The sequence below is a fragment of the Sorghum bicolor genome, chromosome 5 (assembly GCF_000003195.3).
Source record: "Sorghum bicolor cultivar BTx623 chromosome 5, Sorghum_bicolor_NCBIv3, whole genome shotgun sequence".
In the NCBI taxonomy this organism is placed as follows: domain Eukaryota; kingdom Viridiplantae; phylum Streptophyta; class Magnoliopsida; order Poales; family Poaceae; genus Sorghum; species Sorghum bicolor.
The window spans coordinates 60,627,959-60,694,796 of record NC_012874.2 but is presented as its reverse complement, the minus strand read 5'-3'; the positions used below and the strand labels follow the sequence as shown (position 1 = coordinate 60,694,796).

At 44.9% G+C, this 66,838-nt stretch overlaps 6 protein-coding genes and 1 long non-coding RNA gene across 12 annotated transcripts; 4 read left to right on the top strand and 3 right to left on the bottom strand.

The window, feature by feature from the left end:
• LOC8066049 (DNA ligase 1) lies at positions 6,566–14,607 on the bottom strand. Of its 2 annotated transcripts, none has more exons than XM_002449601.2 (9): positions 14,397–14,607; positions 12,522–12,627; positions 11,264–11,535; positions 10,586–10,691; positions 10,113–10,466; positions 9,961–10,037; positions 9,752–9,876; positions 8,261–8,611; positions 6,566–7,076 (listed from the first exon to the last, which is right to left on the bottom strand). In XM_002449601.2, the coding sequence occupies exons 1-9, from the start codon at positions 14,510–14,512 to the stop codon at positions 7,054–7,056; spliced, it is 1,530 nt and encodes a 509-aa protein (XP_002449646.1). In that variant the 5' UTR covers positions 14,513–14,607; the 3' UTR covers positions 6,566–7,053. The 2 variants fall into 2 exon arrangements, with proteins under 2 accessions (XP_002449646.1, XP_021317210.1); XM_021461535.1 differs by lacking the exon at positions 14,397–14,607 and adding an exon at positions 13,931–14,096.
• On the top strand, positions 14,785–19,298 carry LOC8066048 (uncharacterized protein At1g10890). 2 transcript variants are annotated; one of them, XM_002450855.2, is made up of 4 exons: positions 14,785–15,148; positions 15,811–16,026; positions 18,440–18,659; positions 18,866–19,298. In XM_002450855.2, the coding sequence occupies exons 1-4, from the start codon at positions 14,991–14,993 to the stop codon at positions 19,130–19,132; spliced, it is 861 nt and encodes a 286-aa protein (XP_002450900.1). In that variant the 5' UTR covers positions 14,785–14,990; the 3' UTR covers positions 19,133–19,298. The 2 variants fall into 2 exon arrangements, 1 of the variants encoding a protein (XP_002450900.1); XR_002453490.1 differs by adding an exon at positions 18,111–18,232 and having other exon boundaries at positions 15,014–16,026.
• LOC8066047 (protein AUXIN RESPONSE 4) lies at positions 20,125–22,512 on the top strand. The gene is made up of 2 exons (XM_021461064.1): positions 20,125–21,534; positions 21,990–22,512. Exons 1-2 carry the CDS (start codon positions 20,374–20,376, stop codon positions 22,071–22,073), a joined length of 1,245 nt encoding a protein of 414 aa, XP_021316739.1. The 5' UTR covers positions 20,125–20,373; the 3' UTR covers positions 22,074–22,512.
• On the bottom strand, positions 24,638–26,747 carry LOC110435691. Its single transcript, XR_002453526.1, has 3 exons — positions 26,657–26,747; positions 26,364–26,445; positions 24,638–25,084 (listed from the first exon to the last, which is right to left on the bottom strand). It is a non-coding gene; the product is annotated as an uncharacterized LOC110435691 (long non-coding RNA).
• Positions 27,703–30,810, top strand: LOC8066046 (protein AUXIN RESPONSE 4). The gene is made up of 2 exons (XM_002450853.2): positions 27,703–29,028; positions 29,743–30,810. Exons 1-2 carry the CDS (start codon positions 27,967–27,969, stop codon positions 29,935–29,937), a joined length of 1,257 nt encoding a protein of 418 aa, XP_002450898.2. The 5' UTR covers positions 27,703–27,966; the 3' UTR covers positions 29,938–30,810.
• LOC110435396 (uncharacterized protein At3g49140-like) lies at positions 32,785–35,649 on the bottom strand. Its single transcript, XM_021460894.1, has 11 exons — positions 35,323–35,649; positions 35,091–35,238; positions 34,877–34,979; positions 34,687–34,754; positions 34,403–34,564; positions 34,176–34,313; positions 33,970–34,087; positions 33,771–33,865; positions 33,491–33,643; positions 33,264–33,359; positions 32,785–33,072 (listed from the first exon to the last, which is right to left on the bottom strand). The coding sequence occupies exons 1-11, from the start codon at positions 35,586–35,588 to the stop codon at positions 32,971–32,973; spliced, it is 1,449 nt and encodes a 482-aa protein (XP_021316569.1). The 5' UTR covers positions 35,589–35,649; the 3' UTR covers positions 32,785–32,970.
• Positions 43,532–64,078, top strand: LOC8066045 (transportin MOS14). Of its 4 annotated transcripts, XM_021461104.1 has the most exons (22): positions 43,537–44,311; positions 44,404–44,487; positions 44,600–44,659; positions 48,160–48,288; positions 48,670–48,731; positions 48,861–48,917; positions 49,516–49,636; positions 50,184–50,306; positions 50,936–51,016; positions 51,823–51,936; positions 52,046–52,125; positions 52,210–52,345; positions 52,962–53,111; positions 53,210–53,295; positions 53,549–53,736; positions 53,819–53,911; positions 54,338–54,525; positions 54,639–54,750; positions 54,860–54,907; positions 61,090–61,247; positions 62,724–62,840; positions 63,249–64,078. In XM_021461104.1, exons 1-22 carry the CDS (start codon positions 43,652–43,654, stop codon positions 63,477–63,479), a joined length of 3,078 nt encoding a protein of 1,025 aa, XP_021316779.1. In that variant the 5' UTR covers positions 43,537–43,651; the 3' UTR covers positions 63,480–64,078. The 4 variants fall into 4 exon arrangements, with proteins under 4 accessions (XP_021316781.1, XP_021316782.1, XP_021316779.1 ...); XM_021461106.1 differs by lacking the exons at positions 62,724–62,840; positions 63,249–64,078 and adding an exon at positions 61,346–62,077 and having other exon boundaries at positions 43,532–44,311; XM_021461105.1 differs by lacking the exon at positions 54,860–54,907 and having other exon boundaries at positions 43,538–44,311.

Sequence of the window (66,838 nt, the reverse complement as noted above, 5' to 3'; positions counted from 1 at the left end):
GGGGTGAATTGGGCTTCTCTAAAAATTTAAGCAACCTATAAGCTCCAATTCAACCCCTTGTGCCTAGTGTGACTAGAGAACTACCGGATAAAAGTTTTGCAACCTAGTTCCAATCCTATTCTAGCATGACAATTCTAAGAATGTAAAAGCACAAAGTAAATGCTAGAAAGTAAAGGAGTAGTGGAAGAAAATGCTCGGCGATGTTTTGCCGAGGTATCGGAGAGTCGTCACTCTCCACTAGTCCTCGTTGGAGGACCCGCACAAGGGTCTTGCTCCCCCTTGGTCCGCGCAAGGACAAAGTCTATGGGCTGATTCTTCGACACTCCGTCGCGGTGAATCGCCCAAAACCGCTCACAATCTTGACACGAGCCACCCACAAGAACTCTGGGCGGTCTTCTTGCCTCCAATCTCCACCGAACCGTCTAGGTGATGGTGATCACCAAGAGTAACAAGCAAAGAACTCTCACTTGATCTAAACAAGGCACTAGAGAGTGGTGGATGCAAACTGACTCTTGGAATTCGACTAGAGAAAGATTATCTCAAGAAATCACTCAAATCTCAATCCTCTCTAGGCTCTTGCTACTCTCTTGCTCCACAACAAGTTTCTCTGATGTTCCAATGGGCAAGAGACCTCTCATGGACGAGGTGGATGAGTATAAATATACCCCACGAAGTCCAAAGGTCAGCCAACCGTTTTCCACTGAAAACGGGGTCACCAGACGCTGTTGATGTTGCACCGGACGCTCTACACCGAGCGTCCGGTGACACTTCAACGGCTAACTGTACTTGGTCTGACAGGTCACCGGACGATACTTCCCAGCGTCCGGTGGCACCGTCCTGTGCTCCGGGGAGTTTTACAAACTCCCTGAGTTTAAGACCGGACGCTACCCGGTGCGTCCGGTGCTAGCGTCCGATGCTCGGGGCAGGTTTACAACCTTCCTGGGTATGGGACCGGACGCTGCCCGGTGAGTCCGGTGCCAGCGTCCGGTGCCTAACCCTAAGTACCAAAACTCTCCAACGGCTAAGGACCTCACCGGACGCACTCACAGAGCGTTCGGTGCAGCGTCCGGTGCCTACTTAGGCACCCTAACGAAGTTGGTTCCTCTCGATCTTAGGACTATCTCTGAGCTGCCTAGTACTAGGTTTACCAAGTGTGCACCACACCTAAACCTAAAGCCTTGCCTAAGTCAAGCTACTAGATCAAAGCCCCTCTTAATAGTACGGTCAAAGGAAAACAAAGTCCTAAACTACTCTAAGTGCCCTTCTTCACCATATGGCACTTAGACCTAGTCTAGTCTTGACGATGTCCATCCATCCTTTGAAAATCGAAACGATTTCCACTATTAAGTAGGCATGTACGTCCCTGTTCATCAAGTACCTATTACCCTGACCTTACTAATGACTTTGCCTCTGCAAAACACACGTTAATCATAGTAATCAACATTGTCATTAATCACCGAAATCATTAGGGGCCTAGATGCTCTTTCAGGCGCTTTTGAGACAATGAAATGCATATTTTTTATTGCACCGATGGAAAGTTTAGAGAAGTCGTGGGAGTGTTTCTCGCTGAGAAATACTCACCGGACGCTAGCCGCGGAGGCACTGAGCCTGCGAGTCCGGTGTGCTGTCAGTGCCTGGCTCTGTTAGGGTTAGGCACCGAACGCTGAGCACCGGACGCAGGGTAACTCCTGTTCATGCATCCGATGCTACCTGACTTCTGCAGGTGTCTCTAACTGAGAGCACCGAACGCTCAGGGTGCATCTGGTGGTGTGGGTCAAGTGCCCCTGAGCGTTTGCAGTACTCTCTGGGTAAGGGACTGGACGCTCTGGAGTGCGTCCGGTGGTGTGGGTCCGATGACCCCCATGCATTTGCAGACCTCTCTACGCACGTGACAGGTGTGCACCGGACGCGTCCGGTGCCAACTTGAGCGCGTCCAGTGGTTTGTATTTGACCATTAGAGATCAACACGCCTGGTTCAAAGGTTGATACGTGGCCTCTTCTGGTGGACCAGACGCAGGGTGAAAGGATCAAGATGCCCAAGAGCGGGGGGGTGAATTGGGCTTCTCTAAAAATTTAAGCAACCTATAAGCTCCAATTCAACCCCTTGTGCCTAGAGTGACTTAGAGAGCTACCGGATAAAAAAGTTTTGCAACCTAGTTCCAATCCTATTCTAGCATGGCAATTCTAAGAATGTAAATGCACAAAGTAAATGCTAGAAAGTAAAGGAGTAGTGGAAGAAAGTGCTCGGCGATGTTTTGCCGAGGTATCGGAGAGTCGCCACTCTCCACTAGTCCTCGTTGGAGCACCCGCGCAAGGGTCTTGCTCCCCCTTGGTCCGCGGAAGGACCAAGTGCTCTCTACGGGCTGATTCTTCGACACTCCATCGCGGTGAATCGCCCAAAACCGCTCACAAGCTTGACACGAGCCACCCACAAGAACTCCGGGCGGTCTTCGTGCCTCCAAACACCACCAAACCATCTAGGTGATGGCGATCACCAAGAGTAACAAGCAAAGAACTCTCACTTGAACCAAACAAGGCTCTAGAGAGTGGTGGATGCACACTTGACTCTTGGAACTCACTAGAGAAGGATTCTCTCAAGAAATCACTCAAATCTCAATCCTCTCTAGGCTCTTTGCAACTCTCTTGCTCCACAACAAGTTTCTCTGATGTTCAAATGGGCAAGAGGGCTCTCATGGACGAGGTGGAGGAGTATAAATACTATCCACGAAGTCCAAAGGTCGGCCAACCGTTTTCCACTAAAAACGGGATCACCGGACGCACATTATGTTGCACCGGACGCACTGCACCGAGCGTCCGGTGCTACATAACGGCTAACTGTACTTCTCTCTGACACGGCATCAAACGCTAACTTCCAGCGTCCGGTGCACCGTCCGGTGCTCGGGAGAACTTTACAAGCTCCCTGCGCATGGGACCGGACGCTACCCGGCGCGTCCGGTGCTCAGGGAAAGCTTGCAACCTCCCTAGGTATGGGACCGGACGCTACCTGGTGCGTCCAGTGCTAGCGTCCGGTGCCTAACCCTAGGCACGACACTGTTCTAACGGCTAAGGACCTCACCGGACGCACTCACAGAGCATCCGGTGCAGCGTCCGTTGCCTCCTTGGGCACCCTAACTTCGTCGAAACGCGATCGCTTCAAAACGAAGTTGGTTCCTCTCGATCTAAGGACTATCTCTGAGCTGCCTAGTGCTAGGTTTACCAAGTGTGCACCACACCTAAACCTAAAGCCTTGCCTAAGTCAAGCTACTAGATCAAAGCCCCTCTTAATAGTACGGTCAAAGGAAAACAAAGTCCTAAACTACTCTAAGTGCCCTTCTTCACCATATGGCACTTAGACCTAGTCTAGTCTTGACGATGTCCATCCATCCTTTGAAAACCGAAACGATTTCCACTATTAAGTAGGCATGTACGTCCCTGTCCATCGAGTACCTATTTACTATGACCTTACCTATGACTTTGTCTCTGCAAAACACACGTTAGTCATAGTAATCAATAATGTCATTAATCACCGAAATCACTTAGGGGCCTAGATGCTCTTTCAATGAGCAAGAGAGTTGCAAAGAGCCTAGAGAGGATTGAGATTTGAGTGATTTCTTGAGAGAATCCTTCTCTAGTGAGTTCCAAGAGTCAAGTGTGCATCCACCACTCTCTAGAGCCTTGTTTGGGTCAAGTGAGAGTTCTTTGCTTGTTACTCTTGGTGATCGCCATCACCTAGACGGTTTGGTGGTGTTTGGAGGCACGAAGACCGCCCGGAGTTTTTGTGGGTGGCTCGTGTCAAGCTTGTGAGCGGTTTTGGGCGATTCACCGCGACGGAGTGTCGAAGAATCGGCCCGTAGAGAGCACTTGGTCCTTGCGCGGACCAAGGGGGAGCAAGACCCTTGCGCGGGTGCTCCAACGAGGACTAGTGGAGAGTGGCGACTCTCCGATACCTCGGCAAAACATCGCCGAGCACTTTCTTCCACTACTCCTTTACTTTCTAGCATTTACTTTGTGCTTTTACATTCTTAGAATTGCCATGCTAGAATAGGATTGGAACTAGGTTGCAAAACTTTTTTATCCGGTAGCTCTCTAAGTCACTCTAGGCACAAGGGGTTGAATTGGAGCTTATAGGTTGCTTAAATTTTTAGAGAAGTCCAATTCACCCCCCCCTCTTGGGCATCTTGATCCTTTCACAGGGGCTGTGCGTCCGGTGGTCACTGTCTGTGCGTCCGGTGGCCCCGGTTTCTGCCCAATGAAAGAGCCAATGGCTCTATTTATTTGAGGGGCTTATAAATACGTGTTGGCCAGCTTGGGGCTCTCCCTCTTGGCATTCTTGACTACTTGACATCTTTGTGAGCCTAAGCAAACACCTCCCACTCATCTTCTTCATAGATTATTCATCTTTATGAGATTGGGAGTGATTCCAAGTGCATTTGCTTGAGTGATTGCATCTAGTGGCACTTGGGGATCGTTTTGGCTGCGGTTTTTCTTGTTACTCTTGGTGGTTGCCGCCACCTAGATGGTTTGGAGCAGCGGAGGAGCATTGGCACGAGTTGGTGATTGTTCGTGGCTATCTCCCGGTGATTGTGAGGGGTTTTGTGCCTACCCCGGCGGAGAGCCAAAGGCAACTCTAGTGGATTGCGTGTGTCATTGAGCTACCTCACTTATGGGTAGGTTCTTGCGGTGTCCTAGTGAGGACGAGGTTCGTGCTACACCTCTTAGCCACCGAACCACCAAGTGTTGGTCGACACAACGGGGACGTAGCATGCCGGCAAGCACGTGAACCTCGAGAGAAAAATTAGTGTCTCAATTGTGTTTGATTGGCATTCTCCGGTGCTTGATTGTCTATATTGGTGATTGGTTCATCCCCTACACTGCGGTATAAATATCTCATCCTTTCCTTTACTTACCGCAAAGTAGTGTAATTAGTTTAGTTGCTCACTTTGCCTTGTGTAGTATAGCCCACTAGTGTAGCTTGTAGTGACATAGCTTTTGTGTGCTTAATGTTCATATCAACTAGAATTGTTGGATAGGTGGCTTGCAAACACTCCATTAGAGCTAGATCAAAAAGCTTCGCTTTGTTATTTACTAACCTCTTGCTCTAGAGAGTTTGTAGAATTTTTAAATAGGCTATTCACCCTCCTCTAGCCATATTAGGACCTTTCAGGGTCGCCATCGCCTGCTGGGTGGAGGAGACTACCACGCCACTGGATCTGTGTTGTGCTCTATGGATCCAACATAGGACGCACACCACCACCACCAGCACATCGTCGAGGTCACCACGAAGTAGCCACCATGGCTGCCGTTAAGGTTGCGAGGGCGCGCCGGGGTGGAGGCACGTTGGGCTCGAGCACCACCAACACTAGCGGGTGCGACGGGGAGGGAGCCGACAGCATGTGACGGGAGCGAGCAAGAGGGGCGCAGAATGGTGGTGAGCAAACAACGATGGATGGGCACACAACAATAGCAAAAAGGGGAGTGTGAGGGGGTGCACATCCCGCATTTAGGACAAGGCAGCCGCAAAATGTTGTGGCAAGGGAGGAGGATGCAACAACAGAGGAGGAAGGCTTGCGTCTACGACAGAGGAAGAGGATGCATGTAGCAGGTGAGGAGGAAGACACGGAGCAAAAAGGGATAAGGATGAGTGAGCGGCTAAAAGGGCGAGCAATGCGGTGGGTCTGCGGGAGGAGCGTCTGATAAATTTGCTCGCTTGAGATATACATGAGATAGTATTACCCAAAAAACAAAGAAATGAAGAATACTGATCCTCTCGAGCATCTCTAAGAGCCTTTCTAAATCTCACTCTTTAAATCATCATTTAGAGAGTCACTTGCATAAAAATCGCTTCTATATATTTTTTATTCTCCAACAATCTTTCTAAATCTCATATGCACTCAAGAGTCATTCTCGTCTTTTATTTTTAGCTAGCGAGAAATCCGGAATTAAAGATAACCATTCAAAAAAGCTGTTCAAAGGTTGTTTTTTCAAAAAAAAAGAACTCTATCCCTAGCATTTAGGAAGAATTTGCATTTAGAAAGGATTTAGAGTCTCTTACTTTCTCTTTTATTAGAAGAAAGTATCCTTCTACAAAGACCTGTTGAGATTGCATAGGCTAAAGTTTAGTTGACACACTTGTGTAGTCTAACCAACTAATCCTTTCTTTTGCAGATGTTCACAAAAGTTTAGATAATACATATCACCAATTTAGATCTTAGAAGACTGTAGTGGTCTAAAAGTTTAGTGGTTAAATTTTAAACCATGGAATCTAAACATGACTAAAGAATGTCATTGTCAACTCTCAACACAAAAAGGAGTCAATCAATCTTAACTTTAACCAAATATATAAAAAATATTAATTAATATTTGTAATGTGTAATGAGTATTAATAGATTATATAATGAACCATATTTTTATAATAAATATATTTTGACATACAAGTGATGATATTATTTTCTATACAAATGATCATATTTTTATAATATTTTGAAAAGATTATCAGCCGACGAGGTGCCAAGCCGGCTTAAGTTATACAGAGCTTCGTCCAAAACTTGAAGTCAAAGCTTCATGGTGGATTTCACAGAGGCTACAGCCTACAGGACAACTTTTGAACGCCACAACGGCACAATGCCAATCAGAATTCAGAACATCAAAAGCCCCAGATTCCTCGGAACTAAACACTACCTAAGAAAAACAAAGCAAAAACATGAGCCCAGAGGAATTCCAATCCTTCATCTACAAAAGTCTATATTATACCAGAAACTAATAAACCAATCAGTACTTGATTACTGCTAACTTATATGTTCTGCAACTCTTGCAATCTACACGATCGCGAACAAGGTGCTACGAGAACGAATGTGACATTGTACATAACTACAAGAACAATATGTTCCTCATGTTTCACCAAAGCTGAAGCCAACAAATGTTCCCATCACGCACACATGAATAAACATCAGATGGAGCAACTGGCTACATCCAGACCATCCACGAACGAGGAAGTCAACATGAAGCTGAACCTATATATGGTCAGAACTGATTCTGCCTTATCTGGGGCCAGAATCAGTCGCTCTCCTTTTCAGCAGCTGCAAGTGTACAGAAGGGTTAATTAGCATTCAGGAAATATCTGGGGCCTGAACCTATATATATGGCTGGCCCACCAAAGTGATCAGCAGGAAATGCAACCGATGAGTATTAAGTACTGAACCATATGATGATAGATATGGAAAAAAAATCATACGCTAATTAGAAAAGATGCATCAAACCCAGTTGGACTGCTAACTGCTGCAGTCGTACTGAGTTAAGTTTTCATGTAAAAATGCAACAAATAGTTGCAAACCAGCATGTTTAGAGGCATTGTGGTACACAAGCTACAAAAGCATACATATGAAATCCTTAACAAATACATCAAACTCACATAGAATCTGTAGAGTTCTAGATTTTTGTGATAAAAAGCTAATATGTGGCTATTTCAAATTCCTCCATCCCAAAATTTGACTCCTCCAAAAGCACAGCCAAAGCCGCAGCACAGCCAAAAATAGGTGAAGCCATCGGAGCACACATCCACCATGTATGCAGATACTACAAGGCTCAGTTTCAAGCATTTCATCCCTATGGAAGAAAGGCAACGGAGGCATGCTCCAGCGCATATTAATATATCAGGGTTACATGTCAAACCATGCCAAATGCTGGTGTGGAGCACAGAAGATCTGTCTACTGGCAAGAATGAAAAAATGGCCATCTGGTGATGAAAGACCTTTGTGTTTGTTACTATGTCAATCCATATTCACGATCCAAACTTGTACAGAGATATAATGGTGCTTTCACACAATAAAAAGGATTGGAGCAGTAAGATGGTCCCTAAGATCTTGCAAAACTGTTGAAATAAATGTCAAAATGCTAGCATAGGTTTTGTTTTAGATGAACGTGTGGCTCAGAGCACCCAGTAAAGGAGCCACCCACCCAGGGCTGAAACCTTGGTGCTGCATGTGTGCCCAATTCCCTGTACAATGCTGGTGAGGTTCCCTTCTAAAAGCTAAGTCAGGGGTGACATGCTTCCTCCCTGATTATTTTTTTTATAATACCCTTTTTGGTAAGTTTGGTGTGTTCAACAGGGTCAGTCCAAATGGTAGCTGGGGCTGAACTGAACTATAGCATCATAGCAATTTCGAAGAAAACCTACAGCATATCTTAAAACAGCACTTATATCAACATTAAAGAAATCATAAGCTGCTGAAAGCAAATCAAGGAACAGATAGCTGAAACATACCATCAGCAGAACCATCACCAGCTTCGGCAGTGTCATTATTGTCTTCATCTCCACCTTTTACATTCTCCTCATCAACTTCATCATTGTCTTGATCTCCACCTTTTACATTCTCCTCATCAACTTCATCGGTGTCTTCATCTCCACCTTTTACATTCTCCTCATCTACTTCATCATCATCTTCTGCATCATCATCTTCTTCTTCATCATCACTATCCACTTCTATTTTAGGTGGTGGCGGCAGGGGTATGAAACTTGATGTACTTCTCCGACGAGAACTAGTAATAATATTACTCATGTCTATGCCCTCAAGTTCCTTTGCTCTTTCTTTTCTCTTCTTCACTGATTTAATTTCTGCCCATAACATTAATAAAGAATGTTAGAGAAAGAGATATATTAGTCCAACACGGTTAGTTTTAGTACCTTACACTGTAGTATCAAAAGTTTGAGAGCAAGATAAAGGTTACTTCTATCAGTAAATCATACTCCCTCCATAACCAAAAAACCTGACGTTTAGGACATGATTGTGGTAACCAAGGACTCAAGGAGTGATTAATTAGGGGTTAGTTTTCCTTTTTTACCCCTAATAAATAGGATTGCAGTTGAACCCTGTACAAAAAAATTAACCTCCTCAACTGGCTAGTGGGTGTAGGCTTCATTGCTACATCTCAGGTTCGAATCCTGGCAACCTCACCTTTTGTGCAGTTTTGCCTGCACTAGCGTGCCTTTTATACAGTTCTGTTGCCTGTGCGAGCGTGCAGTTCGCAGTAGTTAATGCGGGGCGCCAGAGCAGTTGGGTCGCGAGCCTGCGTGAGCGCGTGCAGTTTGCAGTTAATGCGGACAAAGTATCGAGGCACCGAAGCAACTGGACAGTCGCGAGCATAGCATAGAGAGAGAGGGATAAACACGTCCAAAACCTCACCTGCTGTGGCGCAACGTCAGGTTTTATAAAAACAGTGTAGGAGGTTAAAACGTCAGGTTTTTTAGGTATGGAGGGAGTACTCAATTAAACAGAAGAGAGGGGGGGGGGGGGGCTTCCCTCGATTTACTAGAGTGGTTTGGGCACCTAGGTGGTGATACTTTTGGCGGGTGGCCGAAATTCATAGTTTGTGCTTGCAGAGGCGAAGTCAGAGCTGCTCGTTGTTGGGCGCAACGATAATGCTGTTTGGTGTGGCTAGGTGTGTTGGTGCTAGTCATGTGCAGGAGGTCGTGACTTGGTAGCTTTGGATGAGGTCCACCGTGTGAAGTCGGAGAGCTTTGCAACGATGACAAATGGTGGGCTCCATCATGTTGTTTTGGGTGAGTCACGTGAGCAGATGTGTTTAGGTTTTTGCTGGTTCTCCTTAATTAACCGTGCAGTTGTATGGGTTTTGGGTCCAGTTTACCTTATAAACCAGGTCAGTTCTTTCTTCTTAAGTGAATTGAAGGAGCTCCCTGCCCTTTTTAGAGGTTCTTCGAAAAATAATATTTCCTAGAGTCAACAAGAAAACACACCTTTTTCAGAAGGATTTTTTGATAATCCTTCCTTTTCAAGTATATCCTGTAACTCCTTTATCAAACAGGCCTCACGTTTGTTCTCAGGAGCTTGCTTGACTCTCCGATACACATTAGGTGGAATTCTGAATTAAAGGAAACATATATTAGTCAAGTTATCATTCTACAAATTCATAATTGCATATGGTAAATGAAAGTTGAGGTAGTACGTCATTCCACAGGACTTGATTATCGATTTCAGATGCTCTACTTGTTTCCCATAAGCTGGAGTCTGTTGCCGTTTTCTCTGCACACCAAAACATCAGGATATATGAGTAAGGCATACAAGGAATTAAGTGTTCCGAGAGTTCAATCTGAAAACCTTGTTATCTTCCTCAGCGGATGAATGGGAATTATCCTCTTCTGCTGAGTTGCCACCCTTTTCTTCAGTACGTCTATCCGAATCTTGTTTTGCAACCTTTTTAGCCTTTGGGGTTGAGAATTTCTTCTCCTTTGTAACTATTTTCTGCTTTTTTGTGACTTTAGCCTTTTCTGCCCTTTTCTTTCTTGGCCTTGAATCCTCGTCACTGTCTTCCATCTCACTCTTGCTATCATTTAATTCAGATCTATCTGTTTCTTCACGGACTCTTTTAGAGCCTTTACTTGTTTGGTCAGTATCCTTGGAAGATCCCTTTTTACTTTTTTTCTTTGTCCCATTTGCAGGTTCTTGCAAAATCTGCTACCGTGATAAAGAAAAGCAACAGAACCCATTAACAAATTAATCATGCAAAAAAGAGGTTAAAGCATATACATTTAAAGATATAGTACATGTTACTCATGCATTAGTAAACTGACCCTGTCTAATTCTGTAGTAATGAAGTTCTTATAGGCATCCAAAGCTTTCTTCTGAAGCTTGAGATCTTCTTCCAAAGTACGTCGAACTCCTTGTAAAGTAAGAGTACTGCATTTATTTCATTTTGTGAATACACGCTGAATATCGAAATGCACAAAAGGCAGGTAAAAAGGACATTGAGTATCAAAAAGGGACAATGGATATGCCCAAAAACATCTCAATATGCTCTAGTCAGTTTCAACAGCAGTATTTTTGTAGTCCAGAATGCAGTATCCAAACCAAAATGAGTAAAACATAACACAAAACAAGTAAATATGTTCTAGGGAAACAATATTCCTAGAACAAAACAAGATAAACCCAAGATCTATCATAATAATACCCTATATTAAGCAGGATATGCAACTTGAAAATACTCTGAATACTAAATATTGGCAGTTCTCTACTTCTCATCACCTCCAACATGCAAAATTGATCATTAATTTCTCCACAGTACTAGAGGAAATATAGCATAATGGAAGTACTTTCGATGGTGTATCTGTTAATGTCATTTCCTTGTCCCCATGTTATATATATATTAATGTGCAAAGGTTGAGAAGTTCAATAAACCAACACATGGCAACCATTGATGTAAGCATGAACTTGCAATAATTATACATAAACGAGAAGTTGAGGACACATACTCAGAGTTCTTTCTAAAATAAGATGCCCTTTTTTCAATGGCTTCTTTTATCATGTCTTCACTAATATCACCGCTAGAAGTTTGATCCTTTTCTCCTTCAAGATCCTTTCCTGTCTTGCTGGATGTTACAACATCAGCATTGGAGGATGTTTTGTTTGAAACAGGCATTGGTTTAGCAATATCTGTCCCTTCTTTGGATAAATGATCATTTTTAGCTTCAGGATCGTCTGATGCATTATCATTTGCATTTTCATCATCAGATTCAGCAAAAATCTGGTATAATACTTGGCCAAGAAAGAAAGAATGAGCAGAAGTTAGCTAACACAGAAAGCAATTCTGAAAAAGGAAGAAAAAAGATTGACTGGATCTACCAAAACACAAGGTAATATGTTCCAGCTGGGAATAGAAGTTGCACATACTATCAGATATTCAGATGTAATGAATTTCCAGATTAGAAACCAAGGGAACAAATTATCTATACAAGCAAAACTGCCACTGTTTCACATATAGATATATCAAGAGAACCTTAGTCCTAGTTTAGATAAAACAACATCATGATTTTTTAAAGCTCCTGAGTACTGATTTTAAATGTAGAACAAGAATCTGATATTTAAGATAATAAAATAGCATTAGATGTTTAATAAATATAACCACTATCCATCACCTTCCCCTTACTTTTGAATTTACTCTGCACTTCTGCAGAACATAATGTCTGAGCAGTGAGCACTGAGCAACATCCTATGCTTATTCGTATGTAATGGTCTGTTGCATATTTATTAAAAGGAAAATATAAGGGTTTAATATATTTTGCATTTTTTTTGTTAGCAGTACTGCAGTAGGATAAATAACCAAAACACTTCGTACATGCTCATGATTAGTTAGGACTTAGGACAAACATTGTCAATAACACGGGGTAGTAAACTATATTATCTAACTCTAAATTCATCTGGATCCATGCAGAAGCTATACTAGAAACTAAAAACTAAAAACTGAATATATTGAATATTTGTGTACAAGCCCCATCAAATTTTGTCAGCATAGTTTCATCTTTGTTATTTTTTCCAAAAGAATGAACATTTTCATCCTGTTAGCAACAGAATTTGATAAATCTGTACAGCTAACCAGTATGCACTCTGCACAATTCTAGTTTCTCCCCCTTTCCAAATAAGAGGAACCCCAACTAAAGAGTATGAAAAGTTGTATGTGTAGAAGAACCATCACAGCACTTTAATGATAGTTCCGTAAACCAGTGAACGTACCTTGTCTACACATTGCTTTATGAACTTTTTATGTGCATCAAGTGAATAAATATCCAAACCCAGGTCTTTTTCCAGTGCTCTCCTAACGCCTTCAAGGGTCAAGGAGCTGAAAAAGAAAATCTCTTGTGTAAGTGTAACATTCATCTTGCTAAAGCTGAAAAGGTCAACGACACATCTTTCTCTACATTCAAATTCACCTCCAGTACAAAATCAACATTAAGCCATGTCACCTCTAAACCTATAACCATCTGATCAACCCAAAAAAAATATTAACCATCAGATCTGATTGAAATAACAGGCTTGTAAGGTATACACCTCTGGGTTAAGATAGTGGAAGTTTTTAAATAGCACATCCTGTTATGAAAACTTAAAAAGGCACCCATTCAGCCTTTTCACAAAAAAGTTATGTTTTTATAGCACTTTTTTATAATTTACTTTGGTTAGAGCAATCAGATTTTTTAAAAACTGTATATACTGTGAAAAGACACCTTTCATGAAAGGCAATACTTACAATTTGTTCAAAGATGGTTTCAATTAATCCTTCCATAGTAAAACATTGGCAGTGCTAGATGTAAAGAAAGAAGAATATGATATCAGCCTCCGCTTATTCTTGCACAGATTCACATAGGAGCAGCACAGTTTCACATAGGATACAGCATGGCCAACAGGCCAAGCACTCATCAAGAGGCAAGTGCCAAAGTACTAGTGTACTACACCAAGCAATTATCATCTCACACAAATCAACAGTGGCCTCTGTTTCAGAAGGTAGCGCCTAGGTGCTAGTACCTAGGCATTTTTCTTCTAAAGCAATTTAGGACTTCACCTGTGTATGAAAGTTTGAGTAATTGTAGATAGAAGATAAACTATGGTCACGGAATTCATGAACGCTTGATACATGACATTAATCTTGCATAACTGCCTAGTGGAGCCTGACCAGTGTTCTTAAGGCATCGCCTAGGCGACTCCCCAGCGCCTTGCAAAATGGTCGCCTAGGCGGGCACCTAGGCGTCTAAGGCAGGCGCCTAGGCGTCCAGGCGGTGGCGCACTGTCATGCCTCGCCTTTCCGCCTTAAGAACTATGAGCCTGACCAACTACCTAGAGCCTAGAGCTTTTAGAAAAAATGCTAATGCTTATACAGTGAAATAATTGGCTCCCTGTGAACCGAAATGCAGATGCGGAATTTGGGGATAAAATGATAGAAATCAATGCAAATTGAAGACGGGGAAATCTGAACTCATGTTCTACTGGAAAACAGGATAACTTCTCAATCACGGTCTTATAAATAAGCATAGCTTAAAAGGGGAAGTAAACAAGTAAAACTGCCGAAACGACAAAATACATGAGACAATAAATTGGAAGAATAACAACAAAAACGGAAAACGGTTTCGCGCCACAGCAAACGGACCCACCATCTGGCTGCCATCAGATCACGAAACAATCCAGTAAGAAGAGATCTCCGCCACCTAAGTGTTTCTTACAGATTCAGTTGCCTCTTGTCTTGAGAGTTGACATCCCGAATTTCCATTTCCCCCTAACCTCTAAAACCCTAGGAGCTGCCAGCTGCGTCTGGGACCTGCACCACCCGTTCTGAAGACCATGGTCCAGGACTCATCATCGCCGCTTGCCTTCACATCCTACAAGGACAGCAAAAGTAGAAACCCTACCCAAGCCCGCCCCACTAAGCCAAAACCCTCCCGCGGTGCACGACCCTCCGGCAGCAAGCAACAGCAGACCAACCGAGACCGCCCCAATTCCAGACGCCTGCGGGCAGCAGCCACAGACCTGAACCATAGAGCGCGCAAAACCCTAGACGAGGGGCAGGACGGCCACACCAGCCCGAGAAATTGGAGGAAGGGGAGATGAGAGTGTGCTCACTCGGCCTGCTTCTTGAAGTCCGCGACGCGGGCGCGCATGGCCTTCTCGATCTCCGCCTCCCTCTCTCGCGCCGCCACGCCGCCGGAGGCGGCGGCGGCGTCGTCGTCGGCGCCCATGCCGTGCCGGTGTCAAGCGTCGCTGGCCCCGTCGCTCCGTCTGCTACTGATGCCGTTTTCAGTCTCGGCGCAGAAGAAACACGCCAACAGCTGCCGCCGCTGCCGGTACCTGGTGATCTTGAGAGACCGACGGTCATGTTGGGCCGGGCCGGTCCGGCCCATTCACATGGGTCTGGGCTGAGCCGGACCGGGCTTCCCATCAGTGCCCACCCGGCTTCCATACCTAGGCCTAGCCTTGCAGGTTAATTACAACAACTTGCCACTGGATATATTCCGCGAGCAGCGAAGCCTCCTCCCCCACCTCATCTGCCCCCCGCGTGCGGCGGCGGCGACTCCACCTGACCTGGCCTCCTGCGTCCAGCCTCCTCCCGATTTGCAGCCAGCAAGCCAGGCCCCGCCCGTCTCCGATCGTCCGGTTTCGGGCAGATCCGGGCGGTACGGGCTGCGCGGAGGCTCTAGATCGCGTCGCGCGCGAGCGATGCCGCGCGACCTGTCGCGGTCGCGGTCGAGGTCGAGGTCTCCGCGGCGCCGGCGCCGGCGGTCGCCGTCCCCCGCGCGGTACCGCGGCCGGAGGGGGCGCAGGGACCGAAGCCGCAGCCCCATCCGTAGCAGGTCCCCCTATCGCCCCTCGTATAGGTGACCAACACATCTCCCGTCACCTACGCAGAAATCTGGCAGAGTCTTCGTTTTTTTTTTTTTTTGAGTTTGTACTGTAAAAAAAATTTGAGGCGATGCTGATCGCCTTAGTTCAAATTTTTGTACTATAGCTTGTTTGATGGAAATGGGGGCTTGGTGCTCTTATGATTATTTGATCTATCAACTGTTGGTTGTTGGTGTGACTGTTAGAGGTAGCTAGCGTGGTAGTATATTGTGCTATATCATATTTGAATTAACTATGATTTATGAATGTGCAAATTTCATGATACTTCGGAACGATCAAGATTTCTGATTTCAAAAGGGAAAAAAATGCTTCGGATTCTTTTGCACTACAGAGTTAAAATAAAAATGCTTCGATGCAGCATGGAATATGTCAGCAGATGAATCTTAGATATAGTTATGCCCATGTTTTGCATTACTTGCCTGTACAGACTAACAAGAGTTGCTTTCGTAAAACGCATGGAATCTACAAAGATTTTACTCTGTGCTGTATTGCTGTGGAATGCTCCACCCCTGTAACAGTGTCTAAGGTAACTGCTTTTGCCCATGTTTTAGGGCTTCAGGAGATAATGGTAATTCCTTGTCTATTGCTGTGAAGCTCTCCTAATTTTATCCTTACAGTGCTCATCTTTGCACTGCAGAAGGAGGAGCCCTTCGCCTTCCCCAAGAAGGCGTAAGAGCCGTTCTCTGTCTCCTAGGAGGCGCAAAAGTCCGTCTCCATCACAAAAGCGTTACAGAAGAAAGAGAAGTCCGAGTGTCACTAGCTCTCCTGTCACTGCATCTCAAAGTTCCCACCCTGGGTTGGCAGAGAATAAGAATGCTATTGATACACAAAGGCTAGAAGAAGAAAAGAAAAGGTGGGAAGTATCTGCTTTGCTATGTAGTCTACATTATTTCTTCTACAGACCCAACCATTTACTGTTGCACCCTTTCCGTAACTCTTCTGTGATGCTAACAATGAAATTGTACTAATTTAGTTGCTGTTTGCACCGGAGTGTATCACAAGGTCAGCTCTATTTGACAATCCGTTGTCCATCTGTTTTTCAGAGTACATATGTGCACTATTATTTTTTGTATTTTGCAAGTACTACTACAAACATAAATACGACTTGAGAATGTGACTGCCGGATGTGAATCACTTAGGTTTTATCAGACGATTGTGGCTTAAGGTGCAAGTTTAAATTTGGTAGGAGCTTCTGTATTCCTTGAAATTGCGGCTTTGGGTATAGCTACCCCCAAAAAAGAATCATCTATGATTAACAGTGCAACATGACTTTCATGTAAAAAATGGCTGGGATGTGACAAATTTCTTTGTAATTTTCTATCTGCAAATTTAAATTGTCTCTGAGCAAAATGTTATTCTTTTTCCATTGTGGTATCTACTAAGAAATGTAAGGTCCTCTACCTTGAACGCTTTTCAAAGGTACCATTGTAGGTTGTTTTGGACTTGAATTATAGTTTGTTAAACTAATATCTGTGATGTAACACTTGTTCAAGAAGTTGCAGTTCAGAACATTTATATTCTTGCTGGAAATTAGTTTTGAACTCGCCATTTAACAGTGACCTTGCCTCAGTAGAATTTGTTGAAAAAAATAAAAGAAGGGTATGCGTGAAATATTATGAGTACTGTTTCATTAATTTTTACAGCAATTTGTATTAACTATTGCACATCACCCCATAAACCATTAAAATTTATGTTTATTTGTATTACCATTACAATTTATTTTTATTAAAAATCATGAATGCTAATTGAGGATGTGTGCCATCAGAAGGGTTTTTTGGCCTAAACAAAATGCATGATTTGTATGGATTATTTATTTGAGCAAAGAGATAAGCTATTGCCAGGATTAAAAAAAAAACTAGACCAACTTAGGAGGAACTAGGTGGCATTTTATTATTAAGAAGAAAATAGGCACCCAAAATTGCCTTGACAAGGATAGCTTAGCTTCCTTAACAGTGAGCAGACAGCCAGGATGGTCTGGGCATACAGCCAGGATTATGTCATATATGTTGATTGGAACTATATATTATGATTGCAACTTGTTCTGTTATTTTTGTTGCTTTTGCTGTGTAGGCTAACTATTTTGGCACAGATGTTATGTCTTCAGTTGCGTTTCATCGGGACTAAAACTTCTTTAGTATTAGTTCATTATTTAGTTAGTGCCCTTTTTTCTTCTTCACTTGCTGTGTGTTGGACTTCTCTGTAAGGACGCTATCAGATTAGCTAGGCAGTAGTATGATAGATGGAGGATGTCTGATAGTTTTGACCTCTGAGCTGTAATGTTATCTTTAGAAGGTAAGGAAACCAAGAGGGCTGAATTTCAATTATATACCATGGTGTCATTGAAATTCACCTTTTTTGTGCTCTAAGTATGTAATAGAGTGATTTTAGTATGTTTCTGATTGCAGTTCTCCTGCGTACTTGAAAAAAAGAAGCTTGTTTCTGATCCTTTTTGAGTCATGCCATGTGGTATGAGATAACCTGTCGGGATAAATTGTCCGAAAATCACTCCTGCCTCTGCAGTTCCACTAATTAGGCCTTGTTTAGTTCCCAAAAAAATTTGCAAAAAAATTCAGATTCCCCGTCACATCAAATCTTGCGGCGTAGCGTATGCATGGAGCATTAAATATAGATAAAAATAATAACTAATTGTACAGTTTACCTGTAATTTGCGAGACGAATCTTTTGAGTCTAGTTAGTCCATGATTGGATAATATTTGTCAAATACAAACGAAAGTGGTACAGTGTCCATTTTGCAAAAAAATTTGGAACTAAGTAGGTAGTTGCCTTTATTCTATAATTGCATTGAAGCTTGAACATTGACTTTGGCTGGGCATGTAGTAAGTAGCATGCAAGAATATGGTTTAGTTGGAATGTTGAAATGCTTCATGATGATTAGCTCTAAACCTGCCACAAATTACTTGACATTCTTCTCTACAGGCTTTTACGAAGGAAGCTACTGCTATAGTTCCACTTGTTATATTTGATGATGCAATTGGTGATCCTTTATCTACTCTTGATCAGTTTTGATAATTCGTTTTTGGATCTGGAACACACTAGAGGTATGCCTAAAATGCATTAGCTTGTAGTCAAAACTATGCTGATGAAAGGCATAGTAGAGCATAGATAGTGTTTAGATTTTAAATCATGTGCTTTGCTTTTTGCTGCTTTTATGGCCTTGAAGAGTTTGAATTAAAAAAAAAAAAATTGGCTTTGGTCATGCCTTGCCTTGGGTAGTACATTTCATTGACTTGCTATATCAACTGCAGGCGCCAAAAGGAAGTTGAACTGAGACTATTAGAGGAGGAGACGTCAAAAAGAGTTGAGCAAGCTATTAGGAGGAAGGTTGAGGACAGTCTGAATTGTGATGAAATTAAGCATGAAATACAACGTCGAATTGAGGAAGGGCGGAAAAGGATACATGAGGAGGTAGCAATCCAGATTGAGAAAGAAAAGGAGGCGGCTTTAAATGAAGCCAAACTGAAAGTGGTAAGCTTCTGTTTTTCTCTCTGTTATTTGTCATCTGCAAATATGGTGGAAAAAAATAAGTCATTTTGACTCTTTGATTTGATCAATAAATGGATCCTGGAAAATTCTTATTATGATCGTCATACACTCATACTGGATAGGGTTCTTGGAACGTGATTCAAAGAACCAGCCAAGACATTTTGTTCACTGGGGTTTTGTGCCTGCAGGAACGAGAAAAAAAGGAGCGGGAGGAGCTAGAGAAAAAGCTTGAAGAAGAACGAAAGAAAGCTGAAGAGGCATTGATGAAAGAAGCGATGGAACAGCAGCAGAAAGAGCTAGAGCGGTATCAGGAGTTGGAGAGGCTTCAGAAAGAAAGAGAGGAGGCCATGAAGCGGAAAAAAATGGAGGAAGAGCAGCAGAGGCAAAACCAGATGAAGCTGCTGGGCAAGAACAAGTCGCGGCCTAAGCTGTCATTTGCTTTTGGGATGAAGTAGCGTTCGATTCACCGAACGAAATTACTAGTGTTTTAGTTGTCTGTAACCTCGTATCTCTGTATCGAACCACCCATGTCTTCCATCGGCAGAAAAATCGATATGTGTTAAATGCTCCTGATCTGCTTTGTAATTGTCCATCTTTTGGTGAATGTGGTTTCATAGGGAATCCGTTGACGCTACCTGGGGATACCAAGGAATCCGGATGGTCCATAGGGAATAGTCGATTGACAGTACCCCCCTTGAAATTCAAAAGAAATCATGATGTGCATGCTTAGTGGACATCTTGCATTTCACCAAGATACAGAGATCCTAAACACTCACATTTTCTCTTTTTTATCCCCTTGGTAGTTTCACCGAAAATTTTCCAAACAAACTCTTGAAGTGCACGTTGGTTATAATCACAGAGACATTGTTAGTTAAAAATAAAGTAATTTTAAACATGAACTCTATTTATTTTATTTATTTATGCTTTTGTTATAAAATTTATATATCATTAAACTAAGAACATCTCTAATAATTGATGTTACCATGCAATAAAATGAAATACTCCTAGATATTAAGCCAAAACCATGTGTACCCTAGATTTCAAAATACTCCTACATACTAGCTGGCTGATGTTGATCGTTCCATAGTTGAAAAGTAGTGTTTGTGGGAACAAGGTGCAAATAATAATGTATATCTAAATGTATAGCACAAGATATGTATGTAAGGCCTTGTTTAGTTTGCAAAAATTTTTGGATTCGGCTACTGTAGTACTTTAGTTTGTATTTGGTCATTATTGTTTAACCATGGACCAACTAAACTTAAAAGATTCGTCTCGCAAATTATAAGCAAACTATATAATTAGTTATTTTTTATCTATATTTAATATTTCATACATGTGCCGCAAGATTTGATGTGATAGAGAATCTTGAAAAGTTTTTGGATTTTAGGTGCAAAAGAAAACATCTTTTAATTTAGAACTGAGGAAATATTATTCTCAGGTGAAATTTGCTGAATAATTCATTTCCCAAATTGCAGAAGGTTCATAGCTCCAAATTTCCAATGCCCAGTTCTCACTGCACGTGGGCCGGCAACCACAGCAGTCCGCAATCAGCAGCCAGCACGCGCAGATACCCCAGCCAGCGTACAAAGGTTTTTCACAAGCAAAGCACCGAGCAGCTTTCCACGCTTCCCAGTTCCCAGTGCCCACTCCACTCTCCCATCCTCACGCACCGCCGGCGAGCAAACCGAGCCCAGCAATGCCGGCGACAGATCCCCCCGTCGCCGTCACCGACGCGGCGCCCGACGTGGGCGCGCCTCCCCGACGACCATCTTCTCCTCCTCCGCCGCCGCCGCCGGCACCCCGGCCCCTCTCCCTCGCGTCCGCGCTCCCCTTCTGGTTCTACCTCGCTGCCGCCGTCTCCCTCCTCGCGCTCCTCCTCCCCCACCTCCTGCCTCCATCCTCCTCCTCCCCTCTTCCGCCTCTCCTCCGCGAACACCTCGCCGCAGGCCGCGTCCTCAAGCTCGATCCCGCCCCCGGCCTCTTCGCCGTCACCTCCCGCCCCTCCGCCGCCGGCTCCCCCGCCGCGCACCGCGTCCTCGTCCTCCCGGGCCTCGCCGCGGGGTCCCTGTCCTTCCGCCGCGTCCTCTCCTCGCTCTCCTCCCGCGGCGTCCACGCCACGGCGCTCGACCTCCCCGGCCAGGGCCTCTCCCCAGCTCTCCCCGCCGCGCCCGCGCCCGCGCGGACCAGCGCGCTCCGGGAGATCATGGACCGCGGCATCTTCCACGCCTTCGAGCACCTCGTGCAGACGGGCGAGGTCCCGTACCAAGAGGAGGAGGCGGCGGCGCCAGCCGCCGCCGCCCAGAGGTCGCCGCACGCGCCCGACGAGGCGGCCGCGGCCGTCGCGCGCGCCGCGGAGGCGCTCGGCCTCGGCGTGGCCCCCGTCCACCTCGTGCTCCACGACTCCGCGCTCGCGGCCGGGGCCGCGTTCGCGTCGGCGCACCCGGGGGCCGTGCGGAGCGTGACGCTGGTCGACGCCGCCGCGTCGCTGCCGGCGTTCCCTGCCGCGGTCTTCGACGTGCCCGTGCTGGGGAGGCTGGTGCTCCGGGTGCCGGCGCTGTTCCGCGGCCTGCTGCGGCTGTGCTGCGCCCGGGGGGTTGGCGCCGAGGAGGCAGAGGCGTACCGGGCAGCGATGCGGGGGGAGGGGAAGGCTGAGGGGGTGGTCGAGGCATGGAAGGCGATGAACCACAGCTTTCAGCTTGGGGAGTGGAGGGGTTCTTCGGAGGAGGTGAGGAGGCTGCCAATGCTGGTGCTGTGGTCGGGTTCTTGGTCAGACATGTGGATCGACGAGGGGAAGAAAGTGGCGGCTGCGTTGCCTGATGCCAGATTTGTCTACCATTCCGGCGGCCGATGGCCTCAGGTTAGTGTGGTGATTTAAATTTACTTGTCAATTTCATCGTATGGAGTTTGAATTGAGATTGAACCAAATGCTATACTGCAAATAAATTTCCTAATTTTTGGAGATGATGGTCAACATTGGGCACTCCACAACTTTTCCAGCTTGTTGTGAATTTTGTCAGTGAAATTTCTTTAACTTGATTCTTTTACATGTGATAATTAGCGAAAGATGCCAATCATTCCAAGAATAGGTACTATTGTGACTTGTGAACCTCATTACTAAATTTCGGGGTCTACTTTCATTCCCTTCACTGAATTGACTGTCCATGTTCTTATTGTATCTCCATTTTTATTTCAGAAGTCTCACCTTAGTCCTTGGCACAACTGCATTTTGAAGCAGGCATTGCTAATTTAATATTTGCATCCCCCATTATAATAACTAAGTACCAAGCTGAGATGACGATTTTGTTGTTGTAGGTCGACGCCTTTGAGGAAATCTCAGGGCTGATAACCGAGTTTGTAACCTCATCTGAAGCAGCAGCAGGTGGTCACAATGAGTAGCCCTCTGTATGACGCCCTATGAGTTCACGACCTTGGTGAAAGATCAAGATCCTAGTTTCGAAAATGCCATATATATGTGCACACATATGGTTCGATCAAACAAGATTGCTCTGCCTTTTACAAATTGGTAGCTCCTGCTGCCAGCATGAAACACTTACAGAAGTGCAGTTATCAAGTTCATGTAAGGATATACTCCTTTGAGGATCGTTGAGCAAATCTAACCTGGAGCAGCTTCAGATCTTTTAGTTGGTGCGTGACAAGTGCAGCTTGAGATTTTTGTTCCTGCAGAGTTTCTGCTTACAGCGTGTGTACTGAGTTCTTACACTAGCGTGTTTTGTACTTTGTTGCTAAATGGGGTGCTTGTTGTCTTGCTTGAATTGTAAGGCCTTGTTTATAGTTCGTGGGTAAAAAATTTTTAGGTGTCACGTCGGTTGTTTTATAAAATGACGGAAGGGGTGTTTTGATACTAATTAAAAAAACTAATAACGTAACTCGTGGAAAACCGCGAGACGAATTTATTAAGCCTAATCAATCCATTATTAGCACATGTGGGTTGTTGTAGTAATTATGGTTAATTATGAACTAATTAGAGTAAAAAGATTTGTCTCCTAGTTTTGTAAGATCTCTAGTAGTCTAGGATGGCCTAGAGGGGGGTTAAATAGGCCTGTCAACTCAAAACATTAACTTTAATCAGTTTCACCAGACAAGGGCGCCACTGTCGTCTTACCAAGGCGCCACTGCCAGCCTACTAAGGTGGCATCACAGAGAGCAATAAAATATATTCAAAAGGTACTTTAAGAAATTTAGATTAGGTAAATTTCTCAGCTCCCGCATTCATCGAAACAACCACCACAGCTGGTTCTGAAACCTGGGATGCGCAAGGAAGCACCGCTGACGAGCGGGAGACCTTCACGGGCTGCACCGCTGGCCGACCCTGATCTTCTGTGAAGGGTTCAAGTTGGAGCACGCCTGTCGGGACTCAAAAGATGGTGAACTATGCACGGCGGAGATGGTGAACTATGCAGGGCTAAGAGCAACTCCAGCAGTGGCACCTAAATCAGGGCCCCTACTTTTGATTTGGGTGCTGCCTCCTATTTTTGTTGGCTCATATTTTTGATTCTACTCCAACAGCGCCCCCCAAATTGAGGCCCTCAAACCTATTTCGCTAGAGAATGACAAATGGAACCTATTTGTCATTGTCTCTTCTTCCTTTGTACATGGAGCTCGCCGTAGATGGATTCGACTGGAGCTTGTGCTCGAGCTTGAGGGGCGTCGCGTCCGCACAGCGGAGTAGGGTCTCGCACGGCAGGGGGCAGCGCAACCACACGGCAAGGGGCGTCGCGCCCCGCGCGGCGGAGCAGGGCTCCAGCAGTGGGGCAGCGCGATTGCGTGCGAGGGACAGTGCGCCCGTGCCGTGGAGCAGGAACTCACACGTCGGGGGGCGCCTACACCGAGGGAGAAGAGCTCGCGCCGGGGAGGGAGTGGCGCACGGGGAGCCCGCGCGGAGGAGAGCGGCAGGGTCGCCGGTGATGTCGCAGGGAAGAGAGCTCACCAGCCGAGGAAGGTGGGCCGCCGCGCCAGACGTGAGGCGGATAGCCGCGCTCGCCGGATGGGAGGGAGGCGCTCGCCGTAGAGGAGGGAGACGCGCCCGAGCAGAGAAGACCATACGATGTAGGGCAGAACGAGCAGATCGGGGCCGGTTTGTTGGGCCAACAGGAATTGGGGCTGCAGGGAGGATTTGGGGTCCCAACTAAATATGGGGTTTTGAGTAGGTGCCCTGCTAGAGTATGATTTTTGGCCTGAGCACTCATATTTAGCTATTGGGGCTCAAGTAGGGGTTGCTGGAGTTGCTCTAACAGCAGCACACACAAATACGTTCCTCACACGGCTATGCCAACTTGATGGATTTGTGCTAAGATTGTGATAATGAGTTTCGATTCTAAGATCTAAACATCTATATTATGATCCTTGGAATGGTTTCAACGAAGCAGGTTAAGGGGCTTGTTCGGTTCCTGGGAATCCATCTCCTAGAGCAATTCCTACCGAATTGCTAAGCTAATTATATATAAGATTTTGATCAGCCGGAACTATTTCCGATGCAATTTGGAAGAACCGGACGTACGACCCCTAATTTTGTCTAGAAATACACCGTTTTAGAAAAATCTTTTGCCATCAGACGTAAGGTTAGTGTATATTTTGAATCTATTAGAGCAAGTTCAAGAACCACTACACCACAGCCCCAGAGTAACGTTGCACGATGGGTATCAATATAGAGACGTCCCATCGGTCGCTACAGATCTATGGCGACACTTAACAGCTGACGCTGAATATGGCGTCGGTATAGGCTATAGCGACCGACATGTTTTTAGCGATCGATGATTTGATTATTTGTTGAACAAATACCGACCAAAGTGTTGATGACATATATATGTTATACCGTCCAAAGTACCAAGGCTACTAGAAACTATACTAACTAATAATCAAACGCCATGATCACATGAGCCAAATACATATTTTCAATCCTGCTTTATCAAATGCATCACTGTTTGATATTTTAAACATACATAGAAGCTCACATTCAATGTCAGACATAGAATAAGTCATAACATAGGAGTATTTCATTCATGCCAAACAAATGGCACATTTAACACATTTAACAGCCATGGGTACAATGATGTTCGCAACAACGACATAAGTTTGCCTTGCACACACCACAACTAACATGCCCATGTTACAGCACAACTAACAAGTCTGCATTGCATACTACAACTAACATGCTCATGTGGGAACACAACTAACAGGCATGTCCTTGGAGTTCTTTTCATAATCTAACATCATGCAACAAAGGAACCAACATCCATGAGCAAGCAGTACTTTACAAAATGGTATGGCATCCCATACACAACAACATGGATCATCGATGTTTTGCCACCTCACAAAATGATCAGGTCACCACAAAATGATCAGGTCACATCTCCATCTGCTTCGGTGAGTTTTCTGGATATCCCCTCCTACAAGACCAACATACCACAAGTATGAGCAGTTTTTTTAAAAAATATCTCTTCAATTTAAAAGGCCTCTTGTTGTGATACAGAACTGCTTGCTTTGGTCTCTAGTATTTTGGTACAGCAAGTCAAGTACTTTTCCATAGAAAAAATGAATGTGTGTATCACCTATTGTATAGAAGAGCTAGTGTATCAGGAACTACTATGCCTATGTGACAGAACCTCCTACTGAAGACAAGATTTGCATTTAATGGTTGAATACATCCATGGGCTAAAACAATGTAGTGTTCTATATGAGAAGGAAAACATATTTTGTTGTAGGTGTTTGTTCTGGACAAATATTATTATAGAAATCTGCTTGACTTCTTACAATTTGCAGGAGATATGTATCAAAGTTGCACTCAATATGACACTTATATTAATCTGCTAGCTAGGACAAATCTATTCTAGATTAAACTTATATTAGTCTATTCTGTATATTCTAGAAGAGCTAACTTCTCCATGTAAGGTCCATGTCCTGTACCCTTTTAAAAACCCATCACATATCAAATGCTCACGTACTTCACTTCTCTCTTTCCAAAATGAGTTAACACACTTTGTACAAGGGCATAATATCTTGCTTCCTACAGCTGAATTCTCAAATGCAAAAGCTATGAAATTGTTCACCCCTTGTTGATACATCTTGGTGTGCCTACATGCAGTTTTTAAGTTAATTCCTATGTTAACTGAAGATAGAACTTTTAGTCTTTCTATCTAAAAATAGTGTTTGTACCTAGCATCATTATCGATCCATGATTTATCCATCCTTCTTTGTGAAATATCAAGCAACTTTAGAAATGAACTATAAAATAAATAAATACCATAAGCAGCTTTAATTACCCACCAACAGATCATGCTAATACTAACCAAGATAATCGGATAAAACAAGAAAAGGTTGCAAAGAACGGAAATGAAAATACCCTGATATTGCAGTTATTATGTTATGGCAACGAATCTTTGTTTGTATCTGATCATTTGCTCCTAATAGCCTTCCTAACTGGATATGCAAACTATAAAGTATCCAGCCTCAAAGCCCAACTATAAATAAATTCTAAACTGAATCAAAGCATCTAGAGAGCAAAACAGGGAATCGCTAATCCTTCCGTGCAGATTGCAATCCTTCTGTGCAAAAGAAAACAAGCTAATACCTATTGTATTGCAAGTGTACAGGCATACTAAAAAGCAACAAGCTAGATTGGAGCAGCGACCTAGAACAGGGAGGGGATTGGAGGCCGGGGGTACTTACGAACCGAGGGGGTGCTCCAGCTTGAACGAGCTCCTCGCTCCTCTTGGTGTGCTCGATCGCACGTGGAACAGAGAGCAGCGACCTGGAACAGAACAAATCGGGTCTGGTCAGGGGGCAATCAAATCAAACCCAGTCCAAACGAATCGATTGGAGCCTGCGGGTGTTCACTGGACGGATGGATTCATGGGTGGCTGGAGTGGCGGCTGATTGAATGTGGGATTGCCGGCGGAGGGGAAGGGACGGTGAGCGAGAGGGAAGAAATGGTGCGGGGAGGAGTGGGCATTGGGAGTTACTCCTCAAGGTCACAGTCGCCGCCGCCAGTCGCCTACGCGCCACCGCCTCCTCTTCTCTATTTCGGACGCATAGGAGTGGACGGCAGGAGGGGATAACATAGAGTTTGGGGCTCTTATTTGGGCCACTTTAGTTTTCAGCTTCCCGTGTACCTTTCTTTTCCTTTTCATTTCCCGCGATGGGCCCTTCTAAACGGGCGCCGAAGGGGTACGGCCCTATTCCGACCAATGGTGGGCTCTCTTTGATGAACTGTTCCGACAAATCGTTGAACCATATAGCCTAAAATTTATAACGACCGATGCTGAAATGCCAAACAAATGTTTTCCGACATATAATCGGTAGACATGGTATACCGACTGAATATTGAATGGTACTAGTTCATTTATAATGACACATATGTGACGCTGTATTAGGGCTGTGGTGTAGTGAACTTGACTATTCTTATTGTTGAGGTTATTTTAGAATTTGCATAGCAAAAGGTAGGCTCCAACAGATGTGTTATCTAGTTTTATAAAATATAAAAGTAACTCCAACAGATATGCTATCCATGTTATCTGGACTATTTTTATATTTTTAAAGCAAGAATTAAAGTCCAACATGTGTGCTATCTGGTTTGCTAAAATAGCAAGTTTGCTATCCCAAACTTTTGCTTGTCATATATAACATGTCGTCCTCACTAGCTATCCTATACAAAGGTTGTTGTGGAACTCTATGTTTTGAGTAAGTTTTTTTATTTTACACAATAGTTAAATATTGTATTTTAGAATATAATTTTACGTAGTCTCTTACAGATGCTCTAAAGTTGGCTATCCCTTAATTTTTTTGATAGCTATATATAGCAAACCACTGATACTAGCTATTTGGTTTTGTAAAATAGCAAGATTGTTATGGACTTCTTCTTTTTTAAAAGAGATTTTCTATTTTACAAAATGTCTAAACAATAAAATTTGGTTACTAATTTTAGCTTTAGAATTTAGGACCTTGGAGTCCCAAAACTGTGTAAACTTGGTTAGGGATCCGTGTCTTGTGTGTTGTAGACCAAAAAAATTAGAAAGTATCTAAACACTTATTTGAATGTAAAATTTACAGCCAAAAGTTTTGGGAGTAAAGATTTGAGATCTAAACAGACCTAAGTTGTTAGAGTTACTCTTAGCGTAAAAAATTAGCAGCTAAATTTTAGGATTAATGGACCAACATGTCGTTTGCACAGAAGGCGTGTCAACAACGATAGCAGCTTTTCAACTACCTACTGCACTCACCAACGCCGCTAGCGAGTAGCGATAGCGACCAAACCAAGCCAAAAAAAAAAAAAATGCCTGCGGACGATCCGCTCGCCGGAGCCACCGGCGGCGCCGCCATGGCATCGGACGACGGCGCGCCTCGCAGCCCACCCACACCACCTCCGCCCCGCCCTGTCTCCTTCAGCTTCTTTTTCTACCTCGCCGTTTATGTCTTCCTCCTCGCGCTCCTTCTTCCCCGCCTTCTTCCTTCGTGGCCTTGGCGTGCTTTCCAACGGGACCAATTCATCGTCTGTGGCGTGCTGAACCTCGATCCCGCGCCGGGCGTCTTCGTCATGACCTCCCGCCTCGAGAGCGTCTCGCCCACGCACCGCGTCCTCATCCTCCCCGGCCTCGCCACGGGAGCCTTCTCCTTCCGCCGCCTCTACAGGTCCCTCGAATCCCGTGGCCTCCACGTGGTGGTCCTCGACCTCCCAGGCCAGGGCTTCTCGCCAGCGCCACCTGCTGCGCGCGGCGCCGCGCGCGTTATCCAGGAGATCATGAACCCCGGTGCCTTCCAACAAGCCTCGTCCCCGTACGCGCCTGCTCAGGAGGCGGCCGCGGCCGTCGCCCGCGCCGCGGAGGCGCTGGGCCTGGGCGTCGGCGGCGGGGCCTTCCACCTCGTGCTCCATGACTCCGCGCTCGCTGCCGGTGCCGCGTTCGTCGCGGGGGCCAACCCGGGGACGGTGGTCCGGAGCGTGACGCTGATCGACGCTACCGCGTCCGAGGAGCCGGCGTTCCCCGCCGCGATCTTCAGCGTGCCCGTGGTTGGGAAGCTCGTGCTGCGGGTGCCCCCTCTGTTCCGCTGGCTGCTGCGGCGGTTCTGCGCGCGCGGGATGGGAGCCGAGGACGCGGATGCGCACCGGGCGTTGATGCTGGTGAAGGGTCAGGCGAGGGTGGTTGAGGCCTGGAAAGCCATGAATCACAGCTTTGATCTGGCGGAGTGGAGAGAATCTTCCGAGGAGGTGAGGAAGCTGCCGATGATGGTGCTGTGGTCGGGCACTTGGTCGAGCAGGTGGAGCAGCGAGGGGAAGAAGGTTGCGGCTGCGTTGCCAGACGCCAAATTCATCCATCATTCCGGGGGCCGATGGCCTCAGGTCAGTTTGATGCTTAACTCTACTCTACTACTACTCCCTCGATCATGAGTAGCTTTCCAACGTCTAGTGAACAACCGTGTATCCATCCATCCACAAGGCTCATATATGCAGAGTTATTAATATCTAAATAGATTTTTTTGACAAACTTCAGGCCTATATACTAGACCAATATTGCACACTCCACACACCTGATTGATCTGCTCATACATCGTCGCCCTTCCCCAACTTGTTACTTAATTTCGGTGGGATTTCTTTGAAGTGCTTCTTGGCTTTGTTTAGGTTACCCCAAAAACCAAAAAGTTTTGAAGATTCTTCGTCACATCGAATCTTGCGGCATATGCATTAAGCATTAAATATAGACGAAAACAAAAACTAATTACACAGTTTGCCTGTAAATCGCGAGACGAATCTTTTGATCCTAGTTAATCTATAATTAGATAATATTTGCCACAGACAAATGAAAGTGCTACGGTAGCGAAATCAAAAAAAATTCGCATGTAAACGAAAGTGTCTAGTTTCTGTCGCAATTCTTATTTTATAACTACACACTCTGGAGTCTGGACTCGGGAGTTGTACTTCACCCATCAGCCCCTTAGACACTTCTCGGTTTTCAGTCGGGCATTGCTAGTTCGGTATGTGCCCTCTTGTAATAGCTACTCATGTGGCAAGCTGAGACGACGACGATGATGCTATTGTTTTCATGGCTTTGCTCAGGAGGATGCTCCTGAGGAAATCTCGAAGGTGATAACGGAGTTTGTAACCACATTTGAGGAAGCAGCAGGTGGCTACCACCTATCTCGGAGTTTCAAGGGTTTCAATCCTTTTGCTGCAGAAAGGGTAAACTACATTTTTCAATCTTCAATTTGCACCTCAATCCAATTTTGTAACCTGAACTCAAAAACCAGGTAACAGACACACTCTAATTGCTGAAACCAGACAGATTTGATCCCCTGGCCGGTTTCATAGGTTGTTTTCTATTTTCTAAAAATAATAAATATCTGGTTTGATATCTTAAAATTCATAATTAATTTGTCTTAAATCACAAAACTATACGTCGATCTGAAGACTCGATCTGCCTCCCCCATCGCGAGCTCGGAGTGGAGTCGAGTACCTCGAAGCCAACGTCGACTCGGAGTCCTATCTAGACGTCGAGTCTTGATTTTTTACTCTCTTTCCTCGTTAAATTGCATGCCATGTCACCAAAGTGTCTACGTGGCACTGTAATTAATAAGGATAGACTCCATGATGGAGTCTGCACTGTGAGTGTCCTTATTGCTTGTAGTCATGCTCATTATTTATTAAAATAACTCTAAATAGAGTATCAGCAGATTTAGATAGATAGCACTTTTAGAAGAAAACTGAAACTACTTTCATATCTTCTGATTTAAAGCAAATTAATTATGAACTTTTAGATATCAAACTAGATTTTTATTATTTTTTAAAAATAGAAAACCACCTTTGAAACCAGTTAGATGACTAAATTTATCTGGTTTCAATAGTTGGAGGGTGTCTGGTCTTGTAGTTGAGGGTTGAAAATCAAACTTACTTGTAACTTGAAGGTTGAAAAATGTACTTTGCCCTTATGGAAATACCTTATGCGCATATATGTGGTTCACTCAAAGGAAGTTGCTCTGCCTTGGCCCTTGGAGAAGCTGTGGCTACTGTTGTGAGCTGTCAGCAAGAAAAACTTACCTATGTATGGCCATCACGTTCATGTATATAATATCCTCGTTTAAGAATCAGTTGATGCAGTGACAAAGTGTAACTTGAGGTTTTTGTTTCTGCCTTTCAGAAGAGTTTCTGTTGTTTGATTTGATGCAAGGACAAGTAAAACTGAGTTCTGACTTGCGCTAGTGTAGCTTTTCACTTGTTGATACTTCATCTCTACTTGCATTCTAAAACCGTGACATACTGGGACCGAGGATAGGCAATCTGTTGGAGATGCCCCTAAGGGCACTCACAATGCAAGACTCTATCATAAAGTCCAAGACACTTAATTACATATTATTTATGGTATTTTGCTGATGTGGTAGCATATTTATTGAAGAAAGGGGTAGAAAAAATAAGACTCCAAGTCTTATTTAGACTCCAAGTCCACATTGTTCGAGGTAATAAATAACTTTAGACTCTATGATAGAGTCTGCATTGTGAGTGCCCTAAGCTTCATTTGAAATTTAAAATCCCAAGCCCCCTCGGTCCATGATCTAAGGCCATCCTCAATGGGAGTTTCATGACACAGTTTCCAACACATTTATATTTTGGAAACAGTGCATAGGAGTTTCATGGGGATAAAACTCTCTCTACTCCCATGAAACTCTTATCATCTCTCTCTTCATTAATATAGCGCCACATCAGCATATTTAATGTGCATAAAACTCTAATGAAACCTCCATTGAGACTGGCCTAAGAACAAGCCTTTTTCTTTGAGAATGTGCCTAAGGCCAGTCTCAATGCATGTTTCATGAGAGTGTCATGCACATTAAATAGGATGCCACATAAGTAAAATTGCTGACTTGGCACAGTTATTAAATGAAGGAGTTTCATCAGATGAGAGAGGAGTTTCATCCCTATGAAACTCTTGTGGCTCGGTTACCTAGTTTATAGTCTTAGTAACTGTGTCATGAAACTATGCATTGAGACTGACCTAAGAACAACCTTGAAACTTGTGATTGCCTCCAAACACCAAATCAATGGCAAGCTCGAAGGTTATACCATAACTTTCATGGACATGACCAAGAATTTATTTCGCCAAATTAATTTCCTACCATGTGAATGAAGTTACCACATAGATCGATCGAATTAAATCAGGACTTCTGTTGTGGTGATTGCCCTTCTTGATGTGTATTCCTAGGAAACAGAAGGCCGTGTATTTACTTCTCTGCAGAGAACTCTGAAGTGTCCTGCAGTTCAAATGATTCAGAAATGATAACCACATGATAATGCAATGCAATTAACTTGTTTAAGTTAATATTATTTTTTCTAAGTTGCTCTTTCCAGAATTCACATAATTTTCTTATTTAAGTGTTGGTGATGACTAGTTACCAATGGCAATGTAATTGGATTAATAGACTCATAAAATGACAAGCGTAGCATACCTTTGTAGGGAAAGCAAATCTTAATGTCTGTACTTGAGTTCCTGAGCACACTCTCAGGTCCAAACCAAGGCAGTCCACTCCGATCACTGCTGCCTCCTGTGTAAATGTAAACGGGAAATGTTTTAGTACCAAACACAATGTGCTTCAGTTCCATAAACTTAAAAAGGTGCTGCCAATCTATCTGAAGGAACTGTGCCGCTGCTTGAATGGCCTTGCACCTCCAGCAGAGAGATTTCAGAGCCTATATGATCTTGTTACGTTTGGTGCAGAATGCGCGATGAATGATGATGTCCGGCTCAGCCTTTTGGTATTCTTCAACCTTTACCTTGGGCTACTTTTTTTTTCCTCTCAATGGGTCACTTTATGTGTTGCTTGCATTGTAAAACTCGTGGGCGTGTTACTAATAACTCTTGCTAGCATTTATGTTTTTACCAAACATGGCATGGTAGTATAGTAGCATGTATTCAGTTTAGCATTGTTTTGAGGTAGCTTTGTTCTGAGTAATCACTTGTTTAGGTTTACTCATACAATCAATCTTTCACTGTGTTCCAAAGACGACCTAAGTGAGCTACAATTTTGAATATGTTCATTGTTCTGCCCATTAACTTTGGAGAGCTGATTTATCCCAGAACATACGTGGAAGCAGGGCCTCTCGCTCTGGTTATGAAATTGGATGTTTTTCTCTCCCTCTCCTTTTATTTGTGATGATGACCCCAAAAATCGAAATCATAATGCTGAGCTAAAAAGTCACGGAGTATGCCATAACCTTTCTTGAACGTGGCCAAGAGCTTATTTGCTAAACTGATTTCCTACCAAATGAACAAAGTTATTATCACACTAAATTACATCATGAATTCTGTTGTGCTTGTGGCGATTGCCCTTCTTGATGTGTATTCCTAGGAAACAGCAGCTCATGTATTTGCTTCTCTGCGGCGAACTCGGAAGTAGCCTGCATGCAGCAGAAGATCAGGATATGATAATGCAAGCAAGTGCCTTCTTTCAGTCAATAGTATATATTTTTTTGAAGTTGTTATTCTCAGAATCCCCATAAATCCACTTATATAAGCACCAATGTCTCATCAACGAGTGTAATTGGATCAGTATTTTCATTGAGAAAGAGATAGAGAAAAAGCACCAGACCTTGGTAGGGAAAGCAAATCTCAATGTCTGCACTTGAGTTCCTGAACACACTCTCAAGTCAAATCCAAGGCAGTCCACTCCGATCACCGCTGCCTCCTGCAAAAACATAACCGGGGCAGATATCAGCACCAAACCTTTGAGAGATGGTGAATTGCTCTTCCATGATTTCCAGTGTTGAAATCATGGAAGGGTTCTCGCTCGCAATCAATCTGAACAAACTCATGTACCTCTACTTGAATGGCCTTGCACCTCCAGCAGAGAGATTTCAGGGCCTGTGTGATCTTGTCTCCACCAGCTCTCAGGCGCGATATTACGTTTGGTGCAGAATGCGCAATGATGTCGGGCTTAGCCTTTTGGTATTCTTCAATCTTTACCTTTGGCTACATGTTGATAGTTTAAACTATGGTCACCAAATACATAATATACCAGCACTACAGTTTGATAGCAATTTGCATCGTGAAGCTAGAATTGCGAGAAGGGACATGTCAAAATATGAAAGAAGCATGCCTCAGTTCCATATGCAGTGATCAACTCAATGCTGAGGACCTCGACCTTGAAAAAGGTGGCACCACTCTCCTTTTTATCTTCCTTTGGCGCATCACCTGTCATGAATTCAGAAACCTGTAAGAAGCACATGTTGCCATAATAAAATGCAGACATTGCTGAATACAAGAAGGTTGATATTTATCATTCACAGCAGCTATACTTGATATATGCTTGGCAACCATGGTGCTCTCCTCAGCAAAGGCAGGTCTCAGCTGGCCCTCGACAACAAGGCTTGCAGGTGGACGGTCCAACCAGTCTATGTTATTCTTGGTTGCAGTCTGGGAATAATGGATTTAGTTAAGAGTACAGTTCCAGACAACACATGCTAATGTAAAACCTTACATATCATAAACTTGAATCATGTACCTCTACGATCATCCTTGCAAAGTACAATGGATGGCAAGAATTCACGGTCTCGAGGTTGGACCAGCTTGGTAGGTCGTCGTCATCGTCCTCGTCCTCATCGTCATCTTCGTCGTCCTCATCAACCGAAAACACACCCTCCTGCATGTTTTACATACATCTAGGTAAATCAACAACCTCTCTGGAGTGTAGACAACAGAAATCAGGAGCAGGTTGAGGTTCATCCTAACCACGTCGTTGAAGTCGTCATCAAAGTCGCTTTCCTCGTCGTCGTCGGAGCCGTCATCGTCCTCATCGCCGTCATCATCTTCTTGTGCAAAATCTGTGCCTGAGGCTGCTGCGAGATCCAAGTCGGCAAAGACCTGCGTGTTATCCAATCCGATGATAACGTGCTGCACACATGAATCAACATTCAACAACACCAGCAAGGCCGTCGGTGTCAGACACTGACAAATTCATAAGGTGAATGAAACAGGGGGAGGAAATGGGAGGAGGGAGGGAACAGAGGCGTCACCGCGATCTTGTCCTCCCCCATGACGCTCTCCAGCAGCGCGTCCTCGTTGTCGACCTCGAAGTAGATATCTGACAAGATTGATTGCCACACATCAGCTTCGTCAGGAAGGGGGAAAAAAAAGAGTGTCCCACGGCAAGTTACGAGAGCCTGTAGCTGCATTGCATTTGCATCAGCATCATCCAGGAGCTACCTCCGTTCTCGTCGGTGAGGTAGGGGAACTCCGGGAGAATGATCCGCTCCTGCACGCCGTCGCCGACGAGCGTGGAGATCATCACCGTCGCCTTGTTGTTCACCTGCAGTTGATGATTCTCTTAGCATTTCTTTGTGAAGTATGATGAGTGGCAACTGGCAAGCAGAGCCGGAGGGAGAGTGGTGGCTTTCAGGTTGGTCAAAGAGTGGTTGACCTCGACGATTGTTCGGGCGGACTCGGCGTCGGTGAGGTGGGCCGGCTCGCCGTCGTCCAGCTGCACCGCCTCGGCGATCTCCTCGAACGGGTGGTACCTCCCCCTCGCCGGCTGCTCGTCCATGTGGTCCGGCGCCGACGCGACGGCCCTGCATCGTTGGTCGCCAATCAGCTAGCCAGCACCAGCAGGCAGCAGCAGCTGGTAGTTACTACTCCAAGACACACGCACGTACCGGCAATGGCGACCGCGGCTGGCGCCAGAGCCCCGGCGCGCTCGCTCATTATTGTTCCACCAGGCGTGGCAGCGACAGCGAGAGCGGCAGGGAAGGCGACCGTGACACCGGAGAGAGAAGAGGCCCGAGCTGCTGCTGCTGCCGGTGGTGGCTCTTGTTGCGACAACGAAGCTGTGACGCGAAGCGGCAGTGGGAGCGCGGCGGGAGGAGGGGAAGGTGGAGCACGAGGGGTCCGGCGCTGCAGCGGTGGCAGCCGCCGGCAGCATGGTATACCATGGAAGGGGGCCGCGGCGGAGATAGTTTTTAGATAGTTTTGTGTGGCGCCGGCGCCTCTGGCTCCCTATCCCAAACGGGCTGACGCGAATTATGCTGGGGTGACGTCACATCACGTTTCCAGATGAGATAAGCTATTTCTAGGCCTTGTTTAGTTTCTAAAAAATTTTGCAAAATTTTTTAGATTCTCCGTCACATCGAATCTTTAGACTCATGCATGGAGTATTAAATATAGATAAAAATAAAACTAATTGCACAGTTTGGTCGAAATTGACGAGACGAATCTTTTGAGCCTAGTTAGTCCATGATTGGACAATTTTTGTCAAATACAAACGAAAGTGTTACAGTATCGATTTTGCAAAATTTTTTGAAACTAAACAAGGCCCTAAAAACTTTTCGCTCTATCGAGACCCATGTTTTAAATAGCGAACTAAGGTTATGGTGTTTAGCGTTCCGTAATTAGCGTACTTTAGCGGGAAAATTGTACATGAACGCAAATAGCGGCACAATTTTTTTCAAGCTATTTCAGGCTATAGCGTCAAAAATAGCGGGCTATTTTTTCCATGATCAAATGTATAAACTATTAAATATAGATTAAAAATAATTAATTGTACCATTTATATATATTTTGCAAAACAAATATTTTAAACCTAATTAATTTATGATTGGACACCAATTACTATAGTTATACATATGCTACAGTCTATCTATCTATAAAAGAATACAATTATGGGATATGTGGCAACTTGATTCAACTTCGACTAAGTTTAGGCCTTGTTTAGTTCACCCCAAAAATCTTATGGCACATACGTAAAGCATTAAATATAGATAAAAATAAAAACTAATTGCACAGTTTGCCTGTAAATTGCGAGATGAATCTTTTGAGCCTAGTTAGTCCATAATTGGACAATATTTGTCAAATAGAAACGAAAATGCTACAGTAACCCAAAGCAAAAATTTTGAAAACTAAACAGTGCCTTATAATAAATACTATTAACATTTATATTTTTAATTATTATTCTATAGCTAATCTAATGGTACTTATTTTGTATCATAAATGTTAATACGTTTTTATATAAATTTAGTTAAAGTTCAAATAGTTTAGTTTCTCGAAAAGCAAGAGTTGTATTCTTTTATGGACGGACAGAGGACGTGTCAAGGACGAACTGGATTGCACGCATGAATCTTCTCTTACAAGTATTTGTTTTGAAATTAGCAAACTCAAAACCTCTATTCATAACATAATACTTAACTCCTTTCCTAAATGCTACAATGTCTAACTCCTTCGTAATCTTGGGGTTTTATGTATCATGAATGATATTGATCTTCTAAGGATCTACACCTTTGGCCTCCGCTTCAAGAGGAACACCACCTTCGGTGCCAACATCATCGACACTTTTCTTTGATAAGTAATCATCAGCAACACTTTCATCAATATTAGAAGAAAGTTATGCATTATTAGGAGACTACGAATCATACTAGCATGTGTGTCGTCCCCTCATCATCAACACCAATGTACTACTTGTCATTGCTGAACATATGGACCTCCTTACCAAGCTCAAGTTCAGGCTCTAAAGCAACATCTGGTTCGCCGAATGGTGGGATTAGTAGGCTAGGTAGCATTACTAATGTGATCCTATCATGGTTATCATCAATAGGTGGAATGTTCGGGGACTAACATTAGAAGAAATCACAAGTAGAGGCTCTAGTGCATCAAACTCATCAACTCGGCAAAATGTATTGGTAGACACTCGTGCAACAACTTGACGATGTTCCTCTCTCCCTCCCGCCTCGCAAGCTCGGCGGGATTCGGCGCTTTTGAGAAAAATAAGTGTATATTTTCTATTGCGCCGGTGGGAAATTTAGAGAAGTCGCGGGAGTGTTTTCTCACTGAGAAACACTCACCGGACGCTGACCTCAGCGTCCGGTGAGCTTGACCCTGCTAGGGTTAAGCACCGGACGCACTCTGAGAGCATCCGGTGGTTAGCGTCCGGTGTGAGGGGTTTTTACAACCCTCTCTGCGCACGAGTCCGGTGAGCACCGGACCGTCCGGTGCCTAGCGTCCGGTGAGGTCGCGAGTTTGACAAACTCTCTGCGCACGAGTCCGGTGAGCACCGGACCGTCCGGTGCCCATCGTCCGGTGGTGCTGTGCAGGCGCGCGTGCGAAGTAGCCGTTGGCGGCAACAGTCGTTTTCAAACGGCTAGTGACACGTGGCCGATGCCTGAGCACCGGACGCTGGGAGTTGAGCGTCCGGTGGCTCCCTGTGAGCGTCCGGTGCTCACGTGTTTTGCCCAGTGAAGGGGCAACGGCTAGTTTAGCCCTTGGGGCTATAAATAGAAGTGGTGGCCGGCCTTGGCCGGCGCTGAGCACCCTTGGGACTTAGTGTCCATGCTTGGGGAGTGCTAGGAAGGCCTCTAACTCACTTGTGCTTGCAAGAGTGTGAATCAATAGCGAGTGAGTGATTCTAGTGCGTTGCATTGAGAGATTGCATCGAGTGGCACTAGGTGTTCGTGTTGCAAGCCGGTGGTGCTTGTTACTCTTGGAGGTTGCCACCTCCTAGACGGCTTGGTGGCTTGTGACTCCGTCGAAGCACGCAAGGAGATTGTGCGATGCTCCGGAGAAGATATTGTGAGGGTACGGTGCTCACCCCGCGGGGATCGCGAAGAGCAACTCTAGTTGAGCGAGACGTGAAGAGCGACAAGTGGTCCGGCCGGGTCAAGTGCTAGAGCTTGTGGTAAGCACTCCACGTGGGAGAGTGTGACTTGCGGGTCACCACTAGCAAGAGGACCGGCGGCAACCTTGGAGCTTGTCTCAACGGGGACGTAGCTTGGTGGCAACCAAGTGAACCTCGGGAGAAAATCATCGTGTCAACATTGTTCTTCCCGTTGGTTTGCAAGTCCCTAACACAAGCTTGTTCTTACATTCATATAATTGTGCTTGTGTAGTTGCTCTTGTAATTAGTTAGCTTGTGTAGCTTGCTAGTTACCTTCTTGCTTGTGTAGCTAGAAGTAGTTCCCCTTGCGTGACTAATTTTGTTTGTGTAACCTTGTTAGTCACATTGCTTAGTTTATGTAGCTAAGTAAGTTGCGCTCTCTAATTTGGCATTAGTTGCCTTGTTATTGAGCTTGCTAGTGAGCTTAGGAGCTTTGTGCTTTGCCTCACTAGTTTGTGTAGGAGCTCCCTCGGTTTGCTAAGTACTAGTTGCATAGGTTTGTGTGAACTTGCTCCTAGAATTGGTTAGGTGAGCTCTTGCTAAGGTAGCACCTTGCTTGCTTGTTTAGGATCTTTTCAAGGTGCTAGAGAACTTAGATAGAGGGGTGTAGTCTTGGCTAGACCGATAGTTTTAATTCCGCATTTGTTTCGGTTAGCCGGCGCGATAAGTTTTAGAAAGGACTATTCACCCCCCCCTCTAGTCCGCCATCTCGACCCTTCAGTTTTGAAATTAGCAAACTCAAAACCTCTATTCATAGCATAATGCTTAACTCCTTCCCTAAATGCTACAATGCCTAACTTCTTCGTAATCTTAGGGTTTTTTGTATCATGAATGACATTGATCTTCCAAGGATCCACACCTTTGGCCTCCGCTTCAAGAGGAACACCACCTTCGGTTCCAACATCATCGACACTTTTCTTTGATAAGTCATCATCAACAACACTTTCATCAATATTAGAAGAAAGTTATGCATTATTAGGAGACTACGAGTCATACTAGCATGTGTGTCCCCTCATCATCAGCACCAACATACTACTTGTCATTGTTGAACATATCGGCCTCCTTACCAAGCTCAAGTTTAGGCTCTAAAGCAACATCTAGTTCGCCGAATGGTGTGATTAGTAGGCTAGGTAGCATTACTAATGGGATCCTTATCATGGTTATCATCAATAAGTGGAATGTTCGGGGACTAACATTAGAAGAAATCACAAGTAGAGGCTCTAGTGCATCAAACTCATCAACTCAGCAAAATTATTGGCAGACACTCGTGCAACAACTACATTAGTTAGCAACAAATCTAGGCAAGCAACTACACATAGTCCATAGACATGAAATTAATGCACAAGTGAATGGTAGCAAACCACTGAAGGCAAGAGACAATAAAATTTATCCCCATAGTTTGGTTGCTTGCTAGCAACCTATACATGTTATGACGAGTCCCAAAGTGATGATTTGTGTGCTAACTAGTCACTCAAGCTAGACCCAACAACCTGGATACTTCAAGAATCAATCAATAAGAAGCACTCCAACTAGACACAAACATACTACTAGAGATTCCTTTGCAAATGCACAAGGTAGGAGCAAAAGCTCTTGCAAATCAATGATTAGAGGTATAGAACAATCATCAACACTGTCCTCAATGACCACCACTGCTTGAAGCCATCCAAGTAGCAGCAACCACCAAGAGTAATAAGAAAACCATAGCTCAAACAATGAATTAACACCACTTAGATGCATATCAACGAAGCAAATGTACTAGATATCCTGTAATCTCACTTAGGATCAATCACAAGCAAGGAGATGAGTGGGAGGTGTCCCTCCACAACTACCTATTGAAAACCCTCTTAGTTGGGTGTCTCCATTGGCACCAAAGAAGTCCAGTGCCCATTGGACAAGCACCACTAGAACAAAAGCAATACACGAAAGGACAGCTCATGGGATTTAAATCCCCTAACGCTTTCTTCGGTGCTTCATAACAGCACCACATCGGATTAATTCGGTGATACCCCACGCTCTGGCCCAAATCAAACTAGTCATTGTAAAGCCCAATGGCTAGTGGAGTGCATTCTCTAGTGCATCAAACAACAAACTACACCTGGATAATCTAGCATCGTCCAGAGAGGTCCATAAACTGATTTTCCACCACCGAAAAAGGCTAGTGCTCAGCACCCATGACTTATGACGTGTCCTTTGAAAAACTCCTCTCGGTAAATAGTGTGCGCTATGTTTTGGTGCATACTTTTGGCAACCACTGGATAAATATGGTGGCAAACTCTAGCTAGCCTTGACTAAGTGTACCATGCACCCTCCTACTGTAGCACATACTCTAGTGACCCTATAGCCAGGGCACTGAGAGTGCTAAAAAACATCACTAAGTCACAAACTTTGCAAGCATATCAAATTTGCTAACTCCAATATGTTCTAGCATGAACATCTTTACCCTATGCACTGAGGTAGCTTTCAAAAACATTTTGCACTTGCATCTCGCCATGTCACCACGTCTAATGCATATGCAAAATTAGTTCACACCTAATGGCATTTAGATAACCGTTTAAACTTTGGAATTCCCCTCTTAATATTACAACTATCTATCCTAAACCCAAGCACGCACTCTAGAACGTCTCACCCTGCGAAAACAAAACCCTAACATATACATTTTCTCTAGGCTTGTTTTCACCTCCTCATCTTCTTCAAGTATGAGCTTGCTCCATTTGAATTCACCACCTTCATCCAACTCCTAGCCTTGCTCACCATCTTTGTGTGGACTTCACCTAGCTTAATCAATCATATAGCAATAGGTTAGTCCACTATTTGTCTCAATTACCAAAACCAAATATGAAGCTTTCACCCGCCCATGAGGGCAGGGATCAGCAATTGCCCTCAAGCGGACTTCATTGCCTCGTAGGTCTCTGCTGTCAGTCACCACCTCCGTTTGGGTTGTCGCCACCCGAGTCACTGTGCCTTAGGGTTTACCAAGACAAGAGCTAGAGAAACACAAGACTAGAGAGTGGCGGGGAGACGAAGAAGATCAGATCGATGCCCTTATCCACTTGAAACATGACAATATTAGGCTCTATTTAGTTCCCTACCCAAAAAATTTTCATCCATCCCATCAAATCTTTGGACACATACATGAAACATTAAATATAGATAAAAAATAAAATAATTACACAGTTTAGCTGAAAAATCGCGAGACAAATCTTTTAAGCCTAGTTAGTCTATGATTAACCTTAAGTGCTACAGTAACCCACATGTGCTAATGATAGATTAATTATGCTAATAGATTTGTCTTGCAGTTTCCAGACGAGCTATGTAATTTGTTTTTTTATTAGTTTGTAAAAACCCCTCCCGACATCCTTCCGACACATCCGATGTGACACCCAAAGAATTTTCATCTCCAATCTAAACAGAGCCTTATCTATAAAAAATACTTATATGACACACACGCTTGCATCTAGGTCTAAACCCTCCGGGCATGTATAACATGTGACATATTTTAAAAGGGAGGGAGAATTCTGTCCAGCACATAGCGTGACATATTTTAAAAACATGCGAGAATTATAATAAACTGCTTTGGAATAGATGAATAGACATTTTAAAAACGTGGGAGAAATTTGTAATGACACTAAGGGTTTGTTTGCCACAACTCAGTTTTTTTTATCAAACACCATTTTCTAAAATAACTTCATGGGTGAAGCTATTTTCTTCTCTTCTCACAAAGACATGAGTCGAGATAAAGTAACTTATCATAGCTCTCTCATTTTTTTCTTTCATCCAGCTGCTAGTGAACCTGTTTTGCCAAACAATTTTTTTTTCAAAACAGCTTAACTTTATTTAGAAAGTTGCTCATAAAACTCTTTTCTAAAAAAACAAAAACAGCTTCATGACATGTTTAGATCCACTCAAAAACTCAAAAGTTTACAAGATTCTCCATCACATCGAATCTTGCAGCACATGTATGGAGCATTAAATATAGATAAAAATAACTAATTACACAATTTATCTGTAAAATCGCGATACGAATCTTTTAAGCTTAGTTAGGCCATGTTTAGATGCAGCCAAACAACTAAAACTTTTGAAAAAATGAGTACTTTTTGGAAGAATGGATCTAAATAGGGGTATGTAAAACTTGGACTATAAGAGCATCTCCAACCATTATGCATTTGAAGTTATGCATTTTAGGCAAATTGTAAACCCTCAAATGAAAATGGCAAGGCTAAAATCGGATGATCTCCAACCGTTATGCAAAATGCCAAGTCCATCATCTTTTTTTTCCCAGAAATTTTGTTTCGCGGCACTCCTTCCCGCGCAGCCAATCGATCCTGCGCCAAACGTTGATGAGGAAGGCGTCGTAGATTCGTCCTATCGCGCGCTGCGTCGTCCTATTGTGCGCTGCTTCGTCCAAACGCGCGCGCGAAGCTGGCGAAGGAGGACGCGCGATGCTTCTCCTATCGCGCGAAGTGGTGGCGGCGCGAAGGGAAACCGCGCGAAGGGAAGAAAAAAGCCCGCGAGGTGGAACCGAGAATCCCGTGATCTCTATTTGCATAGCCGGACTCCTTTGGCATATATGCCAAGTTTCCCCCTCCAAATGCATAGCTATGTAAAATGCAAAGTCCAAATGCATAACGATTGGAAGGGTTTTTTTTAGAGTTTTATGTATTTTGGTAAATGCCAAGTCCATTTGCATAATGGTTGGAGTTGCTCTAAAGATTTGGAATTTGGGACTTTAGAACCCTAAAACTGTGTAAACTTGCTTAGGGGCCGCGTCTTGTGTGTTGCTGACCAAAAAATTTGAGAACACCTATTTAGAATGTAAAGTTTACAACCAAAAGTTTTAGGATGTAAAGATTTGAGATCTAAACAGACCCTTAGTCTATAATTCGATAATGTTTGTCAAATACTAAAGAAAGTGTTACAGTGTGAAAATCTATTTTTTTTCATCTAAACAAGGCCTCACTAATGAAGGTGATCTGTAGCCAAACAAGGCCTAAATAACATAATAATAGTAGGAGTATATAATAACTAATGCCCAACAGTACTTCTGCTTAAATTCAAATTTCAATTTCAAATCTGCAAACCCTGAATGGAAGGAGCAGCTAGATCCAAAACTGAAGAAAGCGCTCAGTCTATTTGCTCATTAAATGCTGTAGCCTGCTGGCTGCTGCTGTGCGGCAGATTCTCGAATAGAAAAAAATAATAAAAAGGGTAAAAGAAAAAGATCCCGCATTCCCCCACTCGTCCGTGCGAGACTGCGTGCCACTCGGCCCAATCCCCTCCGTCCCCTGTCTCCCTCCCGGCCGCACCCGAACCCACCCGCCGCCACACGTCCCGCCGTCGCCGCGATGGACGCCGCGGAGGCGTCGGAGCTGCAGGCGCGGCTGGCCGCGGCCGTGCACGCGCTCAACCACGACGCGAGCCCCTCCGCGCGCCTCGCCGCAAACCAGTGGCTCCTCGCGCTGCAGCGGTCCCCGCAGGCGTGGGCAGTCGCTACCTCCCTCCTGGCCGCCCCGGACCCGCCCCCGCCCGCCGACCTCCTCTTCTTCGCCGCGCAGATGCTCCGCCGGAAGATCCAGTCCCCCGGCTCCGCTTTCCCCGCGCTCGGCCTGGCGCCGCAGCTCCTCGACGCGCTGCTCCTGGCAGCGCGGCGGTTCTGCGCCGCCCCGGCCCCGCGCCAGCTGCTCACGCAGATCTGCCTGGCGCTCGCCGCGCTCGCGCTCCGCGCCGAGGGCGGCGTCGACGGCCTCTTCGCGCGGATGCCGCACCTGCCGCCCCCAGCCGTGCTGGAGCTGCTCACCGTGCTCCCCGAGGAGGCTGCGCAGGACCAGGGCGGCGACACGGGGGTCGACGCCGCCGCGCGGTGCCGGTTCACGCGCGAGCTGCTCGCGCACGCGCCCGCCGTGCTCGAGTTCCTCCACGGGCAATCCGAGAAGGCACCCACCGATGACGATGGGGTTCCCCTCCACGAGCGCAACCGCAGAATCCTCCGGTGCCTACTGAGCTGGGTACGTGAGTACGCGCCCTGCACTTCACTTCGCTCCGCGCTCGGCTGCTTCCTCCTCTAGCTTGCTCGCTGACAGAAACGACAATGCCGTAGGTCCGCGTGGGGTGCTTCTTGGAGACGCCGGCAGCTGCGCTTGCCACGCACCCACTTCTCACTTTTGCGTTCAACTCGCTGCAGGTGCGAACCTTGCAGCCCCCGATTCCTTATAAGGGCTGAAAAGTGTACTTCGAGGAATTAGTTGTGCATTCACGTGCTCACACGTTGTCTTGTTGCTGTGTGGCTGATGAAGGTGTCCTTCTCGTTTGAGGTGGCCATAGAGGTTATGATTGAGCTTGTCAGCCAGCACCAAGTAAGTTATGTTCTTCTGAGCCATGCTATTGGTCCAGTTTGTTCCTTACTGCAAGCCTGCATTGGTCCAGTTAACTTGTCTAGTGACGTCTACTGTTTGATTGTCGTATTGACTATTAATTACTACATTTGTTTCACCACGGACAAACGGAATTTTCATTACTTAAAAGCAACAAAATTACAGAAGTTTGACAATCCAACACGCAAACACCTCTGGACTAAAGAACTGCCTAATTGAATTGAACAAAGTGTTCAGCCAACCGGCGACCAAGACCCATTGACGTCCACCACAGGATATACAAATGGTAACACAGACGACTATTAACTACTACCTGAATTTTATTTCGGTAACTAACCATGGTTTTAACCAGTGTTCTTAAGGCGTCGCCTAGGCGTCCAGGCGACCCCCCAGCGCCTTGCAAAATAGTTGCCTAGGCGGGCAAGGCGGGCGCCTAGGCGTCCAGGCGGTGGTGCATTGTCATGCCTCGCCTTTACGCCTGAAGAACTATGGTTTTAACTTTGAACCCTTGAATCAATTAATCTGACTAATTCATAGTCACTACGTTTAACCTACATTTTGCAACGTTCAGAGCAATGTTTTTGAATCGGCTTATCGTCCCTAATCGGTCTGGTACCGATTAGCACGATCAGGACAATTAATCGACGATCAGGACGATTAATTGACCTCTGATCGGTCTAATCGTCCGTATAATTGTCCAGCATATAGCAGGACTATATATATCATATAGGCATTGGTTTATATACCATATACTATAGAGAATGTAGAGACCCTGCAGCAGAAGGCATGTAGAGAAGATCAGATGCTGTAAGGTGATTCTCAGTAGATGTCGTGCTCCCTTGGACCTGTAGCCTGCAGGTGGGGAAGAGAATAAGCGACCTTGCAGCAGAAGGGGGGAGGAAGCAGCAGGGAAGATCCACGGACGGGCTGCTTGGATTGGAACTGGAAGGGAGTGCGGAGGGAGTGAGATGCACGCAGCAGGGAAGAGATGCAGCTCAGCAGCTGCACACACAGCTGACGGCTGGAGTGGGAGTGAGAACTGAGGAGAGAAAGAGTGGGGGTGAGGTATATAAGAGAAACCCTAATGGGCCTTGCCCAAATAAATATAGTCCAGTAAACTGAAGCATCCCACCTGCCTATTTAGTGCTGATCGGCCAAGAGACGTAATCGGACGACTAATCGTGGGTAATCGACGATTAATCGGACGATCAGGTTTCTGATTGCTCTGATCGAATTGGAGGGCCTAATCGAGTGCTAAGTACCTATAAGGACGATTAATCGCGATTAATCGGACGATCAGAAAACATTGCTTCATAGAACAGCTAGATAGTTAGGTTTATTTCCCTTATATATCTACATGATGTGATGATTAATACCAGGAATAGTTGCAGTGCTCGTCCTGTTCTGTATCATCTTTCTAGAAGCAGATGGGCGTACCCTGTTTCAAATATCTTTAACTCATACCAAGATCAGCCACAGGTTCAGGTTACTAAGTTGAGTTAGGAGTATAAACAAACTCAAATGCACATAAAACATTTACTGTCACAATAGGGAAACTGCAGTGAGAACCAAAGTACGGAGCTCATTGAATATTTTCTTGGTCAAAACTAGGCAGTCATAATTTCCTTCAGCACTACCCAATCCTCAGTGTCCTGTTTATCTTCTGTTCTAGGCATCAAGCACAAAAATTCATCCTCACTAGTCACATCAAGAACAAACATGTGCAACCTTTTGAGTGGTTTTCCTCCCAATTTTCATCTGCATACACATTTTTATTTCATTTCATTTTCACACACTGATAAATTTCCTGTACATAAGCTCTGATCTTGGATATGCCGATTTGTTGAAGTTCTATTTCTTTCACATGCATTGGCTAATGCAATTTTTCTTCTTATGTATGGTTGGTGGGATGAGGAACTCCAGTGCTATGATATGAAGTAGGCATTTTTTTTTCTTATTCCACTGTGTATTGAGTCCCCAAAGTTCAGGAGTCATCTTGTTGAGTGTGCAATTATTGTTGTTGAGTGTGCAATTATTGTTTTTTATTCCCAAAAAGGGATTCCCTACTTTTATAGAAAGCATATAAGTTTGTTACATCTAGGTCTGCTGGGGATTCCAGCTCATTCAAGAGCTCAAACAAGCCTAACAAAAGATTGAAGGACAAAGCCCGCCAAATCTAAGAGACAGCCTAGCATTACAGCTGCAGCTTGTCTCAAAGAAGATCCTCCCTGTCTCAGCTTGTGTATTCTTCCTCCATGAATGACTTAGCTTGGTTTGAGTAGGTTTCCAGACATCGGCGATCATCCTGCTTCAGTAGCTCACATGCAATTATGATGAGCCATTATACATTCAGAAGGCCCATTTGCCTCTCCCCTCACAAACTGCATGATATGGGCTGCTATTTCTGGCCCATACATTCAGAAGGCCCTTTTGCCTCTTATCGCTGGCCATCTCTCTTGGTCTCTCCTAATCTCATCGCCATCCTTCCTCCACGCCCGTTGGGTGGCTGGGTGGGACTGTGCCAGCAGCGATGCAAGGAGGCATGAGGGGTGGCGAGGATCACATGATGAGGAGCTTGAGCTCGGTTCTCCTTCTCTTCCGCCGCGAGGGGCAATGAATTCCTTTGGGTAATCCTAGCCGCTAGACCCTGGTTTCGTGCTCCCGCCTGTGCTCCCAACCTCCCGCGCACTCCATTCTCTGCACTCCGACCCATGTATTCCCTCTTGCCTTCGTCTGTCTGCCAACGCTCCTTGCTTAAGGCCACCTACCCATGCCAAATGTTTAATTCAGCGCCCAGGGCCTAAATGCCACACCGAGGCTTCGATTCACGCTTAAGCGTGCCTAGGGGTATGATTAATAAAGCATTTTGGAACACTGCCATGTGTGCACAAAAACCCAAATTCTGTAAAGGACTTCAGCTCACAATTTTGGAAAGACGTTCAATATTCATTTGGTTTCTGGTAGTCCAAACTCCAAATCGACCACACAACAATAGCAAAGAGTAGTTTATGACCATAGTTCTCTGCCCCCAGAGATAGCCACAGAATCATGCAAATCCCTCATGCTAACTGGGATTCTATCCCTCCGTAGTGTTTCTTTAAAACAGCACTAGCTAATGCTACAAAGGCTTAAAAAATATTGGAAAAACACATGGTTGACTGCTTCAGGGACCCCACGGAAGATGTGGTTTTTGTTTCCTTTCCGTTCCTTCTTTTTGAGAGCGGACCCATTTGCAATTTCTCATAAGGCTAACCACAAGAACACTTTCAGCTTAAGGGGCACTTTTTTTTTAACCAAAGCCACCACCACCACATTCTTTTAGTTTCTTATGCCCATAATGGTTGGTACCATAAAAGAATCCTCAATGCTTCTATTTCCATCCCCCCCTGAAATTTTTGGGCATCCTAACAAGTAACAACTAAACCAATTTTAACTTATAATTCACTGGAAGTTGCTTGATTTGTGCTGCTATCTGTTGGCAGGAAATACCTGAGGCCTTTCTGAGTAAGACACCTTATATAAGGGAAGTTCTTCTTCTACCAGCTTTAGCCAACCGAAGTGAGAAGATCATTGCTGGTCTTGCCTGTTTGATGTGTGAAGTTGGCCAGGCGGTAAGATTTGTTTCATTATATATTCTTTTCTTTCAGTTAGTTACCATACATGTCAATTTTATGAGCAAAATCAGAAAACGTATTAATAGTTTGTTGGAATGAGCTTTTGACTTTTCATACAGTTGAGTTAATTGAAATGTGATAACTAAGAACTGACCGTTCGAGATAGTTGAGAAGATGACTATGTAGAACACACCAATGCAATGAGCTAGTGCTTTGTTATATGTAAAATGGTTCTACAATCAGCAGAAGGGCAGAAAGTCTTGAGGAGTTCTAATATGAAATAGCGTATTACCCTTGAACACATTTTGAAAAATTGCTTTTCTTTCTCACGTGTTCAAATCTGTTGAACATGACCTGATAGCTGTTCAACTTTCTTAGGCACCTGCTTTGGTTGCAGAAGGGGGTGGCCAAGCACTTGCTCTCACTGATGGACTTTTGAGGTCAATTTATTGCATTGTTTATGTGGTACTTTTCCTTGAGTTTTAATGTTAACTTTCAAGGTTTCCAAATAATTTTATAGTGCAGTTTATTTTGACCACATTATGTGAAGTGCTCTACCTCAACTGCAGATGTGTAGCTTTTACTAGTGAAGATTGGGAAATTGCAGAGTCAACCTTGCAATTTTGGTAATGATGCTTACCTTTCACCTTTTCATATGAAAAGGTCCTTCGCAATATCATGTAACAATTAGTCCATGTACTTTGGGAGCAAATCATGCGCTCCTTTTCTTGGTCTGTATTGAGGTGCCATCAGTGTTTTGTCTGTGTGCACTAATTTAAGATGGGGTGAGTTGGTGACTGGTTAGCATCTCCAACATGATTGTAGGGATCCAGTAGGCCTATGTGTGGCACAAGGAATTGGTCTTCAACTGGTGTATCCTGACAAACTTGCTTGGAAGGTGTAGTTTCTAATGTCCACATTAATAAAATAGCCGTGTCTGACCTTTGAAGTTAGAACACACCCTACTCCTAGACTTCCAGCTGTGTTCACCTGTTCGACGACTCATATTGTGATGCTTCACTCAATGCAGTTCCATTGTGGTTAGCACCTGTATAATAATTACTATATGCCTATTGTTGATAAGGCATCCATGCCACAATATTTAAGTGTGTAAATTGGAACATTTCCCATATTTCTATTCTCCTGAAGTGAAGTTTAGTTCTCATGGTATTAATGTGCATGTTTGGGATATAATTAATTACTTTCTATGTTGAAACACTGCAGGTGCAGTTTGGCACATTTTATTCTTGGTATTGATGTGAAGACAGCCAAAAGAAATGTGGTACGAGAGTTGTTTGTGCCTGTGTTTTCTTCACTGCTGGATGCTCTTTTATTTCGTGCTCAGGTTTGTCTGTTCTACCTTTATGTAGGATCATTATATGTGTATGGCTATTCTCTTCCAAATGGCTTGACTCTCCTGTATATAACTATATATGATTAAAAAACTTGACCTGTGGGGGGTAAGACGGTCCCCGGGCATTGTTCGATAGAGAAGACGTCTCACGCAAGTCAAGAGAACCCCTGAACCTCCGCCCCACCCATACCAGTGGTCCGTAGCCCATGTGAGACTGGGGCGGACTCTCCTGTATATATGATTAAACCTGATACTAGTGTCGTTTTATATTAATCTGCTCTCTAGAAAGTTGCATATTTGTCGTATTTGTCATAATATAGTAATCAACTGAGGCTGATTATCTTACGAATCAGCCTTTGGTTTGTAATCATACTTCATGTATTGTATTTCTTTTTAACTAAACTAGCAATTGTTTATCAAAAAAGGGGAAAAAACTAGCAATTGTACATTGCCCATTTTTTTGGTATATCTAATTGTAGAACAGAGGTTTTGTAAATCCACTTGCCTTCTTATGCATTGACATTCTACCCATTCATAGATGGACACTGATTCTGATGGAGCACCTTGTATACCTGAGGGACTAACACAGTTCAGGATGAATTTGGAGGAGCTCCTCATCGATATTTGTTTGCTTCTAGGTGCCCCTGCATATATAAACAAGGTACATATTGGTTACTGAATGGTTGCTTATGATCCATCCCTATGCACACAATTATTACATGTTTGAAATAAATGTTCAAACATGCTTCTTAACCTTCTGTTACTTAGAACTCTTATTGAGTTAGTATGGTGTAGGAACACTAAGCACAATTTGTTTACGGATCCAAGAAATGCTCATTGTTTATGAAAAGTGGTCAGTCCTTTCTATGACAGATAGCAGATTTTAGGAACAAGTAACCTAGCAAACATAAGCTAATAAGGAAAAGATACATAATTTGTATGATCAAGAATGAAGAGAGACTAAGTTGCTAAAGGTTAATTGTTCTGAATCTTCTTGCGGTTCTCTGCAAGAAACTGACATCTTCATGTCAATTATGTATTTAATTTATGTTTGATTTGTTCTGTGTTGTGGCCTCATGGGGATGAAGTGCAGCCTCTTGTTGATAATTGAGACTTATTTTTGTTGAACATGCTGGAGAGCTGCTTATCTTTGATAAGTGATAATTGATATCATTTTAATTTTTAAAGTTTTCCTTTCGACAGATAGTTTTGACATTTTTCTTCTGTATTTTTAATAAGGTTATTGTACCTAAAACTTTGCGTTCTACCTGTATTTTAATTTATATGCAGCTCTTTTCTGGTGGATGGGACTTCTCAAGCCAAACAATTCCTTGGAAGGAGGTAGAAGTTAGAATGTATGCACTCAGCATGGTAAGTGCATCGTACTACTTGGTAAAAGTTTCAAATTGTTGTCATAGGATGTAAATAACTTGATCCTCATGGACTATATTAATTTTATTGCTGTTTACCTGCTTTTTCACTATATTCTATGACTACGGCCTCCCATATCTTTACATCCTTTGAATTTTGTCCATATCTAAAAGAAACCTGTATGATATTATGTCTATCTCTAAAACAAACCTATATCACTTAGGGCCTGTTTGGTAGAGCTCCTCACCTCCTCCTGCTCCTGATTCGTGTGAAGTGATTCTTTGAGAAAAGTGATTATGTGGCTGAAAGTGATTGTCTATGAACCTAGGATAAATCCTATGTAAGAAGTGATTCTATTCAGGAAGTGAATCAGGAGAAACTACTTCTCTCAGTTCCTAGAGAATCACTTCTTAGAATCAACGTAGAATCACTTCTGTGCAATATACTGGCTGGAAGCTGCTTTGAGAGCTCTGCCAAGCTGCACTTCAAACTTCTATGGGAACAGCTTGTTGCATTCAGAGGGTTCAATTGGGGGCACATCAAATTGATTTAAATGGGCCATAAGTTTTGAATATTTATAAAATCACACCTATAATTGCTTTTGAACCAATCAAGAGATGATTCCCTATCTTTTAATTGCATAGTGAATGGCATCATGTGTGTTTTGCACAGTACTATTTTGTTATAGTTATATTCTGCAAGTTATAAGTTCTTTTCATTTTTAGTTGCTTAGACATGTGCATATCACTGTATGTTTGGACACAACCATGCTAGGAAGAGTGTGCTGATAAATTGTTGAATTTCAGGTTGCTGATACGATTTTACAAGATGAAAGCTCCTTCGATTTTTCAATCATAATGCATTTTGTAAACATTTTGTCCAGCAGAACACCTGTTGAACTGAATGGAAGTTTGTTTTTGGTAGGACTTATTCCATATGTTTTCATTTTTTCTATTATATATACACTATGTTTTTTTCTTTATCATAGTTTATGAAGGTAATGCTAATTTCTTTTTCTTTTCTGTCAAGGTATATAAATCGTTTGGTGATGTCATTGGTTCGTACTCAAAGTGGCTATCGTCTTCTCAAAGTAACATTAAGCCCTTACTGTAAGTATTTTTAATGTTTGTGAAGTTTAAGGATTCTATGTATTCACTATGACTGTTAAATTTGTTTTTTATCATTATGTACAGCCTGTTTTGTGCGTCAGGAATTTCAAAATCTATATCATCAAATGCTTGCTCGTTAGCCTTGCGCAAACTTTGTGAGGATGCTCCTTCATTCATCCATGAACCTCAGAACCTTGAAATTCTTTTCTGGATTAGTGAGGTAACATTATTCCTTCTACATTGCCAAATTATTCTACCACAATATTCTAAATGATATTGGTCATAACTAAAGATACAATATATTGAATATGGCTATACCCATATCAGATTATACTTCTGACATATCAACTTAGTACTGAGAAGGTTGCTGAAAATATTTTCATTGATTTTACTAGCACATCTTCTTATTCTCTAAGAGGTGATGATAGGGATAGCCCTTCTATATTCAACAAGCTGATGGTTGGAGCATTTGTTACTTTGGTTGTCAACGAAAGCTTTTGTTGGTCTTTAGGTTTTAGTTTATGCAGTGGATACGACATTGCTTACATGCATGGCCATGGTATCATCACAACTAAATAAATATCATGAAACTTGTTCATCTATAAAGAAAGTTCGTTTCAGTTTCCATATGCTTGCTAATCGGACAAACTATTTTCATTAGTTTCTTCTTTGGCTACTGCTGTCATAAACTCATATATGCTCAGTTAATGGTTTAGCATTGCATGCCATAAGTTAATTAAATCCCATTTATACACGCTTTAAAGGTGTAACTTGATAAATCTTTCTTGTTTGGGCATTGTATGCAATGTAATATTTAAAATATAGTGTTCTTACAGGGCATGAATAAAGGGAACCTGCAGCTAGAGGATGAAGAAGAGATAATTAGTGCAATCACACATGCTTTAAGTTCTGTTAGTGAAAAAGAGTTGAAGAAAAGTTCACTGGCCAGGTTACTTTGTTCCAGTTACTCAGCAGTGGAAAAGATTGTATGTTCTCTTTCCGTAGTGTAGCCTTTCTTACAAAATCCACACATGAACTGTTAAGGAATGTGTCATCATCAAATTCTGGACTTTCCATTTTCCAGATTGACATAGACAGAGATCAATCGCTAAGGCAAAATCCAGCTGCTTATACACAATCGTTGGATCTTGCTGTCCGTGGTCTTTACAGGTATGTTTTTGTATTGCTTCATGCTCTAGTTTGATGTTCCTTTTCCTTTAAGTAATGCTGCACCAGTACTGGGTGATGTTGAGCAATCGATTGGACTTGTCAGAATCTTACAACTAGTCTGTTCCTTCTTTTTGCACAAGGCAGCATATCACTGGCCTGTTTTTGCTTTTTGGCTAATGGCTATTCAATTATTCGTTAAGAAGCTGGAAGTTTGATATTATCTACAATATAAGCGATTTATACCCTTCTACAGGATGAGTGCTTTGTTTCATCATTTGGCTACATCAGTCACATCTGGTCTGGTTGATGATGATATAATTATAGTTCTTCTTGGAATACTTTGGCCACTTCTTGAAAAGCTTTTCCGATCATCTCATATGGAGAATGTGAACTTATCTGCAGCTGTATGTCGTTCTCTTTCTTCTGCTATGCATTCTTGCGGTAAGTTAAATGGATTTTTAAAATTAGAAAATTCAAGTTGCATAGCAAATAAATCAATTTCTTATGCATTTGTATTTTACAGGACACCACTTTCATATTTTATTACCTAAAGTTATGGAGTGCTTATCTGCAAATTTCTTGCTGTTTCAAAGGCATGACTGCTTCTTGAGGACAGGCAAGGAGCTATACTTTTATGCACAACTATTTTTTTTTGCTTCCAAAATTCTATTAAAAAAAGATTATTCTCTGCACCTTGTCATAACAAGGGTTAATAGTTGATCATAATGTAAGTAAGAGTTTGGCTATTGTTGATCTCTTAAACTAAAGCAAATATTAAAAAAAAAACTAAGCAAATGTGTATGAGTTTCAAAGATATGCCTGCCTTAAGTGCCTTTTATTCAGCTATATGTACTTTTTATATGCTTTTGAAGTACCATGCCATGCTACTAGACATAGTTTCCTGAACTAGCACATAGAATCATAACTATACATATCCATGGAAGGTTTCTATATGTTATGCTAATAATTATCGCTAAATTAATAGCATGGCATCTTATTTCAATAAATTTGTTGACTCTACTTGACCTCATTCAAATTTCAGCTGCCAATGTTATTGAAGAGTTTGGCCACAAAGAAGAATATGGGGCTTTATGTGTTAGGACTTTTGAAACACTTAGCTCTGCATCTTCAATATCAGCTCTGAATTCTTCTTATACCTGTGATCAAGAACCGGACCTAGTTGAAGCATATACCTACTTTACATCTATGTTTATTCGCTGCTGTCAAAAGGTACTTATTTTTCTCTTGTTTTGATATTTGTAATATGTTTTTAGCTCAGTAGCTTGGCATGATATGTATTGCCATTTTAACACTACATCTCTTTGTTGATTGTAAATAATCAGGAAGCTATTGTGGCATCTAGCTCCCTGCTTGAGTTATCATTTCAAAAGGCAGCTATATGCTCTACAGCAATGCACCGAGGAGCTGCACTTGCAGCAATGTCATATATGTCGTGTGAGTGCTATTTTATTCACTTTTATGTATTGTCCTCTGGCTTTAATTGCATGTTTTTGTGTTCCCCTCATCCTGTGATGGGTAAACTTCTTTGTTGTATCCTGAATAGATGGATTTGGAGTGAAAACTCATGTCAGCAAAATGTTAGCTCATAAAGGTTACTATTGGCCTGCTTTGCTTTACATCTATGAGTCTTTTCTTTCCTTTGTAAGCTGGATGATACATAACAAAATACTTGCACTGTTCTTCTGAATGGCATTCTTTACTTGTTCATGTTTACTAGAGAGAGAGAGAGAGATAATATAATTACATACCTCTAATGTTGGCGTGAACTGGATTGCAAACAATAGGATTGAACTGCCAGAGGGCAGCTTGGCCAAGAGAGGCCGCTTGGATTGTATTGAAATTGCAAAACCAGAACCACACAATACAAGGGTGAGGGGGCTGCTGCATATATAGCCTAGAGGGCAGACAGCACCCCAACATATCCCTGACAGACTCTAACAAACTAGAGATGCTGTCCACCAGCAGCTTGGTTCACAAGGCACCATATTCAACTTGGCTGCCAAGGAACCTATTAGGTAAATAAACACTTACAGCAAAGTAAATTACAGCAAAGTAAAGATAACTAGGCTAACACTAGGCTAACCCTGTCAATTCTCCCCCTTAGCCTTGTGTGCCTTGGGGATGATCTGCCTCAAGCCAATTCTTCCCCTCATCTCCTGGAATTTTGCCTTGCCCAGAGACTTGGTCAGAATGTCAGCGAGCTGATCAGTAGTAGACACATGCTCAGCCTTGATGGTTCCATCTTCCAGGCAACTTCTAAGGAAATGATACTTGATCCTGATGTGCTTGCTCTTCTCATGGAAGACTGGATTCTTGGCCAGAGCAAGTGCTGATTTGCTGTCCATCTTCAGTTCCACCACCTCGACACCTCTGCCAAGGAGCTCAGCCAGCAGCCGTGACAGCCACAATGCTTGAGTAGCAGCAGTGGAAGCAGCAATGTATTCAGCTTCACAGCTTGAGAGAGCCACCACCTTCTGCTTGATGGAATGCCAACTGACCAGGCAGCTGCCAAGGAAGAAGAGTGATCCACTCGTACTCTTGCTCGTATCAACGTCGCCGGCAAGATCACTGTCGGTGTAGCCGATGAAGCGAGTGCCGCCTGGAGCCTTAGTGTAGTGGAGGCCGAAATCAAGTGTACCAGCGAGATAGCGCAGGATTCGCTTGACTGCCCCTTGATGCTCAACTGTTGGCCGCTCCATGAACCGACTCACAAAGCCGACGGCGTAGGCCAGATCAGGGCGAGTATGCACCAGGTAGCGCAGGCTTCCGATGAGGCGCCGGTAGTGAGTGGGGTCGACCTGAGCAGCTGTGCTGTTCTTGCTCAGTCGAAGACGCTCCTCCATCGGAGTGTTGGCAGGATTGCAGCCATCCATGCCCCCCAACTCAAGAATCCTCTTGGCATAGTGAGTTTGCCTCAGAGTGATCCCGGTGGCATCCTGGTGCACCTCGACGCCGAGGTAGAAGCTGAGTGCGCCGAGGTCGCTCATGTCGAAGGTCTTCTTCATCTGAGCCTTGAACGCCTCCACTTCACCTTCTTCGGCGCCGGTGATGATCAGATCGTCGACGTAGAAGCCGACAAGCAGGACAGTGTGCCCACTGCCCCGCCTGTACATCGCCGCTTCGTGGGCGCTTTGCTGGAAACCCATGGCCTTCAAGGTGCCGTCCAGCTTTGCGTTCCACGCGCGCGGAGCTTGCCGCAGGCCGTAGGGAGCCTTGTGCAGCCTGTAAACCTTCCCTTCTTCTCCGACGACGGTGTAGCCTGGCGGCTGCTGCACATACACCTCCTCCTTGAGGTCGCCATTGAGGAAGGCGGACTTGATGTCCATGTGATGGACACGCCACCCTTCTTAAGCCGCCAGCGTGAGGAGGACCCGAACAGACTCCATGCGTGCCACTGGAGCAAACGCATCGTCGAAGTCGATCCCTTCTTGCTGGACGAAGCCGCGCGCCACGAGCCTGGCCTTGTGCTTGATCACCGCGCCCAGCTCGTTCTTCTTGAGCTTGAACACCCACTTCAAAGAAATGGGGCGATGACCGGCAGGGAGATTGACCAGCTCCCAGGTGGAGTTCTGTTCCACCGACGCAAGCTCCTGCTCCATTGCCGCTCGCCAGGCAGGGTCTTCCTTGGCCTCGGCGTAGCTGGCCGGTTCTCCGGCGTGCGTCAGGTGGAGCTCGGCGAAGAGGCGCGGGGGAGGCTCCGGTGTAGGCGCGTCGCCCAAGATGTTGCCCACCGTGCGGTATCGCAGTGGCTCATCATCGTCGTGGAAGGCGTCGAGGCGGTCTTCATCTTCTTCAAGCGGAGTGGCGAACTCCACGCGGCCACCGTCCTCAGCTGGACCTGATGAAGCCGCTGGTGTCGAAGACGAAGCAGAGCCCGACGATGGTGGCGCAGGGGAAGCAGGGCGTGGTGGCGCCGTTGGTGATGGCGACGGTGTCCGAGCAGAGGGCCCAATTGGAGTTGGCTCTCTCTGCTTGAACTCCCTCGGAGCTTGACTTGCCGACAAGGAATCTTCAGGAGCCCCTCCTTGATCTCCCGGCGTCCAGAGCTCCATGGTGAACTCGCTCCCTGCCGCTGCTGAGCATCCTGCGCCCGGAGTGGACCAATCCCAGCCGCGACCTTCATCAAAGACCACGTCACGGCTTACCTTGACCCGCTGCGTGGCCGGATCAAGGATCCGGTAAGACTTTGCCCCTTCCGCGTAGCCGATGAAGACGCCCGGCTTCCCGCGGTCGTCGAGCTTGCACAACTGGCCCAAGTCCTTGACATAGGCGACGCAGCCGAAGACCTTGAGATGGCTCACCGACGGCGCGCGCCTCGTACGGGGTCTTGCCCAGCAAGCTCTTGGTCGGCGATCGGTTGAGCAGATGTACCGCCGTCACGACCGCTTCTCCCCAGTACTTGGCCGGCAACCTCCTCTGCTTCAGCAGCGCACGGGCGGTGGCAACCACAGTCTGATTGCGGCGCTCAACCACTCCGTTCTGCTGCGGCGAGTGAGGTGCGCTGAAGTGGCGTCGAACACCTTCGCCGGCGCAGTAGTCCGCGGACTCGGCGACGGTGAACTCCCCGCCGTTGTCGGTGCGCAGAACCTTCAGCGCGTGTCCGCTCTGCTTCTCTGCTTCTGCCTTGATCATCTTCACAGCATCTGCTGCAGCATCCTTGGTGGAGAGGAGGGCGACCCACATGAAGCGCGAAGCATCATCAACCATCAGGAGGAAGTACCGGCGCCCGCCAGGAGTTGCTGGCGTCACCGGGCCGCACAGATCGGCGTGGACGAGCTCCAGCGGGTCCTCGGCGCGGTACTGGGCTTTCTGTGGAAACGGCCGCCGGCGCTGCTTGGTGGCGAGGCACGTATCGCAGACCTGCTCTGCATGCTTGATGAGAGGGAGTCCGCGCGCCATGGAGTGCTGGCCGAGCTGGTGCAGTGCCTCGAAGTTGAGGTGGCCGAATCGCTCGTGCCAAAGCCAGTCGGTGTCGTCCTTCCTTGCGGCGAGGCAGACCGGCTGCGCGGCGTCGAGGTGGAGGACGTAGAGGTGGCTGGGTCCGCGGTTCACCTTGACCAGAAGACGCCCACGTGGATCCCAGATGCGCAGCACGCCATGGTTGATCTCCACCTTGGACCCTCCTTCATCCAGCTGGCCCAGGCTCATGATGGAGTTGCGCAGCGCCGGGATGAAGTAGACGCCCTGCAGCACGCGATGCTCTCCGTTCTTCGCCTGGAACACGATGGAGCCGACGCCTTGAATCTCCACCCTTGACGCGTCGCCGAACCGCACCGTACCGCGCACTGATGTGTCGAGGTCGGAGAACAGCTCGCGACGTCCGGTCATGTGGTGGGTGGCGCCGCTGTCGAGGTACCAGCCGTTGAGCATATCTTCGCCGCCGTTGTTGAGGAACGCGCGTGCTCTGGGCTCGCTGATGTCGACGTCGGCCTTGGAGCAGAAGCCGTGGTCCGCGTCCAGCTCGATGAAGCCGTGGGCGAGGAAGAGGGCCGCCTCGCCGTCATCGGCCTGCGCGACGTGAGCTGCTCCGCCACGCTCGCGCCGAGGCTCGGGGCAGTCCTTTGCCCAGTGACCGGGGCGACGGCAGTTGAGGCAGAGGTCGTCGCGGTTAGCCTTGTGGTCGCCGCCGGCGCCTCCTGCCTTCGCACCTTGCCCGCCACCATCACATTCTCCTCCCTTGGCGGTCTTGCCCTTCTGCTTCCTTCCGCCACACGGCCGTCGACGTGCTTCGCCGCTGGAGGAGCCCGCGCCACCCGCGTCCTCCTTCTGGCGCGCCAGCCACTGCTCCTCTGTGAGCATAAGCTTGCCGCCGACGGACGCGGGCTCGTGCGCAGGATCGTCGTCGAGGTCGTCCACCGTCTTCAACCTCCCGATTACTTCCTCGATGGTGAGGTCCTGGAAGTCGAGCAGGGTCTCGAAGGCGATCTTGAGCTGCGCGTACTTCCTGGGCATAGCACGAAGAAGCTTCTCCACCGCTCGCTCCTCGTCCATGTTCCTCTCGCCGTGGAGGATCATCTGCTGCTTCAGCGTGGCGAGGCGGAGAGCGAAGTCCTCGATGTGCTCCCCTGGGTGGAAGGAGAGGTTCTCCCACTCATTGCGTAGTCGTAGCGTGGCGCGGCGGACGCGGTCGACGCCGATGCGCGCTGCGGCGATGGAGTCCCAGGCGTCCTTGGCGGTGAGCTTGTCCGCGAGCGACACCTGCATCTCCTGTGGAACTCCCGCGATGATAGCCTCCAGCGCGCGCCGATCGTCGTGGTACGGGAGATCGCCATACTCGACGGCGTCCCAGAGCTGGCGGGCCTGCATCTTGAGTCGCATGAACGTGCTCCACTCATGGTAGTTCGACTTCGTCAGCATCGGCCATGGAGTCCCCGCGCCGCCATCCTTGTACACCGTCTGGACCACCGGAGATCCGCGACGGCCTCCGCGTCCTCGACGGCGAGCGGGCGACGGAGATTGAGCCCGGCGATGCCGCTCAGGGCTCCACGACGGGCTCCCGCTGCGCGGATCAGGGCTCCTCCGCCCGTACACGCGCGGCTCCCGGTCCACCTCCGCGCGGAGAGCCGCGGCCGTGGCGGCCGCCTCCTGAGCTGCTGCTGCTGCCTCTCGCGCCGCCTGTGCTGCCTGCGCGGCTGCGGCCTCTGCCACTGCCAAGCGCCTGGCGCGATCGCCTCCTGGGTTCACCACGGCGCCAACCTCTGAGTAGGCGCCCGCGGCGGCGGCGGCTGCAGCTTGTGCTACTCTGGCTCTTGGCTTGAGGTAGACATGGCCCCTAGGATCTCTAAACCTCGCTCTGGATACCAATTGTTGGCATGAACTGGATTGCAAACAATAGGATTGAACTGCCAGAGGGCAGCTTGGCCAAGAGAGGCCGCTTGGATTGTATTGAAATTGCAAAACCAGAACCACACAATACAAGGGTGAGGGGGCTGCTGCATATATAGCCTAGAGGGCAGACAGCACCCCAACATATCCCTGACAGACTCTAACAAACTAGAGATGCTGTCCACCAGCAACTTGTTCACAAGGCACCATATTCAACTTGGCTGCCAAGGAACCTATTAGGTAAATAAACACTTACAGCAAAGTAAAGATAACTAGGCTAACACTAGGCTAACCCTGTCATCTACTACTTTTGTCTCTTTCTATGTGATTAAATTCATTTGTCTTTGAAGCTGGCCATCCTCAGTGAGCCAACAGATTGAGCCTGCTTGTCTTTCACAATGTATCAACTAGGTAATGTAGGTGCAGTTTAGGAAGATTTAGTTTTGTTCCTTCTTGATATTGTATAACATTGTAACATCATTTGAAAGAGAATAATTTCCTTAGTTTAGATTAAAACATCATTAAGAAATGAAAGCATTATAGAAGAGTTTATTTGTACTGCATATGCATGGATGTATTTTCAGTTAACGAAGACAGTTGGTATGGTAAAACCTTGGCATCACTTTATTAGGCTTGGCGATTTCCCTTTAGAACTATGGCTGTTTAACATGATTATTAAAGGTCTTTCAAGTTGGTATAGCATTTGAGCAAGTGTGTGGTCAAGTGTCAGGAATTTTCTAGTTCATGTTTCATTGTTTTTGGAGTGTGTTTAAAATCTCTGCACTCTGATCATTTATGCTTCAAATTGGAGACAGCTGGCATATGGACACCTTGTTTGTTTATAACCTGGCACTGTCATGCATCAGATCAAGCTATTGCACTTAAATCCCTGTGGTTGTACTCAATCATTTCCAACTAAATAATTCTAAAGTTACATTCCATCTGCAGGTTTTCTTGAGTCTGTCCTTGCTGCTGTGCTAGAATCTCCTGAGTGCATCCCTAATGGGTCACCTGGTGTGGCCTTAATCCAAATATTGGCACGCTGTGGTGAAGGTTTATTATCTAATGTGCTTTATGCTCTACTTGGTGTATCAGCATTGTCAAGGGTGGGTGCAATTTGAAGAATAATTTTGTTGTATTTGTCTTTTTGTGTATTTGTTATTTGCCTTCCTCTTCGCGAGCTGCTGCAAGATTGTTGCTACAGGGACGATTGGGCGTCGCCGCTTGAAGATGGGGCGCTGATCCTGCCGGCGCGCCAGGAGGCAGCGCACCGCCGCCTGCAGCTCCGACGCCGTTGCTTGGATGCCATCCAAGCCCCCATAGAAGACACCATCACAGTGTTGCTGTGGCGGCACAAGGTTGGGGGCTATGAATGACGGGATCGGTGAAGGAGAGGAGGAAAGCGGCGCCGGACTGCTGCTCTCCTTGGCGGTCAGGAGCTCGCTGGCCGGTTGCGGCGGCGCCCAGCTGACTGGCTGTGGAAAAGGCCCAGGCGTTGAACTCGTAGGCAGGACCTGCCGCGCAGAGAAGACCTCCGAAATGACCGGAACCGACGCCGGAAAGGCCGGGATGCCCCCGAACCCTAGCAGGCCATACGGTATAGGCGGTGGTGCAGAGGGCGACGCTCGGCTTGTGACGGCTGCCAGGCACGCCGACAACTCCCCCATCTGGCACTGCAGACCGTAGATGGCTGCCCTCAACGCGTTGAAGGCGTCCAGGGAAGGCGCAGGCTGATGTGCTGGTAGTGGCGCCACGGTGGCCGTGGCCCGTGGTGGTGGTGAACACTGGTGGCGCGGCGAGTGAACCAGGACCAGCCATGGCTGCGATGGTGAGGAACATGACCGGCGCAGCAGGAGGTGGCGGGGGGCGGATCAAGGCCTGAGATCTGATACCAGATGTTATATGGCTGGTGGGGATCGAGGGAGATTGATTGGAATTGAGGGGAGCGGCGGCTGAAGGCGTGAACAGTACCCGCGCTACAGTAACCGCGGGTATTGTTCACAGGGAGGCGGCTGTGAGAGGGAGAGAGGAGGCTAGGGTTTTGGGCGCTAGGAACGCCAGCCGCGGGCAGCGCCCCGCGGCTGGCAAGAGAGAAGGAATTTCCTTCTAATCTCTTGCTTGATTAGATTGATACATCTCTCCTTATATAGAGAGGTTTACTTTACTTACAAGCAAGCCTAACTTGACCCCTAAGCAAGCGACCCTTATCTCTAATTAACCCTAACACTAATGGGCTATGGCACCAGCCTAGGCCCACTAGGTCCCTTACGTACTCTAACGGTATTATATATATATGTTTGGATACTCAACAGTTTGTTATGTGAGACATCTAAACTAGCCAGAACATTGTACTTGTGCATGTAAACCTTAATAAGCTCTGAACCTTATCTGGGTATTCAAATTTTTCATCGGCATAAGCTATTATATCAATGATGATTATACTTGGATGAGTCGACTGTTTAAGTTCTTAGCATACTGGTGATGATACTATTTCTGCTGTTACCCAAAGTGCTTCTATTGATTTATTTGTTCTGCTTGATCAAAAAAATGTTGCAGAGTTTTCACATTCTTTCTCTAATCAGGTGCATAAATCTGCCACAATATTGCAACAACTGGCGGCATTGTGCAGTTTCTGTGAGGCAACGGCATGGAAGGCTGTTCTTAGTTGGAATTCTCTTTGTGGGTGGCTACAATCGACGGTATTCTTTTTACGACAGCTTTCATTGTGATTGTTCCATCCCAGCTGATATGTTCTTTCTGTATCTTTTCTTTTTCTTTTGATAAAAAAACTTATAACTAACTTGAGCTTGCAATTATTGACTGAGGTAGTCTAATTCTGCCATTTAAATTTCACACATGTATGATTCAATTAGCTAGCTTTGAGGATCATATTCTTGGTAACTATCTGGCATAATTGATTCTGTTATTCTCTTATTTAACTTGAAACAAGGATGTTGGATCAAAAACATTGTTGAACTATTTTTCCTTCATTTGGTTACATGACAATCTGATGCCAGATCTGAATCCATAGATGCATAGTGTGTGTTTAGTCATGTGCTGAATAGATTCACAGCTATTGCCTAATGTTGGCTGACATGTTTGATTAGGTGAAATCTTTGCCTTCGGAGTATCTAAAGCAAGGGGAAGCTGAAATGATAGTTCCATTGTGGCTCAAGGTGCTTCAGGATGCAGGCTCAGACTATCTTTACAGCAGGACTGGTGATAATATAAGAAGCCATCAAGGTTACATGCAAGGGAAGGGTGGCAGAACTCTTAAACGCATAATTAGAGATTTTGCAGAAAGCCACCGGAATGTTCCAATTCCCAGTACTTCATGATATGGATCCCCAGTGCTGACAGTAGCTTGGAGTCTGACTCTAGAGAAGGGTCCTTGTGGAACTGATGTCCGTCTTTGCTGGCATGCTACATGTTGATCCTGTGGTTCCATCTATTGTTTGGCAAGAGGAGGCTATTTGCTTGTTCCGAACACCTGGTTCTGACTCGGAGAGTCTTCTTTGTATAGCAAGGTAGTCACACCATTGTTCTGCTGACTACTTAGAGTTGAATGTTGTGGAGCCACATGGGCCTACAAGACTGGTGGTCATTTCCAAAGTTGGAAGGCATGTCATGGTTCGAGATCCAATGTTTTTGATGGAAACATGGATGCATGATGAGACATACTGTGAAAATCATTGCGCTGGTAAGCTATGAAGACAAAATGTGGGAGACGAACGCATAGTTGTACATACCATTCTTTGGTGGTTAGGGCAGGCGATGTACAAAACATTCATATGCAGTGTTACTGCTCGAATTTTGAGTTAAACATGGGCAGTAATGCTTGGCATTTAATTAAACCTCCATCATGTCAGTTTAACCTTTGAACAAGTGTACATAATCAAATATATTATCCAATGATCATAATTTTATGAGATGGCTCTATTATGTTACAAATTGTACATAATATATATGATTCCCCACCCCCAACTAACAATGACATGACTATTTTCGGTGGTGGTTTGTAACACCAACAGCCTCTTGCTATTTCTAGAGGCAACGCTGATAACCATTCAAAAATCAATTTCTAATGATCTTTAGAAGGCCCATCTCTAGAACTAATGGGTTGTTTGGTTGGTTGGATGATGTGATCCATCACCATCTCACTCTCTAATGGGGCTAGCCAAGTTGTGGAATACCGTGGAGAGTGTACAAGGAGAATGGGAAGCCATATGAACCAAGTTCTTTATACATTTTTCCCTATTTCTTGAGTAGTTCATCTTTGCTTAGAGGTTCTTAATTTTTGACAAAAGGAAAGAGAATCCCTAAGGTGCAGCTTTGGCTGTCTTGCAGATCTTGTTTCTTCGGACCCTAATCTTGTTTAGGACTTAGCAAAGATATTGCACATTACCTTCATATTGTTTTGGGAGGAGCATTCCTTTAACTTTTCGCATCTGAAGGGGGAGCAATCCTCGACAATCTTGGAGAACACTCCTTACAATGGCATCCATGATGAATTCCCCAAAGAAGAGAAGGATATCAAACCCAATGAAGAAGAAGCTCGAGTGGTCCAACCCGTGGTCCAAAAGAGTCCTGCGATCTTTACAAACCAACCCGCGGTCCAAAACGCATAGATGGAATACGCCTTTCAGTTTTGAAAACGTAACTCGGTTCGGTTTGATTCAAAATACGCTTTCTGGTATTTACAGAATTGCCACTGAAAGTAATTTGCTCATAAAACACTCATTTGAACTCCGTTTTGACTCGTTCAAATTGCGTTAGATTTGTCTTCGAAAGATCTACATGTTAGTAACTTTGTTTTCCCAGTTTGAAACCTTTTAATTTCGTGACCCTATTTAATTAATTACTTTTCTATACAAAATCTTGGAAAATTCATAACTTCTACGTTTTAATTCTGATTTTCGTGAACGTTTGTGTGATCGTAGCGCTGCGTAGAATATTTTTATAAACTTTTATCTTTGATTTACCACTGTTTGGTGTATTGTTCTAATTATAGCTTGTTTGCTCTGTGTATGATTGACCATTGGAATGTGTGGTGTTGATTGATGTTCGAGTTTAGTCGGTGAGCTTTACGATGGTGATCAAGGCCAAGCTATTGACGACCAGCAGGCTCAGGAGAGCTTTGATCAAGGCAAGTATAACTTGGGACTATCCTTGTTACCTATACACAATTAATACAATATATATCATATGCATGTGTCCATCTTGATGACCCTAGTAAAATCATAGATGATTGTTATCCTGAATTCCTTGATACCTAGTTGGATATGCATTTGTGTAGTTCTTGCTAGTGCTTGATTATAATCCATGATCTTGTAACATGAATGTTTGGATATACAATAAGCAATAAAATAAGCTTTCTAGCAACTTGAATATAAAGGGTGGAAAGAACTCTGGCTTTTGCTAGATTGATCTTGACCCTCCATAAGAACTTATCCCTTGGTAAAAGCTGGGACAATTCGTACAACCATGAGGGCTATATGGCTCTGGCTTTAGCTCAGTATGAAGAACTTATCTAGCTTGTTAGAGGTTACCTGAAAGGGCGCTAGAGGGGCCTAATCGTTTTGGGTATAGTGTGGCCTCTGTCTTAATGTGTATAGGCTGCGAGTCATTGCGCCATTGGAAGGGGGCTCTATACTTACACGCCCGGAAACCTTGCGGCCCTAACATGTGTTAGACGAACTTTTGAAAGGCTTCATAGTGATTCCTGCCGACCTTCCTTGGTAGTGGGTTAAGAGGTCGACGGGCCACGAGCAAAAGGGTAAATCATGACTCATGGGTAAAGATGTACAACCTCTGCAGAGTGTTAAAACTGGTACACTAGCCGTGCCCACAGATACGGGCGGTCCGAAAAACTGACGGAATAGTTGGACACTGCTGAACATGATTAATGATAATAAATTATGGTTTATTATGTTGTTTATATGTGTTATTCATAATTCTTGTATACATTTGATCATGTGGTTATGGGATTAATTATGCTACCTTGATATTTGCTATCCAATGATTAAATATGCTATCTACATATAAAAGCTAAACGCAGTCAAACCAGTGTCAGCTAATTGAGCCTCATGAACCCCTGGTTATACTTGTTGAGTACGATATGTGCTCACTCTTGCAATTTCCCCCTCACCTCAGGAGAAGTTTTGGGCTTGTGATCAACCAGTCAGTTGGATCCTGTAGAGAGAAGTTAATACCCGAAGTTTGGAGTTGTCTATCCGCTATTTGCTATCAAAGGTTATATATTTTATACTAAGTACGTTATATATTTATGCATTGTCTTTTGATATTACCCCTTATTTGTAGCTATATGTGAGATTTACCTTTTAAGACTCACATATGGTGCATATCTAGTTTTGTCCTTAAAATCGGGTATTACATACACCATCTAAAGGAACTCATAGATAATGAGCCACGAGTGGTCTATGGAGGCTGAAGCTTCCACAACCGTCCTCCAAATCAAGAACTGTCTAAAAGGTTTCCCTACCAAGTATAAGGGGTTGGTGTAGAAGCTTTCTATGATCCCTTAGTTGGGGTAAATATAATGTCAAAATATATTTTCTTAGAGATCTCCATACAAGACATTAAGCCCATTTGACAAACTTTTAAAAGACACTAAACTTCCTTGGAAGTCATGGGATTGCAAAAATGACCTTACCTCCATCAAATGTGTAGAAATTCC

Excerpts from the sequence above, each read along its gene's own strand:
- LOC8066049 (XM_002449601.2), bottom strand. The coding sequence starts at position 14,512 with ATGGGCGCCGACGACGACGCCGCCGCCGCCTCCGGCGGCGTGGCGGCG. Across the intron at positions 10,692-11,263 it reads TATTTTAGAAAGAACTCTGA|TACTCTTACTTTACAAGGAG; the intron begins GTATGTGTCCTC and ends AAATAAATGCAG. Across the intron at positions 9,877-9,960 it reads ATCAAGTCCTGTGGAATGAC|AATTCCACCTAATGTGTATC; the intron begins GTACTACCTCAA and ends CCTTTAATTCAG.
- LOC8066048 (XM_002450855.2), top strand. The coding sequence starts at position 14,991 with ATGCCGCGCGACCTGTCGCGGTCGCGGTCGAGGTCGAGGTCTCCGCGG. Across the intron at positions 15,149-15,810 it reads CCCTATCGCCCCTCGTATAG|AAGGAGGAGCCCTTCGCCTT; the intron begins GTGACCAACACA and ends TTTGCACTGCAG. Across the intron at positions 16,027-18,439 it reads CTAGAAGAAGAAAAGAAAAG|GCGCCAAAAGGAAGTTGAAC; the intron begins GTGGGAAGTATC and ends TATCAACTGCAG.
- LOC8066047 (XM_021461064.1), top strand. The coding sequence starts at position 20,374 with ATGCCGGCGACAGATCCCCCCGTCGCCGTCACCGACGCGGCGCCCGAC. Across the intron at positions 21,535-21,989 it reads CCGGCGGCCGATGGCCTCAG|GTCGACGCCTTTGAGGAAAT; the intron begins GTTAGTGTGGTG and ends TTGTTGTTGTAG.
- LOC8066046 (XM_002450853.2), top strand. The coding sequence starts at position 27,967 with ATGCCTGCGGACGATCCGCTCGCCGGAGCCACCGGCGGCGCCGCCATG. Across the intron at positions 29,029-29,742 it reads CCGGGGGCCGATGGCCTCAG|GAGGATGCTCCTGAGGAAAT; the intron begins GTCAGTTTGATG and ends GGCTTTGCTCAG.
- LOC110435396 (XM_021460894.1), bottom strand. The coding sequence starts at position 35,588 with ATGCTGCCGGCGGCTGCCACCGCTGCAGCGCCGGACCCCTCGTGCTCC. Across the intron at positions 34,088-34,175 it reads TTGCAAGGATGATCGTAGAG|ACTGCAACCAAGAATAACAT; the intron begins GTACATGATTCA and ends CATTATTCCCAG. Across the intron at positions 33,866-33,969 it reads GGTTGCCAAGCATATATCAA|GTGATGCGCCAAAGGAAGAT; the intron begins GTATAGCTGCTG and ends AATTCATGACAG.
- LOC8066045 (XM_021461104.1), top strand. The coding sequence starts at position 43,652 with ATGGACGCCGCGGAGGCGTCGGAGCTGCAGGCGCGGCTGGCCGCGGCC. Across the intron at positions 53,912-54,337 it reads TGACTGCTTCTTGAGGACAG|CTGCCAATGTTATTGAAGAG; the intron begins GCAAGGAGCTAT and ends TTCAAATTTCAG. Across the intron at positions 54,908-61,089 it reads CAAAATGTTAGCTCATAAAG|GTTTTCTTGAGTCTGTCCTT; the intron begins GTTACTATTGGC and ends TTCCATCTGCAG.